Source organism: Chelonia mydas, chromosome 10, assembly GCF_015237465.2.
Source record: "Chelonia mydas isolate rCheMyd1 chromosome 10, rCheMyd1.pri.v2, whole genome shotgun sequence".
Classification (NCBI taxonomy): Eukaryota; Metazoa; Chordata; order Testudines; family Cheloniidae; genus Chelonia; species Chelonia mydas.
This window is the reverse complement of record NC_051250.2, coordinates 62,094,451-62,155,398: the sequence shown is the minus strand read 5'-3', so window position 1 is coordinate 62,155,398 and position 60,948 is coordinate 62,094,451. Positions and strand designations below refer to the sequence as shown.

General features: G+C 41.4%; 1 protein-coding gene across 4 annotated transcripts; it reads right to left on the bottom strand.

Moving 5' to 3' along the window:
• Positions 1-465: 465 nt before the first annotated feature.
• Positions 466-38,577, bottom strand: GLDN (gliomedin). 4 transcript variants are annotated; one of them, XM_043523391.1, is made up of 10 exons: positions 38,448-38,577; positions 29,123-29,174; positions 26,477-26,494; positions 21,098-21,205; positions 15,861-16,016; positions 14,580-14,699; positions 5,743-5,826; positions 5,524-5,649; positions 4,176-4,326; positions 466-1,847 (listed from the first exon to the last, which is right to left on the bottom strand). In XM_043523391.1, exons 2-10 carry the CDS (start codon positions 29,163-29,165, stop codon positions 1,388-1,390), a joined length of 1,266 nt encoding a protein of 421 aa, XP_043379326.1. In that variant the 5' UTR covers positions 29,166-29,174; positions 38,448-38,577; the 3' UTR covers positions 466-1,387. The 4 variants fall into 4 exon arrangements, with proteins under 4 accessions (XP_043379326.1, XP_037767638.1, XP_037767639.1 ...); XM_037911710.2 differs by lacking the exon at positions 38,448-38,577 and adding an exon at positions 34,245-34,761; XM_037911711.2 differs by lacking the exon at positions 38,448-38,577 and adding an exon at positions 34,245-34,744 and having other exon boundaries at positions 26,477-26,485.
• Positions 38,578-60,948: the final 22,371 nt, after the last annotated feature.

Below are 60,948 nucleotides of genomic sequence, written 5' to 3'. Positions count from 1 at the left end.
AAAGGCCTGATTCGCATCTGCCTTGCACTGTCATTTCTACCCATTTAAAAGTGGGTGTTAAATACTACCATTCTAATGTGCTAACATATTACACCCACTTTGCACAAGTGTGACTACATGACTATGCAGGGCTCAAGCCAGTGACGAATCAGGCTCAAGCAATAGGAAGTGGAGCAGAGTTTCAAACATAGTAATTTAAACAAAAAGCTACATAGTCTAGTTGCTAGTAGTCAAACTATTAAATACATTATTCTTCAAGGCCAAACAAACTTAATCCCTTCCAGCCTCTAAAATGTCATTTTTCCTAGTGATCAAGATCAAAAGTTCCTGGCTATATTTTCTTAGCTGCAACTATCATTTATTTGAATGCAATCCAAGACTAAAGCAGGACAACCAGTTTCATCAACAAGCACTTTGACCAGTACATTCACTCTCATTCAAAGTTTTAGGTTGTTGGTTTTTCTACAATATGCTAATCCAACGGTACAGTCTTCATTTGTGACTAGGAGTTTTGTGTAAATTTGGGCCAAATTTGTTGGAAGCATAGTAGGGCAAGTTACATGTCCATAAAATGGTGAGAAAGATGAGGTTAGATCAAGATAAGCAATCAAAAAAAGTTAAATAAAAGGAGCTTCATCTGCCCTGACTACATTTCCTGTTGTAGCACCTCCTCCCACAGAATACCTAAGTTCACATTTCACTAGGAATCATTTACATCACCTCTCTATTTGCTTTTCGGTTATTTGGTAGTTAGCCAGATTTGTCAAATTTCAGGATGCTTGCTTTTTTCTATTTTCTGTTTTGACTTATAAATATGGAATGAGTTTTTAATAAACTATTACTTTGGTCTTTACGGTATTTACTTAAGTACAAAAATTACTGTTCCTGATCATTTTAATCACTGTACATCAATTTTTAAAAAAATACCGCAACTAAACAAAATTCAGAGTTGATGCAAAATATTAAATGCAAATGATACAAAGAAGCTTATTTGTAAACATTGTTTAGACATTTGTACTAAACTATAATCACTGACTAGAAGATAATTGCAGACAGTAATTGCAAATTAAGAGTAAAAACAGACCCTATTGAACATAGTATTGTAGACTAATCAGTATACAGTAGATATAATTATGGCCTGCATGGTAGGGAAAAAACAAAAATAAGTTTCTAACACACAGCTCTTTCTCTATAAAGCCAAGAACTGCCTAAGTATATTTAAATGACACAAAGGGATCTGGTCTCCCCTTTATGCACACACAAACAACCACTAACCTTTGATAGAAAATATGTGTGTATACTAAAGGGAGGAGATGTATAAGATATAGCTTTAAATAACCTACTTAGCCTAATATGGCCAGCATGGTGTATCATTTTAAAATAGCATTCAGCTGTCAAAATGTACAGGGTATTGCATTAAATAGCCATTCTCCCATGTATACAAGTCTCTATCTCTTAGACTATAGGAAAGCATAGCAAGAACAGATTGTGCCACTCTTAACTCAAAGTTTGCATCTATTTGCTTCTCTCTCAACAAATCAAAAGCAAAAGTTACCCTCAGATCCTTAGTATCAGTAACATATAGCACTCCACATGCTATGAATGCATTGCCAGCTTTGGACTTGGGGTATGTAGTGTTGATATGTTGAACGACTGAAAATGTCTCTTCGTCAATATGTGCTACAATGATAGTTTCATCAATAATTGAGGCATAGATAATCCAAAGACCCTTTTCATCCACTGCCACGTTGAAGTACGTCTTGGAGTTAGAAAAGAGGTAGTGGCGACCATCGTGTAAGGCATTTTCAATTGTCAGGGTTCTGAATGATGCTGTATCAAGCTCAAATCTGAAAGAAACAAAATAAATATTTAAGATGCTGGTTTAAGAATTTGCTTTTCATACATACATAATTTGGGTAAATTCTTAGTAATGAAGATGTCTCTCGGGAAGAACTGCCTTTCCTTTATAATTTTTTAAAAACAGGACAAAACCTTTGCTCAAAGTGTTTAGGATTTCCTGACAAAAATAATTGTGTGTGCTCATATCATACTGCTTGTGCTTGCATCCTCTCCGAGTTTAAATAAATACCATGATAATCCCATCAAAACAGTTAATAATCCTTCATCTGTCTTCTCTGGATGTCTGGTGAGAGCATCATAACAAACCGGCACCCAACACTCCCATCTCTATCCTTTAGATTTGTGCCCTGTAAGCTGCCACCCCCAGTTCTGGTTTGGTATCTGAAGATCTTTTCTGGAATGAAGCACATGAGAGAAAGGGACAAAACATTCTCATTAGAGGAGATCTGCCCCTGGAAAGGCTGCCAGAGGAGATGAGACAAATCCAGAGTTTGATAACTTTTGGAAATGCTGCAAAACCTTGTCCTTTGATAAGGTTTTTCCAACAAAGCAACATTCGCAACATCCCCCAGCCAGCTCCCCCTACACTGAGTCCCTCACATAAAACTATAACCCCCCACAAGAAGAACTTTCTATAACCCAAAAGGGAGAAGAGCTAGAGACTCTGTGAAGTCCACTGAAGACTTTGCCAATCTATTCTGCATGGAAGTAGAATTTCTGCCTGAGGTACTAATAACTGAAAAGTGCGGTTGATAATAGAAAGGCCATCTCTTAGCAGTCGGTACCCTATCATATTACATTGTCAAGATAAGTCAAGGTGGTTCAGGTAACAAAGTCTGAGAACATTTAAGGTGCAAGGAACTGGAAGCGTCTTTGGCAGAACAAACAATGTATGATCCCAGCAACCAGTTCACAATCTTTTCTCACTGTATCCCTTTGATTAGGTGCCAGAGATACACACCTGCCTGGGGAGAAACTTCAAAATACAATGGTGTTTTTGGCTCAGATCTCAGAGACTCAGCCGGAAACTTGAAAGCAGTTGGAATCTTTAACTTGTCCTTGAAGTCCATTTGCTTGGCTCTTCCCACAAGGCTGAATTTTGTTTTTGATTAGCACTGTCTGCCCAACTCCTCAGTAAAAACTAACAAGGCACAGATGTGGTGGCATGTGCAGTTCCAGGTTCAGACCTAGCAGAGGTGGGGTGGGAAAGCCATAGCAACTTTCTAATTATGTGCAATAACATTGTGAAGTCGGCACTCTACAAGGGAGCTTGCGGGCTCACCACGTTGCCTTGTAATCACCTGCCACCTGAGTACTGGTACATGGCAGTCCATGCTCAGCACAAGTTAGAGACCACTACTAGAAGCACTAGATTGCATGTGACTTTGTGACTGACCTATTGCACTGCCATGCATATGTGCCAACTCAGCAAGAAGGCCTGGCATGCCAAGAAGCTCCTGTGCCAAAGGCAAGTTGCACTGTGTCCTACATTTCATAATTACGTGACGTGATTAACATGATCCAGGGGGGTGTCTGAAACAACAGACGATCAAGACAGTGGGCTGAACTTTCTTGGGGCCAGCTAAGTGGGAAAGGGAGGCTCTAAGCCACCTGTCCACTTCCCCCAGTCATGGGGCTGAACCAGTCCCTAGCATAAGGTAGGGCTTCCGTATGAGTGCTCTAATTTACACAGCTTTGAGACCTTTTTGCACCGCTGAAGCAGCAGGGCTTGCCCCTAGGATGAAGATCTAGCTAGCTCAAAATAGTTAATGTTTGTAAAGACTGATTCATTTCCTTGCTTTCTTTCTCACATGCTTTTTCTGTGCCCTGATCCCACCATTAGACCTCCACTCCCCAGTTAGAGCCTCACTAACTTCAGTGGGATTATACCCAGAGCAGGGGTCCAACTGCAGGCTCAGGGTCTAAATTTGTCAGAACAATACAAGTTATAAGATGAGAGCCTGTTGACAACTGATTCTCCTGTCACACATTGTGGGCTCCACCTCTGAATTTGGTGGCCATTTCTAGTAGCAGCTAATGGAGAACTAGTTATCCATTGAGTTAGATACCACTATCCATTCACCTACCCTTCCTATCCACCCTCTCCTTCCACCCATAATCCCAAAAGAAACCCAAAGATACTACAGAACATGTAGACACAGAGAACAGAGTGTATTACCAAAAATGTTGGGGGGTTTCCCACTGAAGTTCATCTTTGCCATTTTAATCTCCATTCACGTTCCCTGTTCTCATTACTTCTTGTGCCTTCCAACCAGGGGAATGCAAAGCTGCCATCAGGCTAATCTTTGACTTACTTCACAATGGTACTGGTTCCTCCTTTTTGATAGTATAGACAGTTGTTATATATCACATGGCCACATCCATAAAAGATCCCCGGGAGGCTAATGATCCTGTAGCTGTCATTCAGCAATGCATTTGCATTCTCATATTCTTTTATGATGTTTCCTTAGAGGAGGGAAAACAGGAAAGAAAACCAGCCAGTTGGTTTACTGAACTATCTGACATCTCTACTCTCATCCAGATACAATTCTATCAGAATCAAGTTCCTGCCAATCATAGCCACATTTTTTAACATTTCTCAGAGTGCTGGAACATAAAAACCCAGAGACAAAGCTCCATCTAAGACCAAATTATTGTGTTTATTATTCAATGTTTGTATTGCGGAAGCATCTGGATTCTCCAACAGTGGACTGGGACCCAGGTCACTCAGAATCCAGCCCATTTCCATGTTTTTCCTGTTCTCTCTCTTTTTTTTCCCAATTTTTTTAAACCCTTAAACTTATGAGCCACAATTTAGGAAACTGAAGTCACAGGGAAATGGTAGGATTGATGTAAAAATGAACAAAAATAAGACACATTAAAATTAGGCTTGGTTGAAAACTTTCCCTTTAAACTATTTTGACAGAAAATTGGATTTTTCAAATGAAGGAATTTTTTTGCAAAACTTTCTGCTTTCCACAATTTTTTTAAATTTTTTTGTGAAATTTTTTTGGTCAAAGCCCAAAAGCAGTTCAGCTGAAAAATGTTTGGTTTTCAGCCAAAATTTTTCCTCTTTCCACTGAAAAGTCAAAATTTTCCAAAGAAACTCCCTTCCACATTTTCCAAGCAGTGCTAGCGAATACCTTTCCTGAGGCTCCAATAGGTGTGTCCAGATATATTATGAAAGCAGATGAAGTTTTCAAAAAAATGTGACCGAGACTTGGAAAAATTGAGGCCTCCCTCCACTCACACTGATTCAAGTTTGTTGCTGTTCTTCCAGAACTCTTCTGTTGGCTAAGGTGGGGTCACATGACCCTGTGAGCCAAGGTAGGGAAGTCACAGGAGAAAGTCATTGATGCTGTGGCACATTTAAGGCACAAAGGCCTTTTAAAAGGTTATAATAAATTATTAGGCAGACAACGAGGACTGTTCCAGCTCTAGTTTATAAGAAGAAAAAATTATACTACTTGGGTTTAAAAATAACCTCCACTGTGCAGTACTGCTCCTGGCTTTTCAACCTGTGGGGCAACAGACCTCCCCACTAAAGCTCACTTTCACTCATTACAGGTTTTTACACACCTATATTTCTAAAAATACTGATTTGGCTGAAAAAAGGAAAAAAGCAATATAGGAGCAATCTATCCACAATTATATCCATGGTACCTGAAAAATGCATCGTAAGCCAAATTCGTTCATCACTTCTATTTGCAGGTTCCCTCATCCACGTTCCAAATGTTTGCTGTATCTTACCCATCTCAGTGGGGCTTCCTATTGATTTAATGATGCATTCTAATAGCAAAGAGAAAAATAAATTTGGATCACCCCCAACCTCCGCAAGTAAACAGTAGACTTTAACAGTGCATCATGTTTAGAATAAGTTACCAGCTTTTTTTGGGTGGTACCCATTGGTGTTCTCATCAGCTTTTCCTACGAGCGTGTCATCGTTTGGTATGGCACATGTCTCACCTAAAATTGGGGGACAGAAAACAAAACCTCTGAATAGGTTTGACAGATCTGGGGCACATTGTCAGTTGGTGTAAACTGCTCCACTGAAGTGCATGGACTGTGACAATTTATACCAGCTGAGGATCTGCCCCTGTGTTTCTTATATATCAAGATTTCTTAAAAGCAAAAAAAAAAAAAAAAAAAAGCGTGGAATATGAAATACAGAGCATTCAGTTTAATACTTATCCGCCTCCATTTGTCACTTGTTAAGGTTGTGTCAAAACTGAGAATTGCAATTTTATAAAGTTGGCTATAAAGATAAGTTTGGGGATAATAACACTATCATATGCTGTGTGGCTTCCATGTTTATCACACTTTAAAACAATAATTCTTGCTTTCTTTAAGCTAAACATGTCGATTAACCAAATTAAAATACTTTTTGCACTTGTCAAACAAATCCTTACATTTAAAAATACACATAAGTGGCTAGTAATGCATCCAATAATAAGACAGGCGTAGAAGCCAGACATGGGGAAAGTCTTCCCTCCCCACTATTTCAATATAAAAAGCAATTCTGTTCACACATACGCCCTTCCACAGATTTCAATCTGCTCCAGTATGGCATATTGTCCCTAGGTGTATGTGTGCAAAGCTGCAGCCAGAGCCTTATGCTTCCACAGTTCTCATACCTGATGCAGCAACATCTTATATGCAGTCTCTCCCTTTTACAAATAAGAAAGTCTTCCTCAGACCTTCGTGGGAGCAAGGAGTCAGAGGGCTTGTCTGCACTGTGCTTTAGTCCACATCAGAGGGGTGTAAATTTTAGTCCATGCTAGCATGTCATGCACTAACTGGTCCATGTGGACCCTACTGATGCACACTGAAAGTTCACTAATGCACACTAACAGTACTGGTTGAAACAGGACTACATTAACACACACAAGGGAACTTTTAGTAGATGCCAGAATGGTCTACATGGGACAGTTAGAGTGCATCACGCTAGTGCAGACTAATATTTACATCTCTTTGGGGCAGACTAAAGCACCATGTAGACAAACCCAGAGAGAGCCCCAAACTCTGTTCCTCCACATGGAATTACATCTTGCTGACATTAGGTTAGTGTCATGAGAAGCAGCACAATCTTGTGGACTGAGCACAGGACTGGAGCTATGAATCCATGAATTCTAATCATGTTTTTGCCACTGGCTCACTCAATGGCCTTGTCTAAGTTATTTGGCTTCTCTATAACTGTCCCCAGCTGAAGCAGTGATGCTGGCACAAGACAGAAAGTGGTGGAGAGATTTCATTCAGACCCATTGTCTCTGCTGAGCTGACAGACGAGAATCAAAGAACAAGATAATGGTCTCCACCTTATCTACCTATGGGGTGGATGTAACGTGTTTGTGTAGTACTTTGAAGCTGTACACTTCTGAGCCAGTTCCTACCACATTTGATTGTATTGATTGATCTCTCTGAGCCAGATGGGCCCCTATAGACGAAAATCTCTGGTTTTAGGGTGAAAAGCAATAGAAGAGGAAAGAAGTGCTGATTCCACCCCTACAGAAGAAGCAGAGGGTTCGATTTCTAAAATCTTCACACTCTACCTTTCTGTCTGCCTTGGACTATGCAGTGAAATATACAACTTGACTTACAGGGGAACTCATTTGAGTGTTCACTACCACTGCAGCCTTTATTCCCTTCGTTACCCTGATAGGATGGTTGGGCTGGTTTTGTTTCCCTCCTTAAAAGTTTTCAGCCTATCAGTCTACTTTGGGACTACATAATTTTGTTAAACAACAGAAATGTAAATGCCTTGCTGTGAGTTGCTAGGGAGCATGTGCGGCACCGTTACAGGTGAGGCAGATGAGACGGCAGGCAGCTGTCCAACTTGTCCGTTGATATGATGAAGAATGTTTGTTTGGGAACACTAGAGGCTGATAAACTCACATGTAAAACAGCTACAAACCACAAGAGGGGGTCTCCTCAGCGGGCAGCAGGCTCAGTCCCATTCCTGCCTTTAATGAGAGTACCTCTACTAATGCACACCAGAGCTTGGCTTAGTGCTGACAGAACATGGGGCAGCCGTCTTACACTGCTTCTTTTCTTAATTGTAAACAATGGGGAGGAGGAAGAGAGCTTATGCACTATGTATCCTTCCCCCCCGAAAAGCAGTTCATAGAAAGAAAACCATAGAGACAAAGCTGGAAACATTTTCCTATTGGAAAGAACTCTGTTGTTGTTTTTTTTAAATATTCTTTTGTAATGTTCCCTAAACTATTCAGGCTCCTTTACTTATTCTGCAAAGCCACAGCTGCCTTTTCAGCACCAATTTATGACCCATTTTTGATTCACTTACAGAGAGCCTCTCTAAGGAACAGTTCCCAGTTCTGTTTTTACTTTAGCACGGCTGGAGGTCGCCCAAGCTCATTGTAACGCCATTCTCCCAACCCATGCCACCCTGTTGATCTGTTTTGTTCACTATTTTATCCTGTTTGATGTGTCAGTTGCAAGCTCTTTGCGGGAGGGACTGTCTTTTGTTAGCTGTTCATACAGTACCCGGCACAATGGGGCCTTGATTGAGGTTCCTGGGCATCAAGGTAATACAAATATTACATTAAAACAGTGCATTGGTTGAACTGCATGCAACTGCAGCTTGACGCTCTGGAAGGAAGAAATAGATTAACTGATCCATTTCCCCTGCAGTGCTTCTCGCTCTTTCCTCTGGCATGCCCCTCACTCCCACCTCTGGTGCAGCACAACCTGGAGGATTTCTGATACAAAATGAGCAAATGAAATCATACTTTACCCCACCCTTTTACAAAGGGCATAGGGATTCTGGTTTTGGGTGATGAGGTCAGAGCTGTCCACCCTTGAGAGCAGATGCACAGACATCCCATCTCAAAAAAGACCCAACAACTCAATCCAGATGTGGCTTTTGGAAATCAGTGTCCACAGCCAGACTCTAGTAATCCTTATACAGCCCCTTTCATCCCATGATGTCAAAGTACTGTGCCAAAAAGGGTAACTAGAGTTACCTTCACTGTACAGATGGAGGAAGGATAGAGCAGGGGTGGGAAAACTTTTTGGCCCGAGGGACACATCTGGGTATGGAAATTGTATGGGGGACCATGAATGCTCATGAAACGGAATTGGGGTGCGGGAGGGGGTGAGGGCTCTGGCTGGGAGTGTGGGATCTGGGATGGGGACAGAAATAAGAAGTTCAGGGTGCAGGAAGGAGCTCCGGGCTGGGGCAGGGGGTTGGGGTGCAGGTGTGAGGGGTCCAGCTGGGGCTGCAGGCTCTGGGGTGGGGTAGAGGGGTTGGTGGTACAGGAGGGTGCTCTGGGCTGGGACCAAGGGGTTTGGAGGACAGGAGGGGGATGAGGGCTGGGGGAGGGGGTTAGGATGCGGGAGGGGGTCAGGTGTGCAGGCCCCAGGTGGTACTTACCTCAAGCAGCTCCTGGAAGCAGCAGCATGTCCCCCCTCTGTCTCCGACGTGGAGGCGCGGCCAGGCAGCTCTGTGCTCTGCCCCATCTGCAGACGCCAACCCTGCATCTCCCACTGGCCATAGTTCCCAGCCAATGGGAGCTGTGGGGGCGGCGTGCGGAGTCCCCTAGGAGCCAGAGCGGGGACATGCCACTGCTTCCGGGAGCCGCGCAGAGCCATGGCACGTGCAGAGCGGGGGCAAGCCCCATCCCCGCTCTCCGGCTGGAGCACCGGAGTGGGGCAAGCCCCAGGTCCTGCTCCCTGGCCCAAGCTCAAGGGCCAGATTAAAATATCTGAAGGGCCGGATGTGGTCCCCGGGCTATAGTTTGCCCACCCCTGGGATACAGGTTCGATGACTTGCCCAAGGTCATACAGGAAGTCGGTAAAAAAGTGAGAATAGAACATCTCTGTCTCTACCATATTAACCAAGACAGCACAACATCTCAGCCTCCTCCATGTTTTGAATACTCTAATAAAGAGTTTTAATATCTCAACACAGACGTTTGTCTTTGCTGAACCCTTCGCAAGAAGCAGAATGGCTAGTTTTGAATAATATTGTATCTTGTACTTGCCAGTCACTGGGAGCCAGATACATAGGATTTGATCATCTTTTGAAATTCTCATGTCAAAAGCTCCCCAGAGCTAAGAAATTACACCCCTGAAGTTTATGCTTCCCAGACTAATTCTAATTAATGTAGTTAACTGTACAAGCAGCTCTCCTAGACGGCAGTTTATCTGAGACTGGAACAGTCAAGGACCAGGTCAGTGTTCCTGATGAAGTTGAGTGCAGTATTTGGGTTTGAGAATAGTTATATTCTCCATGAACTTTTAGCTGAAAGAAACCAAAAGCAGCTAAGACTAAAAGATATTTTGCACTTTGAGATAAACCACAGCTTGAGAATCTGCCATTTGGAATTTTCATTTCTTACCTTGTCCAAAAAAGATTAGCACCCTGTATATTCTGACCATAAAATATTCTGTCTGAGGTTAATAGAGTTTATATGACACTAAAACCACTGTTTTTGGAGGGATGGGGGTGGGGAGTTGTGTGTTTGGTCAGAGTTTTTTAAACAGTTAATGACATTAACACTATTAGTACAAAACATGCTCGGAGATGCATTTCCTAACTAGTTATTGTCTTCTTTCTGAGGAAATCAAGTTTCCTTTATTAATTGTTTAAAAATATTAGCTAACTAGATTCTTTTTAGTATCTGTATTAGCATCTGAAACCATCGTCTTAATTTCAAGTTGTCTTTTTCTGGTTCCTTTTTGGGACACTAAATGTAACAAGTTAGTTTAGTTAGTTAAACTATTAAGTTAGCACATATATATGTTTACTAGACAGATGTGCTGGCAGGGTAAGGGACCTATGGACAGCCAGTGATAGTATGAAGTGTTTTGCAAAATTGATCAAAACTATCAATGTTTTACCAGAAACACTGTGTGGATTGAAAGGCGGCCGTTTCTCTAAATTGCAATGTTGTATTCACATTGTGCTAACAAAAACAAGATACGGAATCTGTGATTATTGTGTCAAGAGTTAGTAAAGTAAAGCCTATACTGTATATAAAAAGTGCACAATTAACGTGTGGAACTCACTGCCACAAGATATTATAGAGGCCAAGAGCTGTTAAGGATTCAAAAAAGAATGGACAGATTAAAAAATATACAGAGTTACATTAGCTAGGATAAAAATGTTTACTATCTCAATATAACCCTGATGTTTCAGGACATAAACTAACCATGAATTGCCGTGGTTAAAAATAAACTCCCTCTGTAGGCATGACATTGCAAAACCGTACCTTGGGAGGGTACTACATCTTCCTCCGAAGGACCTTGGATGGGGCATCAGATTGGTGACAGGATACCAGATTAGACGGCCCATTATTCTGATCTGTTTATTCCTGTGTTTCTATATTTCAAGTTGAAGTCAGACTTCTGCTAAACTGTTCATTTTATTGTTACCTAATCCTCTCACCTCATTTGTCTGTTTAGTCCACCTGTTGTCTCCTGTCTGATACCTATACTTGAAGTTATTAGACTGTCTTTGTCACTTCTCGGTACAATGCCTAGCACAATGGGACTCTGCTTCTTGATCGGTACTATCAGATCATGGATAATAAAAGAAAGAGAAAAGAAGAGATTGAAACATATTCTGTTTGATACTAACTCCGTTAACTACTTACAGCGACAGCTCATAATAAGAAGTGCATTTTCATCCTAGCAAATGCTGCAGAATCACAGTGAGAAAAACTACATATATATTTCTAAAGCACGTACTAGCCTTGGTTCACCTGAAGTCCTTTAACCTAAGGCTGACATTGCTAATGGCTGTTAATATTCACTTCCCCAGTTATCTTCCTTTCACTAGATAAATTATATGGTAGACACAGCAGACAAAGCAAGGTAAAGGGCTACAGCAGCTGAAATGGCACAAGATGAAACCGAGAGCATTACTCCCAACAACTATCAAGAGCTCTGTCCTGAATGCTGAAAAAACACCATGTTCCCACTGCAACCCTAATTACTAGAATATGAAATCCAGTATTAATGGTGAGATCTAATGACAGCTCCACATGCTTCAACATTAATGACAGCATCAAGTTAATGTGACATTCACCTTTGAGCTAAACTACAAAACTAAAAAAGAAAACCCACTTTACTAAGCATGTTCACAGATTATTTCCATTAGTCATTATTAAATTCACCTTCTTCTGCATCTCCACATAGCAATTACAGCATTTATCTTCGGATGGGGTTTGGGGTGGACTACTTTGATCTCGTTAAACAGGGACATCATCTGCTCAGCAAAATTCTTCCCAGATCCACTAGGAAGATTTCAACTGTTGCTATAAAGCCTGAAATATTCATTGGTTTCAGTGGACGTATTGTGCATGTAGGGAAAACAGGACAGCAGGGTTCATTATGAGGATCCAAGAGGAAAAGTTTGCTTGCATTCCCAAAAGCGACTAAGCAAGACAAATGTGATGGTTTTGTAGTATCTTCTCTCTACTTTCCTTATCCTGTGGCTATTCTGAGCTGAGATCTTTTAGGATTATCACAGTACATTGTCTTGCTTCCAGCACCCATCTGCTTGAGTCTCTTAGTCATCACCTCCAGCTCTTCTAATTGTGCCAACTCTCCACTGGCAAAATTTGGCTCATTCTCTTCCAGGATGTGGAAATGACTAGAACTGGGTCCTTAAAATTTCATTTTCTGCCATTTTTTTCCACAGGAGTGTCCTGTGATGATCGTGGCTGAGAGTTTAAATAATAATGAGTGATTTCAACTGGAGACAGCTTAAAAGGCCTGATTTCCAGAGGGTGGGTGCTTAGGACTTTCTGAGCAACATGCTCCTTGTCCATGTCTCAAATTGGGCACCCAAAAACTGAAATATCTAAAATCAATAGTCACTTTTGAAAAAACTTTGGTCCCTCAAAACAACAACACTCAGTACTTAGACAGTGATTATTTTCAAAGGCAAATGCTAATACCCAATAAAACACCTCATTCTCTTTATTAAAAACTATCTCCTTCCTAAATATACAAAAAGAAGACATTCAAATATATCCAGAAAGCCAGTTTAAAATGCCAAGCACAAAAGGAAGCATTTAGTTTAGACAGGCAATAATAGATATTAATACATTCTTTCATAACATGTTGACACCAACCCTTCCTTCCCACAAAAGTGCTTAGCTGAAAAGAATACTAATATCTTATTCCTGTATTAAACTCTAGTGGGGTGGCAAGATGCTCAGCACATTTATAACTGTCAACTTTTTTACGAAATACTCCTGCTGCGTAGAGAGCAAGTTGTTTACTGCTAGTTTTCTGGTGGAGAAGAGGATAAATGGAAGAATGCTAATTGATAGGACACTGGTCAAGCATAGCGAAGAGGAACTCTTCCAGAGATTTAAATATACTTCAGCTATGAGGCATAATTTCAATCTATTTTTGATTGAGAAAAGAGTTATCTTATAAAACATGGATAAAGGCTTTGTTTATCATATGCTACTGTGACTAAGGACAGAGAACAATGGCAAGGAGTGTATTACATAAACGAAGAGCATGAAGTACCATTGTTACACATTTGTCATGTATACACTGCCTCTTGTGAGCTTAAAAGAATTACAAACTACGGGTGACACCTCAGCCCATTGAGCCCCTGCACACTGGGTAAAAAGCCCCATTTTCGGCTGAGGGAGGAAGACTTGGCTTTACATGCTGGTTCTGACAATTATTTGCCATGTGATGTTGGGCTAATCACCCATCCCAGTCGAGCCTAAGTTCTCCTAGCTGTACCATGGAATCAATGATATTTCCCCAAAGTAATTACAAAATGGAATCAGTTGTATCTCCTGGAGGTGCACGAGACCTACCTAAATAATATCTGTACAATATTTTTATGACCAGTGACCACGAAAGGTGGAAATAGAACTCAGGAGCTCCTGATGCAAAGTCCCATGTTAGGGTGACCAGACAGGAAGTGTGAAAAATGGGGACAGGGGGTAGAGAGTAATAGGCACCTATATAAGACACAGCCCCAAATATCGGGACTGTCCCTATAAAATCAGGACATAACCCTACCCCATGTTCATTTCTTTTGGACATGCAGTCTCTGAGGGTGGCACTACCTTCTCCTCCAGCATCAAAAGTTCTTCAAGTCTAACTCAATTCAGCAGCTGAGTAGGCATTTCACTACACAGTTAATATCTGCACACATACATACACCACATGAATATTTAAGATTGGCATTTAAAAGACAAAAGTTTAGCAAAAATTTGTAAAAACAAAAACAAAAACAAAAAAAACCCCCAACACCTATTTTCAAATATTTTCAAATTTTTACTGTTATTTTCATTCAGCTTTCTCAGAGCCTTTCCCTCCCATAGCACACACTATTGATATTTGACGTGTTGTTTTTGAGTTACCCTTCTTGGGAGTTAACTCTTGAATCCCCATCCTCTCGTAATTCAGAGATTTCACTTATGTTCCACCCTTATTCCATCCAGCAGAGAACACCACATGGAAATGTGCAGCCCCACAGCGAGAAAGGAGTGAGGGTGAGAAAGCATGGGGTTGTCATAGAGACTGATTACAGCCTCATCTTGGCCAGGGCACTTATGTATTTTCTTAACTTTAAGCATGTGAGTAGTCTCACTGGAGCTAGCAGAGTTAAGCACACACCTAAGTGCTTAGTGGAAATGGAGCCCTATAACAGGTGTAATCCTGCACCTGCTATAAAGGAAAGCATGAGAATAATGGAGGATACCCCAGACACCAACACTGACCTGTGCACTTGCTGCTGTACATGTTCTCCTGAACCTGGGATTTTGCTTTGCGCTTCCCTGGTGGCCCGGGAGGACCTTGTGGCCCTGGGGGTCCTGGGGGCCCTGGCTCCCCCTTTGCACCTAGGTAGAAAGCAGAATAGACGATTACAGTTGCTGCAGGTGAATAGACCTCCTCTCAGCAGGGGACACTCTATGCATTGGATCTGATGTATTGAGAGAGGCTTGCAGGAACTAAAGCCCCTACCCATGCCTGGAAATGATCCCAGCACAGCGGCCTGCTTCAGCAGATACAGAGCTGGTTAGAGTTCCATCCAGCAGTGATATCTACTGCAGGAGTAACAAGCTGAATGCTTGTCTATTCCCAAACAGAGACCTCTCCTCGTTTGTGTTTACAAGGGAGCAAATGGCTTTGCAGTGACAGAGCAACACTAGGTATCCTGTCTGCTCTTGACAGACATCGATTTTAATAGCACCCAGTTTTTTAAAGAAGCTTGGTGCTTGTCCCACTGTCACAAATAAACTGGTTTCCAGGTCCTTGCAGTGCCTGGGGAACAGCAACAATGGAAGAATGGAGAGAACACTGAGCTTTAATTTAAAGCAGGGTTGCCTTATATCACTTTGTTTCTGAGCTCTCAGCATCAGAGGCTACAGTGCTATAATTTTAGGCAGCATTTATTTGTAGCTGCCAATGGGCTTCCTGCATGCATTCCTGGGTGGAAATCTGCCTGTCATTTTCTAATAGGAAAAAACTACACTGTGAGAGAGTAGGAGGAAATTTACTATGTGAAAATGTACTGGACAAGGATGAAATTCACACATCTCTCAGCCCAAAACCTGAGTAAAAAGGCTTTTGTGGGGAACTACACTAGGCTGGGGAGCATAATCCCATGGGCAGCTCTACCAGCCTGCTTCAAAACCCTCCTACATGCTGGGCTGCCCAGGGGTGGGATGCAGCGCAGCCCTGCTGAGCACAGGGTGTGCAGAGTCTTCCTGTGCACCTGCTCACCATTGCCCATGCCACAGAACTGCTACAGTTCCTCTTTACTTGGAACCTCCTGAGGCCCCAGCAGGCCTGTGGGAATGTCACTGCAAGTGACAACTATGTTTAAGACAACGAAAGCGCGAATGCAGGTACTGTAGAAATACCGTGATAGTACTGCTATAAATGGTAGTGTGTTGCACTGGCCTGGAGAACACCACAGCACTAGAGAAGGGTAGTCTAGTTTATTGTGTTGCATATTTCTGTGCTGCAGGAGAGATCTTAAGGGTACTTCCTCCTACCTTCTGATATCACGTCATTGTTTGCATCCCCTTTGTCCCCCTTCGCTCCTCTTGCACCTTTTCCTCCTGGCATCCCATCTTTGCCAGGTAAGCCCAGTTCACCAGGGTCTCCTTTTTCTCCTTTCTCTCCTGGATTACCTTTTGGTCCTGGTAAACCTAGGCATGAGAAGTTTGTTAGCCATGGCTGGGAGTACATACATTTATAAGACTGTCATTCCTAAGGTCAACGTACCTTTCTCTCTATTTTTGAAACTCACATCATGTATTATTTATGCCGTACCAGCCCAGTTGTTTTCTTCACTCTGAACTTCCTCAGTTTTGTGGCTTTGAGCCATTTTTTTATGATTTAACATAGCTTTGTAGCCAAATCATATACACTATCCATAAAACGTGTTAGGATACATGGTATATGATGCATAAAGCCCAAAGGCTACATTTTTCAGAAGCGTTCACTAATATTGCAAGCCTGGCTTGAGATACCAAGGTTCTGATTTTCTGAGGTGCTAAGCATCCACAGCACCCAATGACCTGAGTGTGTCTGGGTGAGGAGGGAGTATTTGGTTAAAAAAAAAAAAAGTAAGTATTATTTTACCTTGAAGTCCACTAGCATAAGTTTGTTATCACTTGGGGGAGGAAAAAGAGGGAAACGTCTTTGACAAGCACCCACTCAGAACTAGAATATAACCCAGGAGTACTGACCTCTAGCTGTCTACTCTAGCCCCTAGTCCACAGTTCCTTCTTTCATCATTATTTTTCGTACACAACATTTCCTATATGGATATACATATACACACACACACACAAAACTTTGTTTTCATTCTTTCATTTCTCTTTCTGTTAGCCAATGAAGCCTTCCTGATCCCTAACTTTTTTCTAGCATTTAGGAAAACAATTTCTCCTAATGCTTCTTTTATCTCACAGATGCTGACCATGATTTGCAGGGCATTAAACAGTCATCTACACAGCTCCGCTTGCCTTTCTTGTAAGACAACACTGCGCTCATTGTGTTGTTAGACTAATAACTTGTGCCAATGAAAACAAGCCCTCTCCCTTTCTAGTAAAATTACCTTTGTTGTGTTCTTCACATTTTATTTTTCTGACATCATGACAGAGCACAGCCTTCATTTCCTAGTAATGTCCTCATGCTGCCTCCTCATCCTGCCTCCACACTAGCTACAAGCATGATCAGTCCACATACTTTATGCAGCTGATTACCATTGAGTAAAATATTCAACAACATCTTATATTGTTGAGTCTTATGACTCCCAGCAACCTCATCAGCACATTTTGCAGTAAGGGGGAAAAAATGAACAAGACGGGTTTGTACACAATTCGTGTGCCAATATTTTGTCCTGTCTGCTTCTTTTCCTCTTCCCCAAAGCTGTACTAGCATTGGAGCTGTAAATGTATAAATCACTGTCAGTTGGAAATGGATCATGTGGGTTGGTGGTGGCTACTGATTGTAGAGAACCTCGGGTTTTTTACATGTAACTCAACTATTTAAAATGATGCAGTGAAATGGGGAATATACTTAGAGTTCCTGACTCCACTGAATTCAATAGTGAAACTACCCCTGGATTCAATGGAGCCCAAATTTCACCCCTGGTTTCTAACTTGCAAAATGTTTTGAAAAGAGCTAAAATCTCAGCCCTGGAGACTGAAGTCTTCTGCTTTTCCATGGAACTGGTACCACACAGGCAGTTTCAGTTCAAGCTTCCCCATACCAACCTGACAATAGCTTCTAAGGGGTGGAGAACAAAGGCACTTCAGCTTCCATGCCCATTCAATCAATGGCCACTTTGCGGAGACTGCCAACAAGGAAGGCAGTCATGCCAACTCCCTTGGTACTGTTTGTGACTGAGACACATGGTCGCTGAGGAATGCACCCCTGACTGCTGTCACAATTTTTAACTCGCATCTCAAGTGTTGTCAGTCACATACCGATGCTGCTAACTGAGATCAAAAACCAAAAACTGGCCTGCTAACAGCAGACCCTGCTGCAGTGAGTGGGCAGGAGGCAGGCTGATAACAGCCACTCTTTCACACTCCCTCAGGTGGGCACAGCATGATTTTCAGCCACCTTTGTACCCCACCATCCAGACTTGTGTGAAGTGCCATAATAGAGAATCAAGGTCAATGTGTTCAGCAGTCACAGAAGGTGACTGGGACTCTTGGGGTCTATTCCCAGCTCTGCCACAGACATGGGTGTGCCTTGAGCAAGTCAGTTAGGGTTAGAGTCACAAAAGGACTTGGTGCCTACCTGCTGCTTTAGGAGACTAAACCCCAGAATCAGGGCCCACCGGAATTCACAAAATCCTCACACAACTGCTGCCAAACCTGTAGGCGCCTAAACTCAGCTGGCGCCTAAATTTTTGCAGTAAACATTCCCTAGGTGCCTATGTTTGTGCCTCTGCATATGCGCAATGCTGCCTCATTCTAGGTGTCTGGATGCCTCAGCCCCAGCATGATGCATGGACCTGGGAGAATACAGGCATTCCTCCACCTAACTTGCCTGCTAGGCCCAATCTGGTAAGCATGCTTGCCTACTGGATTAGGCCTCCACTGGCAACGTCACACAAAACAGCTGACGAGAGAAGAACCCCAGCCTCTCCCATAACTCTTAGCCTGCTGGTTCAGGCACTCACCTGGCTCAAGTCCCCCTTCCACCTGAGTGGGAGAAAGGGTTTGAACAGAGATCCTAAGGATGGGGCCAGAGGATATTCTGATTTGTGGCTCTTTGTGATTTGTGTCTCCGGTTGGAGCTTTTCCACTGTGGCTAAATAACTGAAAGTCATTGGAGCACGGGGACTGGATCCTGGGTCTCCTACATCCCAAATGAGTCCAACCACCAGGCTACAGAGCTTTATTCTCTCTCTCTCTCCCTCTCTCGCGCATGCAGTCTCATATATTCCCTACCCACTATACTGAAAGTTATGAGGAGTACTTGTGGCACCTTAGAGACTAACCAATTTATTGGTTAGTCTCTAAGGTGCCACAAGTACTCCTTTTCTTTTTGCGAATACAGACTAACATGGCTGTTACTCTGAAAGTTATGAGAGAGGTCCTCCTCCTTGCACAAATGGCATTGGCACTGAACTCTCTGAGAAGGGCAGGACTTAGGATACACTCCTCTCCTCAGCATCTCCCATTACCTAGCTTAGACAGGGAGCAGCCTAGCATGCTGGTTTTTGTGAATCCCATTCTCAGGAGCCAAGGCTCCTTATACAATGACTGGGGAGAGATAGGTGCCTGAGAATGGGATTCACAAAAGCCAGCATGCTAGGTTGTGAATCTCAATGATTTCCTAAGCGCCTAGAAGTCAGGTGTTGCCTGGCTGAGTGTTGCCATGCCTATGTTCCTTTGTGAATCTAGCTCCTATCCTGTGTGTTCGTGTACACATCTGTTTTGTGAGGCATTTGGGGATTAACAGTAGTGCAAAGTATTATTATTATTATTATGGCCAGCCCCAAGTTTTCAAAGTGTTTGTATTATTCATATTATGGTCATGCCCAGACGCCCCAACCAAGCTCTGAACCCCACTGTGTTAGGCACTGTAACCCCCACCTAGTAAGAGACTGTCACTGACCCAAAGAACTTACAATATAAATTGGCAAGATAGAGAGAATGGAAGTAAAGCAGCATTCTTGCCACCACTCCATTCCACTCACACACTGAGTGCACACCTGCCTGCTGTCACAGTGACACATAATAAAGACAGGGTCTCCCCAAATTGCTGAAACCTTTTCAAAGGCTAGCTGGGGTCTCAGGGCCACAGACCGGGGGGGGAATGAAAAACTCTTACAATGACAGAACACAACTCCCGTTATAATAATTATTTACATGTGGAAAATGCTAAGATTTAATTAAACTGCATTAGATCTCTCTCTCTCTCTCTCTCTCTAATTAGGACTGTACTATACTCTCTAGAGTATATCAACTGTGGCCAAATTCTCCTCTCAGTATAGTGTAAATCAGGAGTAAGTCCATAGAAGTCAATGGAGTGGCACTGGTCTAAAGCTGGTGAAGTCAACGGGAGTTATGCCTGTAGAAGAGAGAGCAGAACTGGGTACTATATGTCTTATTGGTACAGGAACTCCTCACTTAATGTTGTAGTTATGTTCCTGAAAAATGCGACTTTAAGCGAAACGATGTTAAGCGAATCCAATTTCCCCATAAGACTTAATGTAAATGAGGGGGTTAGGTTCCAGGGCAATTTTTTTCATCAGACAAAAGACTATATCTATATACACATACACACACACACAGTATAAGTTTTAAACAAACAATTTAATACTGGTACACAGTGATGATGATTGTGAAGCTTGGTCGAGGTGGAGGAGTCAGAGGGTGGGATATTTCCCAGGGAATGCTTTACTGCTAAATGATGAACTAGCAATTGGCTGAGCCCTCAAGGGTTAACTCTCACACTCTACAAGGCAGCAGGAAAGAAGGGAGGGCAGACAGAGACAGAAACACACACCCTGTGTGTGTTTGAGAGATAGAGATGCACATTTCCCCTTTAAGTATGAAGAGTGGCATCAGAAGTACACTGCCCTGTTAATTAGATCAGCAAGCTGAGACCAGACCACAGCTGCTGCCTAAGGCAGCAGCCCCCTCCATCCGTGTGTGTCCCCTGCTCTATGGAAGATGGGGTAAGCGGGATGCAGGAGCAATGCACCCTGGCATTAGCCCCCCTCTTCTTCCCCTCCCCGGCCCCCACAGCAAGCAGGAGTCTCAGGGAGCAGCTTCAAGGCAGAGGACAGGAGCAGCACATGGCAGTGCGGGGAGGGACAGCTGAATTGTCCGCAATTGGTAGCCTGCTGAGCAGCTGCTGCACAGGCAACTTAGGGGAGCGGGGAGCTGATGGGGGGGCTGCCGGTCCATCCTGGTTCCAACCACCCACCAGCTAGCTGCAACGGGCTGCTCTTCCTGTAAGCAGTGGACAAAGCAGGCGGCTGCCAAATAACATTAGAAGGGAGCATTACACAACTTTAAACGAGCATGTTCCCTAATTGATCAGCAACGTAATAACAAAACAATGTTAACTGGGTCAACTTTAAGTGAGGAGCTCCTGTAGTCTATAACATGTGTAAACCTTTTCTGGTTTCCTGAAAAGATGGGGCTGGCAATAATAATACATATACTGAAACTTATTTCCTCTCAGAGTCTATAAGTAACTGTACTTGTGTATAATATTAATGAACTCTTGGGTAAAATAGGATATGTCTGGAAAGTACCTATTTTTCCTCTTCTTCCATTTACTCCTGGTTCCCCCTTTGGCCCTGGGATGCCAGGGATGCCATCTGATCCATTGTAGCCGGGTAATCCATCGAGTCCAGGAGGTCCTGAACAAACCAACAGGAGAGTGTAATTTACATTAACCAAATACTATTTATACTTCATCCTTAAATCCACTGCATTTACTGTATATCAGCAGTTCTTAGAACCTGCCATTATTTGGGTTCAGAGTGTAGCATGTCCTACATTCCAGTGCAATGGCCTTCAATTTCTGATAACCAAGCATGAGTCCTAGCTTAAAGGTAAAGGGTAATATTTTCCCCGTGATCTTTGAGCAAAACTGTGATTGACATCAATTGGTGCTGCACCTTGTGCCTCCAGAACAGTACACAGAAGCAGTTTGGGTCTTGTTCATAGACTCTTAAAATGAGGGTCCTGAAGAGGCCCAGTGGGATCATGACCACACTCCCTTTCTCTATGACTAGATGGGAGAAGGAAACCAAAGTTATGGAAGGGGGTCCCCAAACTTTTTTCTGTTGTTTTTTTCTGGGGTCATTTAATGGAAAAGGTTGAGAACCACTAAGAAGGGACTAGGAGTTCAATTATCTGCTCTCCTCTGACTGTATGGTCTTAGACAAGTCATGTGTGTTGTAACCTTAACCTCTCTCAGTGCCCGTCAGCCTATCTGTAAAATAAGAATAACACTTACCTACCTACTGGTAGGATTAAGTAATTCCAAACCTTGGTTGGCCTGACATAATGGGGGAGGGCACTACGAGTGGTCTGTCCCCCCTCCACCACCCTTTGGACCCCACATACAGGAGGGAAGAGAGCCAGATACTTAACAGAAAATGGTTCTAGGAAAAACTGCAATTACAAAAGCAGGGAAAGAAGGCAAGTAATCACTCTTGTAGCCTGGCAGCTGCTTGAGGGGGAAGAGAAATCAAAAATAAAATGAGGAGAGATAAGGACAAGGAAAATATAAACAGAAAAATCACCAGCCAAAATTTTAAAATGTAGCCAATTAAAACAGAGGAGTTCAGTTCTACATACTTATCTCCTTAAGCAAACGCTGCTTAAACCCTGTCTATTTCATGTGTTTAATGTTTAACAAGTGCTTAGTGATAGCATTTTAAGCTAAATCTGAACCATCCCCTTGTACAAGACCCAAAATACAATAAAGTTAGTGCAGTTCTGCTGAGTGGTGGATGAAGCACAAACACAACTGTGCAACCCTTATGTGGCATAGCGCAGTGCACCTTGTCAACTCTCTGGGTGGACACATAAGGCAGGGGATTAGAGGACAGAGGAGTGGCCAGTAGGTCAAAGCCCACCAGCCAAAAACCCTACATGGGCACATGCAGCAACGGGGGCTGTGATCACTACTACAGTCCAGGGGACATAGATGCATCTGTACAAGCATCCCCTGCCACACCACTGTGTTGGAGTTAAAAAATTCCATACAGCAAACCCTGTGTTGTTCCCATGCCCGAGCCCCATCTAATCTAATTTGGCATGAAGACTGGCATTCGGTTTTTAACTAGGAAAGCAAGACCCAGCAGTTTGTGAAACTTTACAACTTTTTCTTAAATTTAGGATTTTATGAAGCTTCTCGAAGTTTCACAAAAGATTTTCACAAAAGTTTAAATCATTTTTTAAAAAAGAAATTGAATTAAATTCCTGCATGTCCAAATAAATGGAAGCCTGCTCTATGCAATTAATAACTGTTCTTCACTGAAAATCATCCCTGCCTCTAGGACCAGCAGGGGAATAAAATGGAAAACATTCAGCAGTGCACGACTTGTACTTGGATGGCGGGAAACAGAATGTGAACCGCAAAGATTTCAAATTTGTTCTAAAAGCTACGTTTTTTGAGGAATTTCCCAGGCCTCAATCCTGCAAAGGCTCATGCACACGTTTAATTTACATGAGATCCTCACATATGTAAGTGTACAGGAGCTCCTCAATGAAAGTCATCCCGGTTAACATTGTTTTGTTGTTACGTTGCTGATCAATTAGGGAATATGCTCGTTTAAAGTTGTGTAATGCTCCCTTCTAACGTCATTTGGCAGCCCCCTGCTTCATCCACTGCTTGCAGGAAGAGAAGCCCGTTGGAGCTAGCTGGTGGGTGGTTGGAACCAGGGTGGACCGGCAGCCCCCCCATCAGCTCCCCGCTCCCCTAAGTTCCCTGTGCAGCAGCTGCTCGGCAGGCTACCAATTGCAGACAATTCAGCTGTCCCTCCCCCCACTGCCATGTGCTGCTCCTGTCCTCTGCCTTGAAGCTGCTCCCTGAGACTCCTGCTTGCTGTGGGGGCCGGGGAGGGGAAGAAGAGGGGGGATAATGTCAGGGTGTCCCCCTCCTCCCTGCTCCTGCATCCCGCTTACCCCATCTTCCATAGAGCAGGGGGGACACACGGATGGAGGGGGCTGCTGCCTTAGGCAGTAGCTGTGGTCTGGTCTCAGCTTGCTGATCTAATTAACAAGGCAGTGTACTTCTGATGCCACTCTTCATACTTAAAGGGGAAATGCGCATCTCTATCTCTCAAACACACACAGGGTGTGTGTGTCTGTCTGTGTCTGCCCTCCCTCCTTTCCTGCTGCCTTGTAGAGTGTGAGAGTTAACCCCTGAGGGCTCAGCCAATTGCTAGTTCATCATTTAGCTGTAAGGCATTCCCTGGGAAATATCCCACCCTCTGACTCCTCCACCTCGACCAAGCTTCACAATCATCATCACTGTGTACCAGTATTAAATTGTTTGTTTAAAATGTATACTGTGTGTGTATATATAATATAGTCTTTTGTCTGATGAAAAAAATTTCCCTGGAACCTAACCCCCTCATTTACATTAAGTCTTATGGGGAAATTGGATTCGCTCAACATCATTTCGCTTAAAGTCGCATTTTTCAGGAACATAACTACAACATTAAGTGAGGAGTTCCTGTATGTAGTTTGGGCCTAAACTTTGGAATTGGTGAGACTGTAATGGCTGCTGTTTCTTTATAAACTGATTGTCTTACAAACGAAGGCTCCTCAGCACCATTCCCATTCACTGTGTAAAGAGATAGCTCAGTGCTAGGAGCCAAAGGAGATGTCTGATCAAAATACATACAGCCATTTGATCCAACTACATGACACATGCACTGCACTACAGCATATTATATGTTTATTTATTAGATCAATTCTGTGCAAAGTGGTCCCAAATTAAATAAGGTATCAGGTAAATATTAAAAATCATGAAATAAACAATACATATATGTAAGTTGTCATGTGAAAACACACAGTGCAGCTATAGTTTACACTATGAGTTTCATAATCTTTAATATTCTGATGCCTCATGAAGGGAAAGATCATTTTACGCAGAAAAAATGTTCATGATGGAAAACAGACATTACGGGATTAGTATCCTGGTTATTTGATGTGGGTGAGTTTACTAATAAAGTTTGGAAGATTCTGCAACGTGGATCCTATTCAGAAACATTCATATAAAGACAATGGTATAATAAATTTAAAGGGCCAGAGTCTCCAGTATGTTCCAGCAGCTTTGTGACACTCTGCCATAAACTTATTTTAGTTAGCCAGTTAACTAAACTGGGTTTACAGCTGTTTTGCACCACCAAAATGGAACAAAGCAGCTGGAACTTCCTGGGGAACCTAGCCTAATAGGACAAGAATAAGAGGCAGCGGTAGCACTAAAAGTGTAGGCAGGCAGGCAGGCAGGGGAGACGATCTCAGATTTATAATCCTTCTTGCTGCTCTGAGACAGCCATGGTAGAGACACGGGTAACTCTGGATGGTTGTAGCAACGCAAAGGAGGAAAGGTGGTCCTGTGGTTCAAGTACAGCATTGGGAATTAAGGTATCTGGGGCTCTCTTCATGGCTCTGCAATAGACTCTGTGTGACCTTAAGCCTGGTGTTCCCCAGTGTTCTTATCTGTACAGTGGAGACAATTGAGGTGACCAGATAATCAAAATGAAAATAAATATACACTTGACACTCTTTCCCCAACAATAAGCCTGTTCCCACACTGACCCCCTTCCCTCAGCTCCTGGGCTGTGACCTACTTCTGCTGGGCTGGTGGTTCTGAAACAACCCGCCAGGTTCCCCCTATAACAGTGAGGGAGTGGCGCCCCGCAGTTCTACCACCAGCTTCCTTCTGGAAGTGCTGCTGTGGCTGTTTTCCCCAGGGGCTTGGAGAATGGCTTTGCAGAGCCTACAGCAGCACCCTCTGCTGGGGAGGAATGCTGAATGTTGCTGTTGATTATAAATTGGTTTGGCAGAATTCTGTTTGTTTATCATTTCAACAGACAATGTTGATGTTTATTTTTAAGCATTTTTCCTATTTTATCTATTTAATTTTTCAGAGTTGCAGGAAATTATAGGAGGATCAGCCAATGGGGGGTTCAGACAATAATTATTGATAACAGTAGATGTTGAGATTCGAAAAGTTAAAGCTTTAAAACCACTAAAGAACAAATTATCAATATATGTCAATAGATACTAAGCGTAAATATCCTTAAGTCAAACTCTAATAAGTTCTGAAGCAGCATTTTTCTTACTTTCTCTATCTGTAAACTTGTATTATCCTTGATGGAAATATTTTTTGTCGTTGCGTGTTTGTTATGGTGAAATCGACATTTACCAACATTTACCAATAAAAATCGAATCCTTCCAAGTCTAACTATAAAACAGCATAGGTGTTGCATTTTAAAACTCAAAATGCTGAGGACAGGCTGAATTTTACTGAAAAATGGAGGGAGGGAGTTCACTGTCCAGGGGGAGGGAGTACAACAAGAGGCTATCTGATCACTGGAAGGATAACGACACTATATACCTCACATGATCGTTGAGAGGCTAAAGTTGTGAATGGTTGCAAAGCATTTTGAGATCTTCTTATAGATGCTGTAGAACTGCTAAAATTATTCTCATTCTCATTCTCCTGGAATAGCTAACAGATGGGTAGCAGTGGATTGGTAGGCAGGCCTGGGTACCACGAGCTCACCGCACTCAGCCAAAACAAGAATGAATGGGAATGATTCGATGCAGAACAGAAATATCATAAGAAAAGGCAGAGAGGAGAGCAGAGTCTTTTTTTCTCTTTGGCATAAACATTATACCACTGGGCCACATCATACAGTCAGGCTAGAAGCACTTCTAGATGTTCAGCATCCAGATATTTTCTTATTTCTTATTAGTCTTAGGAAACTTTGGTTCATAGACTCAGGGCCAGTCTTCAGGAAAAGAATGTTTTTTGATTCACGCCTCTCTCACACTAACCTGGAGATCGCTTTGTCCAGGGTATGTCTTTATACAAATATTTTTTAAACCACCAAGTGAATCAACATCATACCTACAGTATTACAATTGAAAAGGTATCTTACCTGGGGATCCTGGAGGGCCTAACCCAAAAACAAGCAAAAGAACACGGGAAACAAAGAGAAAAAATGGTGAGTGTAACTTGGCAGCTCAAGTAAAACCAACACTAAACTCAGCTGATTAGCATTAGACCAAAACAAGACAGAAAAGAACTTTCAAACTTCTGAAGAGGCACTTATGGGTTAAGCTATTTTGAATGAAAAGTAAGTACTGAAGCATTAGTGCAGATCCAGCCAGACTTGCTGTGTAATTGCTTGTGAGGATAATCTTTCAAAACACCCACTTTATATGCCAAGCCCAGTCATTTCTTAAATTTCCAGTGATAACCATTTGACAAGAATGGCCTCTGAATTCTCCATTCTCTTGAATGAATTAAATCAGGAGACAGGTGTTTATGTGCCTTTTCACAAATATGCCCCTAAATCATCCATTAATTATTATGTTTACATTACTTAGTGCCTCATAAGGAGTTCTCTAAAGCCTTGGTTGTGGTAATGGAAGAACAGGTCTACAGTGTCTCAGGTTAAACGTTGCAAATGTCATGAGAAATTTTTTTTAGAGAATATCCATTCCAAAGTACACACCTTCCTGGGTAATCAGCAGGAATTCAGAGGTTTGAAATAGGATGGTTAAATATTTTCTCCTCTCTAATCCGCAATAACTTTATGGCTAAATAACAAACAGGCTCCTTTTACTTGTAAGTGTTCTCTGTTTGGATTGGATCTGGTTGCCTGTGGGAGTTCACTGTTTGGTAACACTAGAAATTGGATTCACTCTAGTAGTTCAAGGGATATGTGTAATACAGGACATTCCAGTGGAAGCTGTTGAAGTCTGTTCTGTCTGTGACTTCAACTACATCGAAAACAAACCTCCACTAGGTGTATGCAAAATATTATCATTCATTTTCCATGGAAGAGAAGCTTAGTACTACTATCACTTGAGAGCCCATAAATTAGGGTAGCTTTTACAATGTATGCCTATGCTATTACTTTGCCCTGCCAGAGCAATATAAAGGGTCCTTACATGACTTCCATGCCCATAATTCTCATAAGGCAGGAGTAAATAATTAATACAGGGCATAATAAGAATTATCTGTTCTATGTAACTTCTGGTAAAACATACTTTGATCAAAAACTGGGGAAAGTTGGAAGATAAGAAGAGAGATTACTGCTGGGATTAAAGAACCAAATTCTCTGTACTAACATTTTTACCAGGGCTACAAAGAATCTTTTTAAATCTAAAACTCTACATAGAAATTAAAGAAATAAACAGATCTCGGACACTAAACCTGACAATTTTAAGCATTCATTAAAAAGCTTTATAGGAAAAGTGAAGCACAGTTTAGAACAGCACTAAATCTGCGCTGATTTTTTAATAATGCTGGTAGATGCTAGTTAATACCCTTTTCAATACCCTTTAATACCCTTTTCAGTCAATTTTCCAAGAAATGCCTGATTTTTTCACTGCAGATCATTTTTTTCCTTAGTACTCTCACTCACTTTGTCATCTTGAACTCACTGAAGACCCTAGATGTCCTTTTATCAGATAGATAAATAGGAAAAGTACTTGAAATGTAGCCAATGTAACGAAGACAGGTAATGTCTACCGTGTAGTGAGCTATTGTTAAAGCCAATGTTGGAGTGGGCTTAACTAAGATGAAGATTCAGGGAGTGCATAGAAAGGGATTTAGCAAGCACGGAGTAGTGTGAAGTCAGAATTCTGGAACCCAACACAAGACACATTTAAGCTGTACTTGACAGTGGAGTTATCTTTGTTCCAGTCAAATTTCACCTGCGCTTTCAAAAGGAGTTTTTGTGTTTTGTCTCCAATAAATCAAGGCCAGATCCATACAGGGGAAATTTCCCACAAAATTCTACTCATTTTGAATTCAGGTCAGTTAAATTGATATTAAACCCTGTTGGATCAGTAGTTCATACCAACTGCAAATGGCCTGAACTGTTTTACTGAACTGGTTTCCAAACCTAAGTGGTTTACTTATTTTCTCATTTTCAAGTATGTATATCAGCTCCAGCAGCTCAGTCTTCTATATACTTTGGCTAGCAAAGCCAAGACAGAACCCTTGGAGTAGCTAAAGCTTTACATTTTCTGGTTTTCCCAGACCATATGCAAACTTCTCATGCCTTCAGCCTGCCCCAGCCATCAAGTATTTTGAAATTCCTATGGATTTCTGAGAAACCAACCTTAGAGTCTCATGATATGACCATCATCATCCTCCAGAGTCCACTACTTCCACTCCTACCTTAGCCATGGCAGTTGCTACAGTGATACAAGGCCCCCCCTCCCTCCCTCTGGGTTGTCCATCCCATGCTGATCTAGAATCAAAAGGCTAAGCTCCAGTCATTAATGGCTGTATAGCACCTCGAAGATGCCGAGAGTTATTAAGTACTATTTTTGAGATCCCAATTCCGTAATGAGCTCTGCAAGGGTGATAGGAAAACTATCTAGGAAATAAACATCCCCAGGAACAATGTTACTCTGGAGACTTTTTAATCAGATCAATAGTATCATTCCTATAATAATTTTAGTCCTACATCCTATAATTATCTCAAGCCAATTTTTCCTCCAAAAATTATTTCATCACCAAGCATACAGCATTCAGCATAATACTATAGTAGTATTTGAAAACGTACCTGTTAAGCATATCCCTTTTGTGCTGTTACATAAATCCACCATCACACGGACCTAATATTATAAAAGTAAAATGTAAAATTCACAACAGTGCACTGAGGTTCAGTTTCTACAGAAAGGACAAACAAAACCTCTCTACGGTTCACTTCATTCTTCTGTGTGATTGCTGTGCAAAAAGCAGTTGGGGAAATTATCTACTTTACAACTACACCACCTTGTAGAATGTGAGCGAACTATTTAGGCCTTAACTTTGGCCTTCTGAAGACCTGCATATGTATTTGTAAATTATTCTATCTTTAAGAATCTGTGTATTGTACCATTTTAACAGCATTTAAAAAAAATACTGGATGGGCACATCTCTGGATGCAGTCTGGGTAGAAAGACTTACACCTTATTTCACTTAGGTTTTCACGGCTCTCTATCTGAGATAGGTTATCAAAGATTATCAAAGCCGGCAGCAGCCAAATATGATCTGTGTTTAACTCATACATATGTCCATTTATGGGTCATTTTCCATCATGCAACATAACTTAACTTGCTTACCAGATATATAAGGTGATTTTACTAATTTCTTCACTTGACATAATACAGAGCAGCATGTGAATTTGGAATTAGATTATTGGAACCTCATCCATTTGTGGCACTACAATAGTTGGGGCATTTGTTTGGATACTTGTAATCGAGAAAGAGCCACAATTCACCATCTCAACAAGACCATCTTTATAACAATGTCCTTAAGTTGTAGTAAGTATGCCTACTGATAAATTCTGGTACTGTATTTTTGTCTACATTTCTTTCTTTTTTATTTACTTCCTAAGAGTGAACATTGTACTAATACAGGGCTCAGCACTGTGAGATGATGAGTACTCTCAACTCCCAGTGATTTGAATGGCAGCTGGCAATGTTCAGTGCCTTGCAGAATCAAGGAGTCCTTATGTAAGTGCTAGCCAACATTTCTGATCTAAAATATGCTTTATCTCTTCCTTCACTATACTTACAACATCTATCTTCAGATGTCACAAGTATCCTTCCAGGATAATATGAAAACCACTGCATTCTCTTTTAAATTGTATACACTGTCACTGTTGTAGCTAAGTTTATTTTTATAAATCAAAAGATACAAAGGATAAAATTTTCAGCCTTCAATTGTGCTTGAGTAAAACTGCCTCCACTCAGCACACATGCATGCATTTGTTTTTGCATAACCTTGTGTGTGCCCTTTAAATAATCTAAGGACATGCAAGGTTTACCATTTGCACCTGCAAAACCTATTGTCAACCAACCGTCATTTAATCTGTTCTTCAATCAGGAAAGTTACTGGGGTAGAAAATGCATGCATCATGGGATCAGTAATGGGATATGTACTGCAGCTTTTGTTCTGTTGGTTATTGTTTCAAATCCAGCCCACAATGGTATTGACTAAGCTGTTGCTCCTCAGCGACAGTCCTGAAACCTGTGTGATCGGTGGCCTCCATGTAGCGCCTACTAGACAGGTGTCCAGGTCATAAAAAACAACCAATAAATTTAGCACTTATTGGCACCCTTGTTGGTAAACTCAAACAAGGTGACCAAGAATTCAATGGGTACGGAGAGTAAACTTTCCTCAGACCACCAATAAGTCAGAGTCAAAGCTCTTTAGCTGAGGAGCAAGGAGAAGTTTATACCACCATCTTCCCTGCTGAAATTCTACTGTGGATGGAGAATTTCTGTCTCCATGGCTGTCAATACAGCCCTTTTCATCCACTCTAGGCTCACTTTAAACTTGGTTTAAAAAGAAAAAGGAGAGAACTCCAAACACAGAAAGTGAGAGAGATACCAGGCTTCAAAGAGTTCTTCAACAAAATCAAGGACCCAAGACCTGATATATCTAATGTAAAAACACAAGTCAAGTCAGTTTTTAAAACAAAGTATGATGCTGTCTTTATAAATAATTTAAAATAAAAACTCAGGATACATAAACAAAAACGATCTGGGACACAACGGTGGTTTGGTGTTTTGTTTTGTTTTGTTTTTGTTTTGTTTTTTGCTTTGCTATGCTATTCACCTATCAGAACCACTGCCTTCCATTTTTTTCTCTCTAGATCAGGTCTAGGGGTTCTGCAGCCTTAGACAAACTGGCAAAACACCACCCCTACTAGTTCACGGTCATCCACTCAGAACACTAACTGAATGGTTTACTGGCCCATAGATGTTGCTGCTCAAGATGATGGTCTACCTCAGAGGTTTTCAAACTGTGGTCCGTGGACCACCAGTGGCCCGCAAGCTCCATTCAGGTGATCCGCAGACAGTTCCCTCTAAGGTGCATGCCTTGGCGGCCACACACAACAGAATGAAGGACCACCCACCTAATTAGTGGGGTCGCACAGGCGTGGCTCCACTAATTAGGTGTCTGGATCCTGGAGAAGACGCACATATAAGGTGAGGTGGTGGCCTTGGGGTAAAAAATGGGGATAGGTGGGAGTGAGCAGTGGGGTGAGAAGAGGGGGTGGTGGGAATTTTGGACATGCAGGGCTGCAGCAGCCAGAGAAAGAGGCGACTTTCCCCAGCTCCAGGGCTGCGGCTGCCAGGGAGAGACAGCCCTCCTTCCCCTCCTCAGCTCTATGACTACTGTGGCGGGGGAGAGACCGCCCCCACTTCCCAGCCCCAGCTTGGGGGCTGCTGCAGTGGGGGAGAGAGGGAGAGACCCCCCCTCCTCCCAGCCCCAGCTCAGGGGCTGCTGTGGCGGGGAGAGAGGGCACATCCAACACATTAGAAAGGTAAGACTACTAATATTAAAATATGAGTTGTGTGCTTTTATTTGTACAACAAAAAAAACGTTAATTATTAAGGTTATTTTATATATAGCACTTTTATCCAAAGCACTTTACAGGAGTTAACTAACAGTACAAACAACATTTGGAAAGATCACTACCCGGTCTGCTGAGACCCTCAGCAGTTTTCAAGTAGTCCATAAAAAAAAAAAAGTTTGAGAACCACTAGTCTACCTATTTGATATTGCCACTCTTACTCACACAATCAAGGCAAAGAGCACAACTATCTGAAGTGCCAATAAACACCAAGTGGACAACATCATATGATACTTTCTACTGAGACAAAGTTTCCTTTAGAGGCTCTGATTCAGCAAAGCACTAAGGGCTTGATCCAAAGTCTATTTAAGTTAATGGAAATCCTTCTAATGACTTCAATAGGCTTTGGATCAGGCCCTAAAATACATGCTTAACTTTAAGCATATGACTCACACATCTTTTTAAAGTATTTTTCTTGATTGTTTTTACCTTAGAAATATCAGATCTTGACTTCCTTGTCTTTGCTAGAGAACTCTTCATAAGGACTGTCTGCCTTGAGTAAATGGGACTATGCATGCAGATTTTTAGTTCTAAGTTTGAAGGGGCTTTCTGAGGGCCAATCCTGCAAGGTGCTGAGTACTTCTGCAAGGAACAAAACACCTTCAAATTCCACTCACATCAGTGGGTGCTCAACACCTAGCAGGATCAGGCCCTCTTCTTCTGCAGACCTGTGTTGACAATTAGCATGTGTTAATTTTTTCTGAGGATCTTTCAGATTCCAAGCTGCATTTCAGATCAGACAGAACAAAAATGTTCTTAACTGGCAAACATGCAAAGTAGATTCATTCACTTACAGTATTTCTCTTTCATTTGTACATCACTAAGTAAAAATATAAGATGATATTTCCAAAATAGTTTTAAGCTACAGAAAGTAAAATGTTCTAGTAAAAACCACATGATCTTATGCAAAGGATTTCTTCTTCAATAAAAAGAATTTAAGACAATATATGCAAACCTGATCTTCCTAACATTTGTTCTGAAATATGAGAAAATAAAACATAAGCTGCTTAACTGCATAAGTCTTTATGTTTTGTACTTTTAATCAAGAACTTGCCACACAACATTCTGATGCAAAAGGAAAAATCAAAAGTACTTCTGTTAAAAATGTCAAGCCAATAAACTTCTATATTATCATAATTACACAAGTCACTTTATGCAAGTAATCTCAATAAATTCAGTTGTTAGAGTGATAACATTTACATAAATACAAATGCCAATAGTTTATTAAGCATAACAGTTACCGCGTTTAGTGTGGCAATACTGAAAATCCTTACTTCCATAAGTAATCCTTAAAGTCATTGGGAGTATTTACATCAGTAAGGGGAGAGAGGGCGTCAGATTTGCCTTTTCTTGTTATTTTTGAGCCAGGACCTGCAGTCCTTACTCAGGCAAAACTCACAATGAGTTTCCCACATGTTGATGGTATTTTTTACTGAGTAGATACAGTAGAAGCAGGCCCTAGAGCCCCTGTCCTAGAAACACTCATGCACATGAGTGGAACCCCATATTCAGGAAAAATTCCCATTGAAGTGTGAGAAATTCAGGGCCGTTTTGCCTGAGAAAAGACCTCAGAATCTGGCCCAACACTAACAAAGGGCTAATCCTGCTTTCCTTACCCATGCCACTAATCCCACTGATTTTAAATAACGACAGGTTTCAGAGTAGCAGCCGTGTTAGCCTGTATTCGCAAAAAGAAAAGGAGTACTTGTGGCACCTTAGAGACTAACAAATTTATTTGAGCATAAGCTTTCGTGAGCTACAGCTCACTTCATCGGATGCATATGCATTAAAGGACCATCAGAGTGGAACATTAGAGGGAACATTAAGGGAACATTAATTAAGTGGAACATTAAGGGAACATGGAACCAACTACTACAAAGGCCATAGGTGCTGGAGGTTTAGGGTGGCTTAGGCAGTCTTGTGATCCGGCCCTGCTGCAGGGGTCACTGTTTCTCCTCACTCACACATACACACACTTTTCCTGAGATGGGAGAAAGTCCCACCACTCTTCATTTAAGTTTCATGTTAACATTTATTTCTTAAAACATCCTCCAATAAGCTGGTGAATTTCACAAGTAAAGTTCTCAGGGCAGCGCCTCCCCGGGAGAGGATTTGACCCAGCCCTTCCCTTGGGGGAGGGAAGAAGATATGCCCTGGGAACTCCACCATAGGCACAGACCCTATCTCTTGGCGGAACCTCCGATGGACCCTTCCCCTGACACCAGCTCCTTGGAGATGCTCTCAAGGCCCAGCCCCTACCCCTAGGGGCGCACCCTACCGGCACCATGGAGTAGGTCATCATCATGAGCAACTCATCGTTCTCGGCCCGAACGTGGCCCCTGGCGCCCGCTCCGCGGTGGCTCCTCTTGTGCCGGGCGGCCCGTGGGGCCGCTGCCCCTGGGGCGGTGGGGCCCAGGAGGGACCGCAGGATGCTGTCACTGTCTCCCCCCTGGGGCTGTGCAGCCTCCAGCTTCCGCAGCGCCGCGCTCAGCTCCCTCCACTGGCCCAGCAGGAAGAGCGTCCCCGCCGCGCTGAGCGCCGAGAGCAGCCCCACTGCGGCCAGCAAGCAGCGCAGCGCCCGGCCGCCGTCCCCCTGCATCCCCGGCCCGGAGGCGCGCTCGGGCAGGGTCCTGCGAGGCCGAGCGGCTGCGGCTCCCCGGCGCTAGCGGGCAGGCGGGGGCGGAGCGGCGCTGGGGACTGGCTGGCTTCGGCTCCGGGACGGGCTTTATGGCCCCGGGCACCGTGGGCTGCTTCCACCGCCAGCCACAGAGCTGCCCGGGGCGACGAGGCGGAATGAATGGGAGAGGCGGGCGCCGCGGGGACGGGGAGCAAGGGGCAGGGACACGGGGGCCTGGCACCGGGGCAGGGCTGGGGACCAGGGGGCAGGGACACGGGGGACCTGGCACTGGGGCAGGGTGGGGGACCAGGGGACAGGAAGGAACACAGGGGACCTGGCATTGGAGTGAGGGGAGTACAAGGGGAAGGGACATGGGGGACCTGACACCAGGGCAGGGCAGGGGAGTAGGGGGCAGGGACACGGGGGACCTGGCACCGGGGCAGGGCGGGGGAGCAAGGGGCAGGGACACAGGGGACTTGGGAACGGGGGGCAGGGACACGGGGGATGTGGGAACAGGGGGCAGGGACACGGGGGACGTGGGAACAGGGGGCAGGGACACGGGGGACCTGGCACCGGGGCAGGGCGGGGGACCAGGGGGCAGGGACACGGGGGACCTGGCACCGGGGCAGGGCGGGGGACCAGGGGACAGGAAGGAACACAGGGGACCTGGCATTGGAGTGAGGGGAGTACAAGGGGAAGGGACATGGGGGACCTGACACCAGGGCAGGGCAGGGGAGTAGGGGGCAGGGACACGGGGCAGGAGGGGTACAGGGGATCTGGTATATGGACTGGGCAGGGGACAAGGAGGAGTGACAGGTTTCTGACACACAGGATCCGAAAGAGCGGTTCCAGGCACACTAGGGTCCAGGGCCCAGGGGCTAGGGCAAGTACAGGCACACAGGAGTGGAGGACCAGCGACTGAGAAGTGAGTATAAGGGTCGGAAGAGGACAGTGGCAGGGATACAGCTGAGTTGACACGGGTCAGTGGATCAGGCATAGGGGTTAGGAGTACAGAGAAGCGTGGATGCAGTCTGATGGAAGGGATTGGGAGATGAAGGCGAACAGGGTACCAGAGTATGGGACAGAGCCTCAGGACAAATACAATCAGAGATTGGCGCAGGGAGCAGCAGCATAGGACAAGGTTAAGGGAATGAGGATGATGGAAAAAGATGTGGAACATGGGCACAGTGCTAAGGGATAGGGAAAGAGGGGCAGAGGATCTAGGTTAGGACACTCATTACAACCTTAAGGCTGAAATATTCATAGTGGGCATGTAAAATTATGAACCCAAAATCCTTATTTACATTAGGCACCTAAACAAATCAAAGTTAAGCATCCACTTTGAAAATGTATGCCTTGACCCTTGCCCCTGAAAATTGAAATTAGGTCAGGATATTGTTATGGGAAATTGCAGGACAGCCAAGGGGAAGACAACCTTTACTCCTTGTTGCCTCCAACCATGATAGACATTTAGGTGCTTAAGTAGACTTCACTACTTCCACTGGCTGAGGTACTATTGTGCTTTTGGCCATATTATAAGGATAGCTGTATTACATCCCATTTTACTGCTTGTTATATCTACAATATAATTTTGTAATTTAGAAAAGCAACTTGACGTTTTCAAGAGGTACCATATAATTCACTAATAACCATTTATATAATGTTATGGCTGTAGAACTGGGCACACCTCCAAAAGCTTTATGTGAATTAACATTTTATGATAATCAATGAATTATTTGACACCAATATGTTGTGTGGGAGAAATAAACCAAATTCTGCTCCCAATTACTAATGTAAATCCCAGAGTACCTCCATAGAAATCAATGGAGTTACTCAGGATTTATCAATGGTGTAAATCAGAGCAGAAATTGGCCCATAAATGTTACAATTTTCATACAAATGTCCAAGAGACCCTAACCCTTGAAAGAAGAGTTAAAACATCTAATTATTAAAGAAAAATGTGTGTATGTATAAACACACCAGACCACACACAGTAATTCAAGGTCAGTGCCAAAGCCACTGCTTTTTCCCCTTTAACAATTAGGTGGGTTAATTCTTCTTAAGAGTTTGCTAGCTTTTGGAGGTTTGTAAGACAACTTATGGGCTGAATTCACTTTCATTTACACTCCATTGATTTCAGTGGCATTACTCCAAATTTACATCAATGTACCTGCAATTTGGCTATATCACACATACAGAGCACAAAGAGATTAAAATAATTAATGGATAGTTATAAAATGTTTACTTATAGTCATAACTGATGGGCTAGAAAGATTTTCCCTCCCACTTTCTGATCAGAAGTTTGGAACGCCCATAGCAGAGCATTCACCCCAGACTTTATACCAAGCCTTGTGCTTGCTTTGCCAGGGCTTTGGAAGTTTAGCTAGTATTGTGTGGATAATCTTGCCATGCAGGAATATTAAATAAAGTTGATTGATTATGTATTAGGTTACAGCTTGGAAATGGGCAGAGGTGAGGTTTCAGAGTAACAGCCATGTTAGTCTGTATTCACAAAAAGAAAAGGAGTACTTGTGGTACCTTAGAGACTAACCAATTTATTTGAGCATAAGCTTTCGTGAGCTACAGCTCACTTCATCGGATGCATACTGTGGAAAATACAGAAGATGTTTTTATACACACAGACCATGAAAAAAATGGGTGTTTATCACTCCAAATGTTTTCTCTCCCCCTACCCCACTCTCCTGCTGGTAATAGCTTATCTAAAGTGATCACTCTCCTTACAATGTGTATGATAATCAAGGTGGGCCATTTCCAGCACAAATCCAGGTTTTCTCCCCCCCCCCCCCCCCAACCACCCACAAAACCTACTCTCCTGCTGGTAATAGCTTATCTAAAGTGATCACTCTCCTTACAATGTGTATGATAATCAAGGTGGGCCATTTCCAGCACAAATCCAGGTTTTCTTCCCCCCCCCCTATGGATCCAGAGCTGGAATGTTTGGTTCAAAACCAAATCAGGGCTTAGGGTTTGATGGTGCTAAAACCTGTAAGCTGTTCTTGCAAACTTATTGATCAATTAATCTTAAGAACTTTCCACCATTTTGAATGGGAGAAACCTCACAAGAGGGGTTCCATATTCTTGGGCAGAAATACTATCAGAATGGCCATTCTCTAGAAATTTCAGCCACCTCTCAACCAGAACCAGAAAGCTGCAGCTTCAGATCTGACCTAGAATTTGAAACAACCCTCAAATGCCTCTGATTTTGGCTTCTCTCTACTAAAGGCAGTTCTGATCCAAAACATTTCACATGTTATAAAGGAGCCAAGTTGCGGAGGGGGGAGGGGGGGCCAAAAATACAGCTCCACTGTACTAAAGCTTCGATATGTATAAAAAGACCCAACATGAAAAACAGTTGGCCACTTCAAAAGTCAAGTTAAAGAATACACAAGCAGGGATAATTTCCTAAATTCGTTGTTCCCATATGTAAGTATATGAACCTTGTAAGCAGGGTGGGGGCAAAGGAGCTTAACTGAGGTCCTGAGTGATAAAATTTCCATTGGCTTTGATGGGAGCAGGGATGGACCCTGGGTCTTGTTTACTTGACCATTTAGATGACTTTTTAATGTAGTTCTCTTATATAGCTGTTGGTCCTTCTAAGTTAGCTACAGTAGATTAGTTTAGATTTTACATTAGTAATAGTGGCTTATTGTATCTACCTGCATATCCACCTATCTGTCTATACAGTGTGTAATGTCCGGGCAGCTTTCAAAAAAGAGCTTAAAAATGAGGTCCTCTGTTTCTCTTCCTCCCCTTTCCCAATTAGTAGGAGTTTGCCACTTTCTCTATCCCTCCTCATTCCACACCCATCTCTAAGTGAAAGCTAAGACAAAGAATGAGACTTACATTTCATTCTGAAGGCAGAGAGATTCAGGATCATACTGCTCTCTTTCATGAGTGAATTCCGTAGACAAGGACCTGATGCCAAGAAGGCTCCATATCCCAAGCTTACAAATCCACTCTTGTGCTTGGCAATTCTGTTGTTCCATGGAACACAGCTGTTGTATGATGCTTTGATCATGAAGCAGGAGGCAGTCTTGCAAGTAGCTCAGACATATTTCTGGTAGCTTGAAAAATGCCTTTTATGCCTGTTTAGAAAGTAGATTTGGAAAATATGTTTCAATATATTGTGTAATTATTATGGATTGTGCTCATGATATGTCAGATGACATTAAATCCTCCTTTTTTTGAGCCTCCTCCATCTCCCAAAATGTGTCAGGATTCCACACACCTCAAATTAGCTGATTTTATTTTTTATGAGAACCCACAATATACAGTAAACTGTGCAAAATGTCAGGATAGAAGGAAAACTGCAGCTACAGACGCCAAATCTCTTCACACCTCTTTGGGGGAGAGTGGCAGTAGAAACGTGAACAAAAGACATAACAAATAAGGACAATCCTTAAAATTTTGATCATGTTATGATACAGTATTGTCTGAGCTCCCACAAGGCCACCACAGATAAAGCATTAATGATGTCATTGTACAGATATTGTCATGTGCAGCAGATATCTTTTTGTGGAATGAATGAGTGGAGTCTCAGAGCGTCTTCTGATGGTAGAATGTAAAGTAGTGACATTCACGGCAAGCAAGACAAAAAAAACTAAGTGAAGCCATCCAACTTGAATTAACTACACTGAAATTATCATAAGGTTTTATTTACATTTGAATAGTTTTTTGTGATAATGAAGGAAGCAAGTAGACTTGTTTACTCTGTCAACTGATAGCCTAACCGATTATAGAAATGTACAGTTGCGTTTATTTTGCTTAGCCTTGTGAAAAAGACAATACAACCATGAATGAAAATACATAAAACAGACCCTGTCCTAAACAAACATAATTTATAATTACATTGATACAATAAAATCACTAAACATCCTTCATAACAGCAAACTAAAACCTGTCTCCTTTTAAGGACATAAATGGCCCTAGGTGGAACTGCACTCCAGAGACTGTATAATGTAACATGCAATGATTCTTCATCTTTTATTGTCCATTTCAGAGTACAATGACTGACTAAAGAGCATACTAATCACGAGCCTCTATTTGGAGAATAGTGGAAGTGATATAGCATTCTGTTTATCCATCTGTCCAATCTTGAAGGGGATTTGGGTTTTATCTTTATTATGGTTAAACACTGGGGTACATCCTGCTCCCTGTGAACATCCCAAGTAAGGCTATGAGCAAGGAAATTCCTTGGTTGTCAGAGGTGCTGAATCTTCCCCCTTCAGTCCCAGGCCACAAGGCTGCATTGGATCTGTTCCACAGCTGCCAATATAGCATGGAATCTGCAAAAGCCTCGGTGATTGCTGTGCCACTCACTTCACAAGGGACTTGCATAGTCATGGATACATTTGGGCACCTTGCCTAGAAACCTCCTCACCTGGTGGAGTGCGAGGAGCCCCTACAGAGCACAAAGCTACAGCACATAGAAGGGCATGAAACCCCAGCATGGATTCCCGTAGCCTTTCCACCAATAGTAGTAAATATTTATATTATGATAGTGCATGGATCAGGACTGGGGCCCCATCATGCTGGGTGATGTACAAACAGAAAAGAAACAATACTGGTCTTGAAGAGTTGATAGTCTAAGAAAGCTTGGGGAATATGGACAACAACTAGCCCACTCTATTGCAACATCTGTAAACAGCTTTTTAAAACGTCACTAACGTAATCCATGATAGATTGATTGCAGTGGAGAATTAAATTCTATTTACTCACTAAAACAGCAGAAAAAGTTCACAGTGGAAATTCAAGCATTCCCACAATCCCACACCAATGTACAATATGTCTGACTCCTGACTTGTTTGAATCTCATCCTCTAAGAGTGAGAAAATTCTTAGCCCTCCCGCCCCATCCTGCACATTCAGTTGTTGGTTTGTCTGCTGAGACTGTCCAAAAGCATGCCAGTAAGTAGAGTTTCAGTTTATGTGGAGGGGTTTCCATGGGGACATTTGGGATCAAATTTTCAAAAGCGTGTGCTCAATTCACACATGCATTAGCATTTGCATCAATGGAAGCCTGGCACATGAAAGAGTGCTTAAATCTAGCCCATGTTCTTTAGGAACTAGATTGAGACCACCAATTTAATTCATACAAGCCACAGATCAACTATCGTATTAGGTCAAAATCTACCAGTGCAGCCATAGTTCAAACTAACAGCAAAGAGATGAAAGGCTCAGTATCCTCCTGGCCATTCCCAGGCGATCCTGTTCCCCTCAAAAATACTCTTGAATGCTCAATTATTGGGGCAGAGGATGGATGCAGACAGAGCAAGGCACACCATCTTGCTTAAATAATTCTCTCATACAGATTTTTCTTAATTGTTATTGTGCAAAAATGTAATTGTATATTTCAATCTATTCTACTCTCAATGTCTTACACTGGAAAATGGAGCAGGCTTTGTGTGACAAACAATGATGAAAGCTGAATTGAGTGCTGAGACAATTGAGGATGAGCTGTGTGTAAGATAAAGGACCAATCTTCCTCTCATGATGTTATTAAAGGAAAAAATGAGTCTGATTTTTAAGCTAATCAAATTTTGCTCTCTCTTTATATGAATTCTTAGAAATAAGGAAATATAAACCTTTTCACTGTACTCATTAAGGGAAAGAAAAAGACATGATATGTCCTTATACCTTTCAGTGGAAACCAATAGATTTGACTATATTATTCTCTGCCAAGATGGGGATTCAACATGTGGATTCAACGTACTTATTTTAGGATTCTACTGTCAGCTAGCAGCTGTTTAAGTGGAATGGAAATCATCCTTTGGATTTTGACAGATGGTGAAGAATAGATGAACTGTTCAGCAGGATGGATCAGTACCTCACCAAACGCTGCTTGAAGCATGGTTTCTTGTACTGTTTTCTGGAGTATCTGGTACTGGCCACTGTTGGTGACAGGACACTAGACTAGATGGACCACTGGTCTGATGCAGTTTGGTGATTCCTGAGAGAATCATCATTGTCTTACTGTGGCTGTTACTTTGTTTAAAAATGTTAAAAGACCGCTTTCAGCATATGAGAAAGGGAGATGTCCGAGTTTTGAATCATATTAGGTCCTGTTCTATTCACCTTAGAAAGAATCGCTCATGCATGTTTGAAATGTCTTTGCAATATTTATGGGACAGTTCCAGCAATAAGTGCATCAAATTCTACACAAATATGAAGTAATTCCATGTGGAGTTACTCCAGAGTTCTATCAGTGAATGAAACAGATGTCAGAATCTGGCCCATTCCATTTCTGTATAAAGGAAACTGAGCTGTTTAAATTATAGACAGAAATAGGATGATTTTGGTCTTGTTTATATTCAGGAGAGATCAGTCTTTTCATGGGAAGAAACCACACATACCCATTTAAAATACACTAGAAAGAATCATAAGATTAGTATTTATAAATATGTATCCCATGATGCAAGACCTAAGTGGGAAGACACTTACTGGAGAGAGCAGTGAAATAAATATCCAGACGTGTTGGCAAAAGGACTCGAACAATAAGAAATTCCATTCAAATGAACCGATGGGCCCTGAAAGAATGTCAATAGAAACATAAGAAATGCATACTTTTACCGAAACAGCAACCAATAGAAAACAAAGAAATCACTGTCACAAATTGTACATTACACATTACTGAAATAAGTGAAGGACATGGCAGGAACAAACATCCAAATGTTTCCCTATATAGGGTAACATCTAAAAAGCAGCAAATTTACATAAATATAAACCTGTTGTGGGAAAAAATAAAATTTGCCTATCGAACATCAAGTAATTCCTTATCTAAGAAAATTGTAGGTAAAAACAAGGGGCCAAATCTTTAGCCTCTCTTAAGTTCCCTTTGTGCCACTCTCAAGGCTGATTCCCCACTCTGGCACTTCAAGTGCAGAAGGTGGGGGCTCGCAAGGATTTTAAAAATTAATACTGGCCATTCCAGGCTTGTATTAAACTCCCAAGGTTACAGTTTCTCTCTGACCTTGGATCAGTAGATGCTGCAACCACCCAAATGCAAAAAAAAACCCTTTGAAACCAGAAAGGCGCTCTTAGGAATTCCTTCCCGTGGGGTACCCTCAAGCCCTTTCGTCCCCCTCTGGGGAAGAGCCGAGAAAGAAAAACAAAGGAAATCAGCTGTCGCCACCAGCTAATTTAATAACATGTGCACAAACCTCTTAGGACACCAAAAATCCAACCCTGTTCTTAAAAAAGGTAAATTTTATTAAAAACAAAAAGAAAGAAAATACATCTGGAACTTAGGCTTTTGCTAGATTTAAGAAACCCAAATACAAAATTGAAACATCAAGAATAACCTTCTTGAGGTCCAGCTTAAAGGTTACAAGCAAAACAAAAAGCATTTGGGGTTAGCACAGAGGAATCCACAAGCCAATAAGAAATAAACATAAATATATCTAATCACGTCTTTCTAGACATTCCTAATTTACTGACATATCTCGGGTTTCAGATAAGCAATCTCTAGGTACGATCTGATGGTTTTTCATATCTGGCTTAAGCTCCTCACAGCATAACTTCTCCCTGTTCCCCTCTTTCCAGGAGAACCACAACACACAGATAAGGGAAGCTTTTTCCCAATTTTAAAACGTTCTAGCTCTCCTCTTGGCTCTTTTGGTCAGGTGCCCACTCCTTTCCTTTTACCTGTGGGCTTGTTTACCCTTTACAGGTAAAGCAAGTAGAGAACAAGCACCAAGAGGGATTCCATAGCCAACTGGCTGGCTGGGTGTCTACAAAAGCGAGCTATCCCCCCTCTCATTTATCACAGCCAGCAGCATAAGTGGACTTAAAAGCTATCTTAAGGAATCAGCTAGGGATTCCCCTAATGTAATTCCACTGAAGTAAAGTGAGTACTACTTAATATAAGGGTTGCAAGAGTAAATTAATACATTCAGAGTAAAGGCTCAGCCAGATGCTATTTTGGAATAGCTGGTTTTAATGGTAGGTCATAAATTAAGAACCAGAATGATAAGCAGCTTCTTCAAAAATAAAAATGCTTAATGTCTGTAAATAGGCACAACTTACACTGCACAGACTCCAACGTGAAACTGCAGAACCGGAATTAATTTGCAAACTGGACCCCATCACATTAGGCCTGAATAAAGACTGGGAGCGGTTGGGTCATTACAAAACCTAAACCTTATTTCCCCCATACTAATTTCCCCCTACTGTTACTCACACCTTCTTGTCAACTGTTTGAAATGGGCCACTCATTACCACTACAAAAGTTTTTTCTCCTCCCTGGGTATCCTACTATTAATTGAATTGTCTTATTAGACTGACCTCACACTTGGTAAGGCAACTCCCATCTTTTCATGTATTTATACCTGCTCCTGTATTTTCCTCTCCATGCATCTGATGAAGTAGGTACTAGTCCACGAAAGCTTATGCCCAAATACATTTGTTAGTCTCTAAGCTGCCACAAGGACTCCTTGTTGTTTTTGCACAAAGAAAATTACTCAACACCATCCGTATGTCTCACTGTCTTAAGCAAGTCATTAAATGATGATGTTTGATGAGGACCATGGCTAAGGATCACCGAAAAACAGAATCAGTACACTGGCAGCTAAGGATAGTTTCCCAGAAGATTACGCCGAATTCCCCCAAACAAACACTTGTTAGTAAAAGCAAAGATGAATCAGAGAGGAAAGTTGACCCAAAGGGGAAAATTAAAAACGGAACCAACTCAAACAGCATGACTGTAGCAGCCCATTCATAATCCAAGCCAGGGAAATAAAAGCAATTGATAAAAGCTTATGACATGACAAATCTGCCAAGATTCACCTGTCACATCATTATAATAGCATTGGCAACTGAAAAAAACAATGTCAAATATGTGAGTTTTATAGCAACTATCAAGAAAGGTCAGTGCTTCTGGCAGCATATCCTTGCAATTAGGAGTTCAGAAGGTGTCAAGAGACTCTAGGAGAATCCTTATCAAAACCACAAGACAGGAATTAATATTTTTAATGAATACTGGTCCAGATTCTCTGATGTGTGGAAGGTGGCATAAAGCAGCCTTAAGGCTAGTTTTGACAGTGAAGGATTCCTGCAGCACAGGAAAATTCTTTAGTGGCGTAAAACCACAGTGTCAATTCTTATGCCACCACCCTACTAGCCACCAGTATAAGGATATGACCAAAGGAAAGGGGCTGTGGCCAGAACATCTCTATGCCCCATAGTTCCCAGACTATCAGGAGGGTCCCTTGCAGCAACAGGCACTTGAGTATTGAGTACAGCAGTGCTGAGGCATCCGTACTTCCCGCTCAGTACCCTTTGAGCTGTGCAGAACCCACCTTGAATGCAGTGCAGGATTGGGGCCCTTATAATTATTGAATCAAGCAGGTATTATACAAATCAACAAACAATTTATTATTGCCAGTTTTGGTTCCCGAGATATGGTTTGGCAACAATCAAGGTATTTAAATCAATCAGAAAATTGCTGTGTGTTCACTTTTCCCGGACATTCGAGCAGTAAAATTTTACAAGCACCAATGCTAGGAGTACATTGAGTACTAAGTACTTGCAAGTGAACTGATCACAATCCATACAGAGCCTTAAAAAAATTTGCAAAAGAAATTAATCTGTTAAATTAAGATAATGTATAAATAAGTAAAAATTGCAGTTTGATCATAGAATGTCCACAAAGAGAAAAATAGTGTCTTTAGGCAAATGATTATATTGCTGTAATATATGCCATATAATTCAATCAGCTCAAGTTTGACCCAAGTAGATATCCTATTAAGGTATTTCATAATAAAAAGCACCATCCAAATAAAACGAAGGACAATGATGCAAAGGTATAATTGGAGGACAGACAGACTATAATGCTGGTAATATTATTAAAGACAATAGTAATATCCTAAATTGAGAAGATCCATTTAAGAACAATCTAAAGAGCATCTTGATGAACCAGTCCTGTTTTTGTCTTCAATATCTATTATGAAAACCCTGGAAGTTGATCTTTTCATATACTCAGAAAAGTTATCGTTTCCTTTGGTAACCAATCAAATAATAGTTGACAGCTAATGTAGTCATATTCAGGGCAAAGTCATCATGGACTTGTATGCTATATTAACTGAATGGTAAACTTGAGCTGGTATATAATTGGATACATCCACAGTGCTCATTAACAGATCACTAATAACATGCCTCTTGGAATCACCAGACCAGAAAATTATATCACCAGATTGCTAGTAATATTATTAATTATTGTTGTTATTATTACTACTACATAGCCCTTAACCAATCCCCATTGAACTAGACACTGTACAGACATATAAAATTCAAGACAGTCTCTGCTCCAAAGAGCTTACAATCTTAGTTTAGGATAAGATGCAACGAGTGGGTGAAGCAAATAAACGGGCGTGGAGAGGTAGGAGGATGGGATAATGGTAATGTCAATATGTTTTTGCACAGAACAGCTGCGTGCAAAATTTGTAGGCAAACATGCCTCTTGGATTTCTCCACTAAAGAAGGCATATTCCTAACATTATTTTTAAAGAGCCAGGATTCTCTACTGAGTATCCCTGAAAAAGTCGAGACTTGGGGCTGTATTAAGGAAATGTTTTAGGGGAAAAAAACATTTGTTTCTTGGTCACGTATGTCTTCATTTTCGGATGAGGAAGTAGGCACATCTGTGCAGATCTCAAAATGGCACATGGGTAGGACACGACATTCAAAATCTTCTGGAAATACAGGATGTAGGGGGCCACTTTTGGCAGAGTATTCAATTCCCATCCAGGCACTGTGGATACTGCCCACATCAACAGTGAATAATTTGGCATATTCCGACTCTGGGAAGCACCCTTTCAGAGCTATGTTGTCAGTGTTTCTGTTCCTTGTCTACATAAAAAAAAAAAGGATCTGAAGGAGCCCCAAGAGGGAAAAGAAATGTCATGAATCATGATCCAAATACTATTGGTTTTGTAAGCAAATTGATTTACTTTCACCACAGTTCAAAAAGACTTACAAAGAGTTAGTGTGTGACTGTGAAGAGACTCATAAGAAGATGTACATGCCAGGAACCAGAAATTATAACCACAATGGGTCTGTTTATCAAAAGTCCCGAGCACCCATGACTTTCACTGACTTCATTTGGAGATGCAGGTGCTCAGCATTTCTGAAAACATTTCCTTAAAACAGCACCCAAGTCTGGACTTTTTTGACAGCAACAAAGGTTAAGACATTTCTGCAACAATAACCTCTATGTTCGTACAGCTGGGGTATTATGTCTATTACAGAGCTTATACAAACCCCAAATACCCAAGACATAGTGTTTCTCAGAATTCTCCTATGACTTGGTCTCTTATCCACATGATAAAGAAAGCATTTGTTCTGAATACTAGCAAAGGGGGAAATTTTAAAAATACTATTATAAATAAATGCTAATATATAGGTACACATGCCCGAAGGCTTCCAGATGCTTTAACAAAATATGTAGCTCACCACTTCCCTATCTTGCAGGGTGCTGTGAGGTTAAATTCATTAATGTTTGGAAATGCTCAGATACGATGGTGTGGAATACGATAGAAAGGCAAATAAAACATTTTTGCAGCGGTAATTTTTTATGTAAGAAAGCTTCACTCCACGCTAGCCTCAATCTGGAAGCGTGCACTGGGTCACAAACATTTTCTTTAAAAGGAAGCATTAACGCTGTGTGGTGTTTTGGCTGCTATTAATGTTTTAACTATAGCATCTTTGGAAACAAAGGTGATTAATCAATGCTACTCAGTGAACCATACCACAGTCCTGAATCCTAATCCCCCTCCTCTTGGATGGTATCAAGGTAATGCTGCCCTACAAACAAACAATCTGTTATTTATGTCCTTTTACATTTTATTCCTCCTTTATCTCCTCCATTTATCTCCTCTTTTCTTATGCGCGGACACCTCAGTTATTCCTGACACAATTTCTGTAACATGGTAAAAATACATTTCTTGCTTCCTGACTTGTGACACCTTCCTCTTTCAAAAATGTAGAGATGTGTATTGGAATATCAGTTTTGTAGCACTTTTCATCTGCAATGTGCTTTACCAACAATAGGCCCTGCCTGCAGTCATTACTCAGACAAAAAGGTTTAATTCACAGTTTCCTCCCTATTCTCCCCTCAGGAGGGAGGGATTTCTAACCTTGCAAGGGGGAAAAAAGATGGGAGTAGGAGGGGATATTGCTAGAAGCACAGACTCTGCAGAGATACTGGGCTTGAACCTCAGAGATTCCATGGTTTAACTGGAGACTGTCACTACATCACGCTCAGGAGTCCAGGCTATCGTTGACGATCCCCTCCTCTTGCACCTAAGCCCCCCTCGCTCTCCAAAAGCATAATGTGATGGGGAGTTGCAGTCAGAAGGGAGTATGCCACATGCCGCTCTACAGCCACCTTTTGTCATCTAGACATGCCTGTTCTGATCCACACAGGCCCAACTATTCAGTATAGAGAAGGAACTTCAGCGGGTTCCAGGGGAAGAGGGGAAGCATTCATATGAGCTATGGATACCCTCTTCCACACCTCACTGCCTAGTTCTGCTGGTGTTAGCTCTCTTGTGCCAGTGCAAGTGGAAGAGGGCATCCAGCTTTCAACATGACATTCAGTTTCTGGAAGATGCTGCACCCAATTATTGTGGCACAACTGTAATCACTGCTGATTACTCCCTTTATTCTACAGATATCTGGATATATACTTAGACTTATTCCATGTTTGTTCAATCCACTGCAAGTTTTCACAAAATGTGAAGTGTTGATCGGCACAGTTGCCAACTTCAGTCTGGTATCCCAGCAACCAAAATTTTAAATGGTTACATTTAAAAATTTCATAAAGGTATAATCAAGAAGAACATCACAGGACAAATATACACAGCTGGTGGCAGAGCTACAAGATGAATTAAGATGGATTTCTGCCTACCCACTACTCTTCCTAAATGTTACATTTAACTTACCCAAATATTAAGACATTCAAATTACATTTTTAACATAGAACATTGTTAAAGGCAAGTTACTTCTACGATTCTCAGATTATATGGTATCATGCCTTTTTATTTTACAGATTTCTGCCTCTAATTGCATACAATTCTGCATTGTTGATGCTATCTAATATCTGGTTCTTAACTAGTTTTGTTTTTCATTGTTTCCTTTTTTTGGTCTCAATTCTAAAATCCCGACAGCAGATTTGTAATTTCCTGGTCTGTCAATTAAAGGAACTGGATCTTTACAAGAAATAGCCACTGTAAAATTTCTTTTGTGTATGGCCTCAAAATAGGGCTAATGGGGATTTGGCACCTTTGTTCTTATTCAGCTTTCATCGTTTGTGATAATATTCCAACAATGTAGGGAAGGTTTATATGAAATTCCTTACTTCTGTTTATTTGCTTCTGTTCTCATTACTACTAGATTTATTATTCCTTTTATGTGATTTACTCCACTCACATGACCTGATTAAATCTCATTTCTGGCAGATGATTCCTATGAGCTTAGACATCAGCCATAAAATGTACATGTTGCTACATCAAAGTGCAGTTTTTTACCCAGAGCATGTTCTTTCTGGTCAGAGCAGCATTAACAGAAACCTAGGGATTGAAATTTTGGATCACACAAGGGGTCATTTAGTTCAGTACCCTGTTCCTGATGCAAGGAATGAGGAAGGTGTAAGAAACACCACAGAGGAAAATTATAGAATAACCTTCCCACATGGAAAGTTTATACTTAGCTCCCTACAATAATTGTTGGCTTATGCCCTGAAGTACGAGGGTGTAGGGCCTGATCCAAAGCCCATTTAAGTTGACAGAAGTCTTCACAATGAATTCAATAGGCTTTAGCTCATGTACTTTCTTCCCTTCTAATTTTTTCAACCCTATCTAATGCAACTGTGGATTGTTCTCTTTACTGATTTAAATGCCCAATTCTTCTGCCAAGTTCTCAGCTTCAGTGATACCTTGTGGCAATAAGTTCCATGGGCTAATGATGCTCTATGTAGAAAGTATTTTCTTTTACCAGTTTCAGATATGCTGCCTTTGAGTTTCATTGAGTGGCCTCTTGTTCTTGTGTTATGAGAAATGGAAAACAGAAGTGTATGATTTCCGTTCTCTACACCATCATTTTGAACACCTCTTATGTCCTCTCCAATTCATCTCCTTTCTAAACAAAACAGGCCCAGCCTTTTCAGTCTCTCTTCCTATGGAAATCATTTCATGCCTCTAATCATGTTGGGCACTTACCTCTGAGCCCTCAATTTCTCTTCATACTTTTTGAAATAGGTTAATTGGAACTGAACACAATATTCCAGATAAGCACATACCTTTGATTTCTACAATGGCATTATGAAATTTGGTATTTTTCTATAGTAATTTGACATATTTCCAGGATAGCAAGGGTACTCATTTAGCTTTGATTCAATCCCTATTTTTTCAAGTCACACGTCCTTTTTGAAGTCAGCAGTTCTTCTTAAAAACAAATGTTGTGGTGTAAGTAAGTTGGTAGAGATATCAATAGACCGAATAGGAGGTTCTCCATTATATATTGTCCTGCATGTTGTGTGCTAAATATTAAAAGAATTGTGCATCTAGGACCTGACCCAACTCCAAGGAATGTCAAAGGAAAGCCCGTTATCTTCAGTGGGGGTTGACTCACCCCATAGGGCATGCAGCTTTTTCCCTGCACCCCACCAACTTGTTTGGCTATAGCTGAAGGAAATGGGAGTTTAGCCTGTGTTAGGTATATGAGGGAATCAGTGACACGGACCCAGATTGTGCTTTCTAGGCTCTTTTCTCATTCATTTTAGCAAAATCTTTATGTTTCTTGTTACCACTTGCAACACCTTTCTCTTCTTTTATGAATTTTTGTTTGAAAGTTCTTACTATGCTGGAGTTTTATCACCAGTAAGAGAATCAGAACACAGTCATCACCAATGGGTTCTTCCCTCTCAGATACATGATTGCAACTGTTTAGAACTGTTATTATGTTGATATGGGTGTAAGTTTTGCATCAATTAGATTCACTGATTTCTTTGGGTGATTAAGTATTTGCTTCTCTTTTTTTCCCTAAAGAAATGTATAGTTTAATAGGGGTGGGGAAAGAAAGGGGAGGTTAGTAGCGTAGAAAAATTGTAGTGGAGCAAGCAAATGGGCTGTTTGGGAGTCCTTGTTATTCTGCTCTGCCAGTCTGATCGTACTAATACATCACCATCCCAGCAGAGGTCAGCTGTAGCCACTGACCTTAGGGTATCTTTATATTTCTTTAAATTACCCAGTTTGGAGGTTGCTGACTTTTTTTTTTAAACAGCAAATTGACTATGAGGAGCTCTGTGTTTCCCTTTATTAGATATTAATTTTAAATGGAATGCTCTTGTGTGCATGGCCGACTTTGCTTTTTATGCTTTACAGAACTAGATCAGAGTCTATTATAATTAAGCAGGGAGCCTGCTGCCAAGCCAAGAAGAGAATTACTAAACTTACTAATTTCATATGGAGCAAAAGCAACGGAGACTACACATAATGATCCGGATGTACTTGTTCACGAAAACAATTCATAAGCTAGAACCATTAATAACCCTGATTCCACTGTTTATCACTCATACCTTCAGTCAGTCATTTGGTTCTTTTACATTCCTACTATGACTCCATAGAAATCTCACTTAGATACAATTCAATGTGCAACATACATTTCAGAATTTAATGCCTTATATTCATTGCCTTGAACCATCAGCTGCTGCATTTACTATGGTATGACTCGTACCATAGTGAAATGTGGAGGAAGGTAGTAAAATCCATCTGGTAAGTAGCCCTTATTGATTAAAAATAATGTTTGGCAAGGTTTAGGCTCACAAGTTGGTAAACAAAATGTAATTTAAGTTGATGAAAGAAACCATTCAGGCACATTGATTTTATCTTTATCACTCAGACAAACCTTTCATCTTGGATTGTGAAGCAAGCAGTCACTATTTCCCACTTCCCTCCCCCCCCCCAATAATTAATCATACTGGACAGTTTTCTGAAGTGGTGGTGACAGTAGTTGAAATACAAAATTATAAACTCTCTCCATGCAAGAATCATTCCAAATATCTCAATCCATGCACAGAGCTCCAATTTATATCAATGGGAATTCTGCTGGAAATTAACAACTCTATATAGCCATATATTTTTTGATTCACATCTGCTTAATGCTCAGGACAAAGTATTTCCCAGTGCTTTGTGGGCAGAGAGATTGAAGTACATAACAGTATGATACTATTAAAACACAGACACCTGCGGTCAGATTTTCAGCTGTCATAAATCGGCATAGATCTATTGACATCATTTGAGCTATGCTGATTTATACCATCTGAGAATCTGGGTCCTTGGGTATGTAGTAGGTAACAAAGGATTTCATAGAATCATAGAAATGTAGGGCCGCAAGGGACCAGCCCCTGCGCTGAGGCACGACCAAGTAAACCTAGACCACACCTGACAGGTGGTTGTCCAACCTGCTCTTAAAAATCTCTCAAATGATGGGGATTCCACAACCTCCCTTTGAAGCCTATTCCAGTGCTTAACCACCCTTACAGTTAGAAAAATTTTCCCAATATCTAACCCAAATCTCCCTTGTTTCAGATTAAGCCCACTCTTCCTGTCCTACCTTCAATAGACCTGGAGAACAATTTATAACAGCCCTTAACTGCCTATTATCAGGTTCTTCCCTCTCCCCCAGCCTTCTTTTCTCAAGAGTAAACAAGCTCGGGTTTCTTAGCCTTTCCTCACAGGTTTTCTAATTTTTTTGTAATTTTTTTGCTCTCCTCTGGATACTCTCCACGTCTTTCCTAAAATGTGGCACCCAGAAATGGACACAGTACTCCAGAGGAGGCCTCACCAGTGCCAAGTAGAGCAGGACAACTACCGTCTGTGTCTTACATACAACACTCCTGTTAATATACTGCAGAATGATATTGGCTTTCTTCACAACTTCATCACATTACTGACTCATATTCAATTTGTGATCCACTATAACCCTCTTTTCAGCAGTACTGCCACCTATCCAGTTATTCCCAATTTTGTAGTTGTGCAGTTGATTTATCCTTATTAAGTGAAGTATTTTACATGTATCTTTACTGAATTTCATCTTGTTGAATTCAGAACAATTCTCCAGTTTGTCAAGGTCATTTTGAATTCTAATCCTGCCCTCCAAAGTGCTTGCAACCCCTTCCAGTTTGTTTCATCTGCAAATTTAATAAGCATACTCTCCACTCCATTATCCAATCTTTTAATTAAAATATAGAATAGTACCAGACCCAGAACCGACCCCTGTGGGTCCCCACTAGATATGCCCTCCCAATTTGATGGCAAACCACTGATAACTACTCTTTGGGTACGATCTTTCAACCAACTGTGCACCCACCTTATATTAATTTCAATTTTATGAGAATGCCTTGTAAGACTGTGTCAAAAGTCATATTAAAAATCAAGATATATCATATCTATTGCATCCTCCCTATTCATTAGGCCAGTCAACCTGTAAAAGAAGGGAATTAGGTTGGTTTGGCATGATTTGGGATTGGATCCTGTAAGGTATCGAGTACAATGGGTGTTGAGAGTGCTCAGCACCTATCTGAAGCACTCAGCAACTTGCAGAGTGGGCCTTTTCTGAGTGTTTATTGATATACTAGCCAGTTCTAATCCTGTGCAAATCAGTACTACCGTTACCACAGAATGATCACAATAGTACCATTCCAAATTCCACAGAAATGGTCCTAAAGGCTATAGATCTTAAAACTATAATGATATAAAATGGAGTTTTTGGAGACATAAATTGTCATTAAAATCAACCAAAATGTTTCCATTCCTCTGAATTTTGGAAGAGGATACAGTAGGAGGGAACTTCTAGAGACTATTGATTAGCTGGTGTTGCCATCTCAGACCGAAATTTCAACACCACTCCTCAAATCTGGAATTAACTGGCAGTGACTGGTTTCTTGATCTTTTTACAGCAAATGTGTATGATTCTGCTTCGAGGCAAACTGTCTGTTTCATTACAAGAGCAACTGATAGACCTGGCTGCATCTGACAGAGTGAAGTTCGACCTGTGCAGATTTATGCCAAAATCTGATCTGTTGGTAGCTCATGCTGAAGTCTGACCTTTCTGTGGTTCGTTTCAAAGGACCCAGTTCTGTATGTGGTAAACTCAGCATTGCTGGCTTCATATTTCCTTAAGCATGCTTATTTCATAGTACCCTTGGTATCAAAAATACCTTTTTGCCAGCTACAAAATTCAGAACTGGACTGGATCTAGGTTCAGATTCTGACTTCCCTCAAAGACTGGGGTTGTTCACACCAGGAGTTTTGATTTGAACCCCTCACCAAATGTGACTGTTAAATGTATGATCCGAACCATTTTGCTTCTGCCATTGGCTTCTGCTGCAGAGATGGTGGAGTTATAGCATGTGGTGCAGTTTCATGTGGTACCAACGTTCCATTGAAAACGTACATGGGAGGAATAGTGAAACCTGTACCTGGTAAATTAGGTAGCAGATATGCATTTACAGTCAGATCCTGACCTAACTGAAGCCATCAACTTCAGTGGGGCCTGGGTTACACCTCTAGTGAATAGTGGACAACCTGGAATTTTTGGAGTGCACAAGGGAATGATTTTGTGGTAGTATTTCCATCTTAAAATCTAGACAATTAATCTAATTTAGATTTATTGTAGTTTATGGGTTTATTTATTTAGGGGCTGCCTCAGGGAGTACTTGTTTCTTGTATTTGTCTGAACCATAAGAATACGTAATAAAAATCTTTTTTTTTTTCTTAAAGAAAACTGCTAAGTAGCAGAATACTTTACAGAGCTTATGCTCAAATAAATTGGTTAGTCTCTAAGGTGCCACTAGTATTCCTTTTCTTTTTACAAACCTGATTGACACACAGACAAATTTTTATAATGGTAGATCAGACATTATAAATAAGGTTATTATGATCAGTCAGTCTTAAATTCAGAAAATGCTTTTGTAGACCTGGTCTGCCTTCAGGCTGCACTTTAGTAAGAAAACAAATCTAGAGAGGTTCTACTGAACTTTGTCCCTCTTCTGACTTATGCAGCCATGACTGCTCTATATAACAGACAGACAAATCACTACTAGCGTTTTTCTAAAAACCCATTAGGAGGATTAAAGCAATTGGAAAAAGGTTGTTTACATTTTCATTTTATTATAATGTACCCATGTTCCCTAACTGAATTTGAGCTGTGCATATTTTACTTATATTGGTCAAAAGCATCCACAACTCATTTAAAAATCACTACTTTCCAACCCTGGAATTTATATGCACTAGAATCTCAGATTTACTTTTCTGTAGAAAAAAATGTAAGTTTTTCAACCAACTCTACTTTTCTTGTTACATAACAATCAAGTGAAACCATCACACAGGCAGATAAAAACAGCAGTCAAATCTTGATCTTACAAGCAAAGGCTAAACAAAAGAGCTGTGACCATGGGAATTAGGTAGAGATTGGAGGCACCTATGCAGCTTGGTTCTGGCCACTATTACAATAGCTATTTGGCCTACTAGTAACAAATCAGATATCAGGATCCAACCCTTGCTACTGTCTTGAGCAAATGACATGAAGATTGCTTTATCCATTGTTGCAAAGTTTTTTTCTCTTCCCTGAATCCAAGTCAAGACAGGATTCCATAGTAACTACAAAATCTCTCATTTTTTTCTATTGTGACCCTTACAAAGTGGTTCTTAACCAGGGGTCCAGGGTCCACTGAGGGGCTGCGAGCAGATTTCAGGGAGCCTGCCAAAATAAACCAGAGAGCAGGGCCAGCGTTGGAATTGCTGGGGCCCAGGGCAGAAAGCTGAAAACCAAACCCCACCATATGGGGCTCAAGCCACAGCCTGAGCAACAAAGCGTCACGAACCCCCTGTGGTGTGAGGCCCTGGACAGTTGCTCTGCTTGCTATTCCCTAATGCTGGCGCTAGCTTTTAAGCTACTGGATATGCAGAAAAACATTTGTTGTGGCACAAGTGGGCTGAGAAATTTTTATAGCACATTGGGGGCCTTCGGAAGAAAAAGTTTGAGAACCCATGACTTACAATACATCAAACTATTGTGTTTATCACTTGTAGGCCTTCTCTTCACTGCTGAAAAAGGTATGTTTTTTTACCTTGGAGTAACTAACACAAGAGCTATTGTAAGATCAAAAAACAAAAAACAGTGAAGACAAGGCACTTAAATTTTACTGTGTGGTAAAATAGGTGAGGTCAGCACTGCACCCCAGGCTGGTGTTGACCTCAATAAGGCAAGGTAAACTAGATGCCACTGCGTATTTACCTCAGAACAGCTCACTCATTGATTATCCCAAGGAAAGATGCACCTTTTTTAGCAGTGAAAACAAGGCCTCAATCCAGAAGCATCATCAACCACCTTTCTGCCATGTTCAAGACAAGTCATGTTCTTTATAGATGGGAAGTATCAAGCACAGATCTCTTCTTTTTAGACATTTCAAATTGTGTTGGTGGTTGTCACCAGTGCTGCTAATACACTTATCGGGTATTTAATATTTGTACTACAGCTGGAGGGGATTAGAAAGGATTTCAAGTAGCTGCCAGTCCATACTATTAAGCAATTAGTCATTTATATGGGAGTTGCACTGGCTCTTTTAAAAACTGCAGCTCTGAAAGGCATTTCTGATGTCGAGTAGACACAGCTCACTTTTGGTTAATAGAATGTTAACTGAGTTTGGGCAAAATACAACTGAGTATGGCCCATGTTTTTCCACTATGGCCCCTGCAAACACCATGCATTTGTGTGCCTAAGTAGCATATGTATGCAATTGCTAATGCAGGCGAGCAAATATCTGCACATTTGTGTGTGTGCAGTTTTCAAAACCTTGCCCTGTATGTCTTTATTCAAATATTATTGAGTGAATAAATATGGTTTAACATTTCAAGCACAATAGTATGAGGAATGCTTGATCAGCACACAGAAGGGTGCCTCTGTACATGTATGAAAGGGGATAGGGTCAGCTGCCACTAGAAAAGTGAATCTGTGCCATGAATGAATAAGGGGAAAAATGGATGGAGCTGGATTGTGCATGGGGTCTGCATTTTCTGGTGGAATAGATACTTCATAATGTTTTGCAAATGAGAGGTGGATAATTCAAAGCATAAATCTGAAAACGTATCAGAGAAAGATATCACCCTTGTTTCAAGAGATGCACTACATTCCTTAGAAAAAAATGATTTTTTTAAAGGAAAAGAGTCACAGAAAACCTTGAAAGCAAGAAGCGGACATTCTGAACAAGGTTCCATTTTGCATCTGTATACATAAAACCCATGGAACCTTTGTAACACAATGACACGAGCTTAAAAGATTCCTGTGCTCCATGAAAGATTAAACGGGTAAGTTGTTTAGGAAAAACTTGAGTGACTTGCTCACACACTTGTCATAGTTTAATGAAAAATAGGTAACTTGAACATTGAATCAGTGGGTAGAATATTCAATATATTAGCTTATTTTGAATAACATAATATCCAATGCGTGTGGAGTGCATGCATTAATTTGAGAGAATGAAAATTAATTTGTGGGTTTAAGTCAGTGAAGTATACCCCCCAGTCTCTGTAGCTGCACTGTCCGAATAAATGTTTTCTCTTCCTAATTACAATAATTGTGTAAGATAAAGCTGTGCAAGATTGCATATTGTTCCATAAAACACTGAGATGTCTTGGTGGGCTACTATCTAGCATTCTAACAATACAGTCTGATTTTAGATATCAAAGAATTTCATAAAAACCATCCCCTTCCCCCCCAACTGTCCCCAGCAACTAGCCTAAGTAACCTGGAGATCTTTAGAGAGGCAATTGGGAGATGAAATGCTCCCTCAAAGCCACACAAAAAGGCTTCTTCATACTGGCAGTTACAGTGAAATGCAACTCTTTTACAGGATAATCTTGATAGAGTAGACAAAAGGGCCAATAAGTGAAATGTTAAATCTGTAATTTGGTTAGAAATAATGCCCAGACTAATTATATTGTAAGATATGTAATTAAAGTGGCTCAGAAGGTCCACATACTTCCTATGCACTAGGTAAGGACAGAGTCAAGCTTACTCCAGATTTCCGCCCCCCCCTCCCCCCCCCCCCCCCCCCCCCCCCCCCCCCCCGCTGCCCCTTTTGCCTTGCTACAGTACATTGGATTCCTTTTGCATATTAACAGTTTCCTTCATTTACCAGCTCAGTCTCACAAATCCAAAATTGGATAGGCAGGTATTTCGGATGGAATTTGTTTTGTACGATATACATGGCCTGTCCCTGTTGTGTGGCACACATGTGATTCAGCTCTCCACAAGAACACACTGTCTCCATCTCTGAAATAAACACTACTCTTGAGTTATTGTGTGAGTCAGTTGAAATGGTCTGAAATGCTAAACTTATGCAAGCAGCCTAGCAGGAGGAAAAATATCCAGATTGCCAGCTCCAGATACTGCTTTTTGCGTTTCATTGTTTGCATTTTTTAAAAAAAAATCCCATTGTTTTCTAATCTGGCACATGCAATGTGAACTGAGGTTTCTCCCTTTAAATCATCAGAAAGCCGTGCCTTATTTTACAATCCTTGACTCGTGAAGTGACCCTTCAGAGCCAGTTTTATTGCATAATGCCAGTGAACAAATGTCAGTCTCTAAGGCAGCAATAAAATTATTAAATAAATAATAGGCAGTATTTTGGCTTTGCTTTAAGGATCTCAAAGCACACCGCAAGCACCAATTAAACCTCACAACACAAAGTCCGATTATGGAATAATAAGTTTATATTAAGTACATTGGGTAAGTGGCATAGAGAGGTGTTGTGATTTCTCAAGGTCAAATGGAAAGTCAGGGGCAGTGACAAGGGTAAAACTCATTAGTAGAGAGAATGCACTCTCTCCGTTTTGTGAGACAGACTCCAGGTTGGGGGACTAGGGAGGCAGAGATATCCCAACCTTTAACAAACATTAGGTGCCTTGGGGGATTTTCAAAAATTCCTAGATATATACCTCCCTTCAAGGAGCCTACTCTAGGCACCAATTTGTATGTTTAGGCATATAAGTACCTTTTAAAAAATATGGTTTGAAATGCTTACTGCTGTGGACAAATAATGGCACCACTGTACTTAGAGAAGTGAGTACTTTGCCTGGCAAAAAATTATTTGCAGGACTGGACCCTACATTTGTAACAATCACCTGATTCCCCAGAAGGAGAATATATTACAAACCAGCAGCAGAGTAAAGGTTGCTGGACAGCTGGATGGGATGACCTGATACTCAACTCCTGAAAGCTCCTTCCTTTTCTGTGTCTATTGAGCTAAATGAAACCTTTCTTTTCTCTTTGGACCTGGCTAGCTGAGGTAAACTTTCTTGTTTGAAGTAAGCCAGGGTGATGGCTAATTAACCTAATTGTGCATCTCTCATACCCATTAAAACTAGCTGCTACATTGAACTGCCTGTCTTGCTAGGCTTAAACATATAACTAGATATAAAATCTACTTGAAAATCCTTTCTTTTGGATCATGTTCTAACAAACTAGCACCTCTTATAAAAGTGATTTGTTTTATTTTGAACAGCTATATGTTGTCCTAAACAAAGGTTTCAGAGTAACAGCCGTGTTAGTCTGTATTCGCAAAAAGAAAAGGAGTACTTGTGGCACCTTAGAGGCTAACCAATTTATTTGAGCATAAGCTTTCGTGAGCTACAGATGAAGTGAGCTGTAGCTCACGAAAGCTTATGCTCAAATAAATTGGTTAGTCTCTAAGGTGCCACAAGTACTCCTTTTCTTTTTCATAAACAAAGGGTAATTTGAAATTACTAATTTCTCATGGGTCAATTTAGTCACATGGGAAGACGTCTTGTTTCACTCAGTAAGTTTTATCTGCCAAAGAGTGCAACACTGGCAAATTAAACCTAAGCAAAAGAAAGGCTCCTTCAGTCACTGGAAGAAATATGTTTAAAGAAATAGAGCATGAAGAGTCAAACTCTGATAGTTGTACGTATTGTCTTAGTCCACGTGTAAAACATCCAAAATAAATGCTTCTTATTTTTCATAAGGGAATATGATGTTCTTAGGTATTTTTAATTTCTAATTAGCTCGTGCCTTATACCTACCCCATGTAGATTTTCCCCAAGAGAATTATAGAAACCTGCTAAACCATAGGTTTATATTCCTAACATATGCAAGAGAATTATAGAAACCTGCTAAACCATAGGTTTATATTCCTAACATATGCAAGTCACATATGAAAAAAGAACTTCACATACTATACTGGTAGGTATGGTCATGAAGGCCCAGAATGAGCCTTTAAACTCAGCTCTGAGAATGGGCTAGTGCAGAGTTGAGTTGCCCCAGGAAGGATCTTGATTCAGAGAGTCACAATTCCGCCCCTGCTCCCCTCTTGCTCTAGAGCAGGTACAGGGTATAATTTATTACAGCCCTGAAAAGGGAGCAGTTTCCTTCCCACCCGGTTCTGGTGGCTGGTGAAGACGGGAAGGTAGAGCCATGGCTCCATTCTCCCACCTCTTACCGAGAAGAAAGCAAGGTTTACACTCCACAGGGGGTGCTAATGTGGCCATACAGGGGAAGGCGTGGGGCACAGTCCTAGGCACCTAAATGGCTACATTAACAATAGTGACAATCTAGCATTCCAAAGGTATTTTGTACTCTGAAGCTGGATACAACGTTATGACAGTGATTGCCAACGTGGTGATGCTTGAGGAAGACAAAAATTCTAACTGATTTAAAGTTTCCTGAGAGTCAATTCTATAAAGTAATTCCTGAGCGATAATGCCCATAATCATTTTAGATTAGCCTGGGATTAAACGCAACGGTTTCTAATTGTGTACCATGTTCTCTTCCATACAAGTACATCATGCCCTGATCTTATTTCCCGGACAGACACTAATACACTCGAGTGCCAGCTGTTGATAGCTATAAGTAATGAAATTGCTCTTAAAATGAAACACAACTCTTGGTTGACAGCTCTTCCACTGCTCAGCTAGAATGAATCTAACAACTTTTTCATGTATCACATTTATATAACTGGCTGAATGATAAATAGACTTCCGATGAAGATTTAACTCATATTTTAAACAAAATATAAGGATACTTGTAATGAATGTTAGTCATAAAAGTTGCAGATATGATTGCATAAGGCATTGCTAATCATAAAATTTAAAAATCATAATTCCTTTGCATTGTGACACAATATAAGGGTGGCATTTTTTACTCATATATTCACTCAGATTTTGACATGAATTTGCATTGTTCCTTTTATCTTCATATCAGGAAACGTTTTTCTTTTAGGGTATGTCTGGACCAGAGTTTTTAACCAGTGTCTTAATTTGAGTTAGTTGATTGCC

What these genes read in the sequence shown, in the direction of transcription:
- GLDN (XM_037911710.2), bottom strand. Translation starts at nt 34,565, where the DNA reads ATGCAGGGGGACGGCGGCCGGGCGCTGCGCTGCTTGCTGGCCGCAGTG. An exon ending in TGACCTACTCCATGGTGCCG is followed by an intron (nt 29,175 to 34,244) that starts GTAGGGTGCGCC and finishes TTATAATATTAG; the next exon opens with GTCCGTGTGATGGTGGATTT. An exon ending in GCTTACGATGCATTTTTCAG is followed by an intron (nt 4,327 to 5,523) that starts GTACCATGGATA and finishes CCCTCCTCTAAG; the next exon opens with GAAACATCATAAAAGAATAT.